At 51.0% G+C, this 70,556-nt stretch overlaps 2 protein-coding genes across 3 annotated transcripts; both read right to left on the bottom strand.

The window, feature by feature from the left end:
• Positions 1-3,173: 3,173 nt before the first annotated feature.
• SPATA32 (spermatogenesis associated 32) lies at positions 3,174-6,298 on the bottom strand (the record flags this gene model as incomplete). The annotated part of the gene is made up of 5 exons (XM_082860788.1): positions 3,174-3,258; positions 3,802-5,006; positions 5,191-5,245; positions 6,056-6,142; positions 6,228-6,298. 5 exons carry the CDS (start codon positions 6,296-6,298, stop codon positions 3,174-3,176), a joined length of 1,503 nt encoding a protein of 500 aa, XP_082716914.1.
• Positions 6,299-17,548: 11,250 nt separating this feature from the next.
• Positions 17,549-59,312, bottom strand: MAP3K14 (mitogen-activated protein kinase kinase kinase 14; the record flags this gene model as incomplete). Of its 2 annotated transcripts, XM_082860097.1 has the most annotated exons (16): positions 59,260-59,312; positions 35,590-35,865; positions 34,311-34,380; positions 32,976-33,186; positions 32,234-32,854; positions 31,525-31,662; positions 25,596-25,725; positions 25,013-25,144; positions 24,467-24,571; positions 22,998-23,161; positions 22,366-22,516; positions 20,203-20,592; positions 19,932-20,038; positions 19,353-19,497; positions 18,076-18,176; positions 17,549-17,713 (listed from the first exon to the last, which is right to left on the bottom strand). In XM_082860097.1, the coding sequence occupies exons 2-16, from the start codon at positions 35,843-35,845 to the stop codon at positions 17,549-17,551; spliced, it is 2,886 nt and encodes a 961-aa protein (XP_082716223.1). In that variant the 5' UTR covers positions 35,846-35,865; positions 59,260-59,312. The 2 variants fall into 2 exon arrangements, with proteins under 2 accessions (XP_082716223.1, XP_082716224.1); XM_082860098.1 differs by lacking the exon at positions 59,260-59,312 and having other exon boundaries at positions 35,590-35,880.
• Between the last annotated feature and the right edge of the window lie 11,244 nt (positions 59,313-70,556).

Here is a 70,556-nt window from a genome sequence, read left to right as displayed (position 1 = left end):
TTATTGGGGTATAATTGCTTTACAATGGTGTGTTAGTTTCTGCTTTATAACAAAGTGAATCAGTTATACATATACATATGTTCCCATATCTCTTCCCTCTTGCGTCTCCCTCCCTCCCTCCCTATCCCACCCCTCCAGGCGGTCACAAAGCACCTAACCGATATCCCTGTGCCATGCGGCTGCTTCCCACTAGCTATCTATCTTACGTTTGTTAGTGTATATATGTCCATGCCTCTCTCTCGCCCTGTCACAGCTCACCCTTCCCCCTCCCCATATCCTCAAGTCCGTTCTCCAGTAGGTCTGTGTCTTTATTCCTGTCTTACCCCTAGGTTCTTCATGACATTTTTTTCCTTAAATTCCATATATATGTGTTAGCATACGGTATTTGTCTTTCTCGTTCTGACTTACTTCACTCTGTATGACAGACTCTGGGTCTACAATGGAATATTACTCAGCCATAAAAAGAAACGAAATTGAGCTATTTGTAATGAGGTGGCTAGACCTAGAGGCACTGCAAATTATTGATGATGAATAGAATGATTCTGCTTTGAGGGGCCCCTGCCAGTATCAGGGCATGATCTTTGCAGGGACATTGAGTCCCCCAAATGTAGAAATGATTCCTTCTACCCCTACTCCCACAGCTCCAAACCCCAGCGGGGCAGGGACCTCAGATTCTTGTTTTCCATCCTTTCTCCCAGTTTCCCTTCTTCCTTTCATCCTGTTCGTCCATCTACCACCCATCCATCCACCATCCAAATACCTTGCTATCCACCAATCCCATCCCTCCTTCCCTCCTTCACACACACACACACACACAGAGCAACAGCCCTGGGATTGCAGAGATGAGCAAATTAGGCTGGCATGGAGAGGTTACAAGACAATCACTGGTTTCTCACTGTGTCCCCAGCCTCTGGGGAGGCAACTCCATTGTATTCTGCTCCGAGCACCCCCTAGTTTTCCTCCCTGCTCCCAGCCCTGAGGCCCTCACCTGCCAGCTGCCCGGGTGTCAGGGGTAGCAGGTTCTTGTCTGCAAAGCCGCCTCGCGGGAAGGAGGCTGGAAAGGCTTTTGTACCTGCTGCAGAGAGATGCCAGGGCCAGGCAGGCCTTTCCCCAAACCCAGCACCCCAGGCCTGGCCTCAGTCCCTGTTCTCACTTCTCAGCGCTTGGGCCTGTCTGTATTGTACGGGTGGCCGCAAGGCCCTTGAACTCCCTCGCCGCCTGGGAGGGCTGCTCAGCCCGTGGCTGTGGCCGCTGCTGCTTCTGTCTGGGTCAGCAGGGTACGCGCTGCTGCAGCCTCCTCCCCTGCGTCCTCCCGGCCTGCTCCTCTCCTGGGTCTCGCGTGAGCAGTCTTTGAGGCTTCTGTGGAGGCCTTGGAGGCGGGGAGAAGACAGGGCCGAAGGGCCCAGCCCACTTGAGTGCCCGACTCCAGGGGACCTGAGACCAGACCTGTGGGTGCACAGCTTCCCCTCCCAGGACCCGCGCCGCCCCTGCCAGCCTGCAGCCACAGTCCTCTCCCTGGGGGATTCCGGGGGCAGTAGCTTGGAGGAGTGGCGGACCTTCCCCCTGCCCACGTCACCTGGACGTTCTCTTTGCCGATGGTGATATCTTGGTCTTCCATCCTCTGCTGCCTGAAGGGCAGTCACAGGCTCGGAGGCTGGTCCAGTGTCCCAGGTCCACAGTCCCCAAGCCGGCTTCCAGGTGGATCTTAACAACTTTTGGCAGGGGTGCCCTTCTCCCTCCCACTGGCCTGCGCCTCTCTGCTGGGGAACCTGCAGTTTTCGTCTTTTGTGTTTCTGCCTCCCTTAAGGCACGTAAATTTGTGACTCCACTTGGAAGCTAACAGGATGACTGAGGCCCAGGGGAGAAGCAGGCCCCAGAGGCCCCAAGTCAAGGCGTGGGAGGGTGGGATCTAGCCAAGTTGGGGCTGTGGCCCACCTTACCCCAGGACCCCCGGGAGGGCAGGGGCCCTTCCTCCAAACGACGCAAACCCACAAACCACATTAACAAAATACTTTGGGAAGATGCATCCCAACAGCCAGACACTCACCTCTGGGTCTCTTCATCCTTCCTTCCAGCCTCCTGCCCCCTTCTCTGTCCCTGGCCCATTCTTAACTGCTCACCCCTTCCTAATCCCATTCTCCCAGGCCCTGGGCACCTCCCTCCTCAGCCCCGTCTCAAGGTGGGGCAGGATTCTGGGGACCTGCAAGGTGATTTCACTGCATCGGGAGCCTTGGCCCAGAGTAGGTCTCAGGGCTCACCAGGTCCCAAGCCTCGATGCTGCCTCCCCTTCTCTTCCTCCCCAACTTCCCTCTTCCTGCCCATGTCCATCCCCACACTCCAAGTTCTCTTCCCTCCTTTGCTGCCCTCTCCTCTTCCAGAAGCTTCTCCACATTGCCTGTCCTCCCCTGCCGTGGGGAGGCTTGTGCGTTTGTGTGCATGTGTGTGAGTCACAGGTACTGCGTGTGTGCCTGTGTGCACGGCACGTGTGGAACATGTTTCCTCGATATGCATGTGGCTATGTCATGTGAATATCTGTGTGTGTAACATGCTGGTCAGCTGCTGGGGTGTGTGTGTGTGTGTGTGTGTGTGTGTGTGTGTGTGTGTGTGTGTGTGTGTGTCTGGGTTGCATGCAGAAGTGCATCATTACACATGGGCTCTCCCCTACGCTGGAGGTACCTCGGACTCAAGGCGGTGGCCCCTGGAGGACCAATCCTTTAGCTTCATTCTTGCCCTCCTTCAAGCCCTGGACACCACCCCTTTCCCATGCCAGGCCTTCCCCATGGAGAGAAGCAGGAAGAACTCCTTCCAGAAGCCGTCTCACCTGCCCAGCCCCACCCCCAGCAGGCTCTCGCCTCAGGCGATCCCAACGTGCCCCCCTTTTACATCTAAGAAACAGAAGCCTCAGAAAGGGCACCACTGAGGCCTCCCCTAGTCATGAGTCTGCTGCTGGCTGGGAGGTCCGGCTGGGTGCAGGGGAAGTGGGGCCACCCATGGGGAGTGAGCAGGCACAAAACAGGGCTGGCAGAGCCCTCAGGGGGCAGGGGCTGCTGGGGTAGCTACAGTGGGGGTGGCGCCCCTAAAAAACTCGACACCAGGATGCCGCAGCCAGAGGAGTTCACTGGTCCAGGAGCATTTGCACAAAATGTCTGAGCCGGGGGCCAGCACCGTAGGCTTTACTGGTTTTGTCTAGTCTTCTCTGGGGAAGTGGGGGACGACAGCTTAAAATGGATTTTCAGCAATAATGGACCCCCTCCCGAACTGCAACGCAAAAGAGAGAGAGAGAGTCACTTGGGCCTTGGTGGGAAGGTCAAAAGAGAGGGGTGAGCCCAGAGGCCTCTCGGAGGAAGGCCCTGGGGCTAAGAGGGCCTCCTCCTGCCATGCGGGTGGGCGGCTGGTGTTCTGTGGTGTTCATTCAACACCAGGAAGCACGGGGTGCTGGGGAACCCCGTTTCCTCATTCCTGGCTTGATGGAGGTGTCCTGGGCCCAGAGCTGGGGCCATCGGGTTCTCAGTAGGGAAGATACTAGCCTGAGCATTTCCAGTGAGGGTGAGGCTGTCTGTGCTCTGGGTGAGAAGCCCCCTAACGCTAGGACGACATTCTAGTTCCCTCTTTGAACCCAGGTCCTTGTCCCTGCCCTGAAGCAGGTTGAGGTCTTGAGGTTGAGACATCACAGCCCACCCATCCCCCAGCCAGTCCCTCATTCCACTGTCCCCACCCCCACCTGGCTGTGTGAGGAATGGGGCCACCTGCACATCATAACACAGCCCCCTCCCGGGGGAGCTTTGGGCCAGCCTCACTTACTCTTTCCCGGCTCCTTGCGGCTGAGGGGACATGTTTGGGGGCTGGAGAAACTTCACCTCCCCTTCAATGGTGGCCTTCTTGAAACCTAGCTTGCTGAAATCAAGGTAAGGGTGAGGGAAGTGCTTGTCTTCCTGCTTCGAAGCATCGTGCGGCTCCCTGGTTTCTAGTGGTTCCTCTGGTGGCTTCTCTAGCGCATCCTGAGGGAGGTTTTCCTGCTTCGAAGCATCGTGCGGCTCCCTGGTTTCTAGTGGTTCCTCTGGTGGCTCCTCTAGCGCATCCTGAGGGAGGTTTTCCTGCTCTGGCTCGTCCACAGTGGGCTGGGCAGTGTGATCCACAGTGGGCTCTGTGGAAAGCGTCATGTCCATCTGGAGTGGGGCTTTGATCACATGCCCCAAATTGGGCAAGTCCATCCTGCTGGAGGAGGCCATGGCCAGGGAAGATGCGAAGTCGATCAGCTCTGCCAGGCCGATGGTTTGTGTGGAGGCGGACGGCTGGGGGCTTGGAGGCTGCTGGGAGACTTCGTCTGGAAGAGCTGGCTGGGCACTGGGGGCCTGGCTCTGCTTCTCGGAGCACACAGTGTCCTTGGGGGCCGACGGCTGGTCTGGGTGGCAGGCGGTCTCTTTTGTGCTCTCCTTGATGGGCTGCATGCTGATCGCCTGTTGCAGGCTGTGTTCTGAGGCCTGGACGAACTTGTCTGCCCAGAAGAAGTGTTTGGAGGTCTGCACACAGATGGAGCGGTGGTCGGTGGATAGTGGGTCCTCCTCTGTGGTACTCGGGTAGCTGGAGATTGACCTCATACTCCATTGGCTGATGTCCTGCTGCATTAGCCCCTCCATGTAGGGGTGGAGTGACTCTGTCTTATACCCCTGCGGCTCAGGGTCTTCACTGAAGGGTTCCAAGTTAACCACCTTCATCTTGGGCTCTGTGTCCAGCTTGGCCTCGGGCTGGAGCATGACAACCGGGCGCATCTCTGGCTGCGGGAAAGGCTTGGGCTTCCGTTCCGGCTCCAGTTCTGGGTCTAGGCGCGGGACCTCTTTGTCTAGGGACTCCAGCTCTAGCAATTCTTTCTCCAGCTGAAAGGTTTCAACAGAAAGCTGAGGAGGCGCCTGCCCCCCAAAGTCCTCCCCGACACCCATTCCCTGCCCTGCCCCCCTCGTGCTTCTTCTCACTTCCTTTCCCACACTTGCCTCTTCCAAGTGACCTGCCTAGGGCAGGGAGGCGGTGTGGGCAGCTGGTGAGGGCGGGTGTGCGTGCTCGTGCTGACATTGGTGCCAGGGTCCCAGAATTGTCCAGGGTAGGGGCTGGTTGGGCTTTAGAGAAGACAGGCCCCAAAGAGCCCTGCCCCTGGACCCCCACCTCCCCATAAGATGTGACGCTGCCCATTGTTACCTCCATGTCATCTTCCTCTTGTACTGACTGGAACTGGTTTTGGTTTATGCCACCCCTAAGACAGAAGGAGACAGAGTGGGTGACAGGGCTCCGTGGGGTGGCTTCAGGGGACGGTGTCTGGAGCCCTTAAGACCCGAGCTGGCAAGATGCCCTCAGCTCACTCCCCTGTCTGTGCCCACTCCCACCAAAAATTCCAGACTCACTCTCAAACTTCAGTGAGTTCTGGAAGTGCCTAGAGAGCTGGCCAAGTTGCCCCCTGCCACCCGCAAAAGAGGGATACAGTTGGTTGGAGGTGAGGCCCAGGAATCTTCATTTTAATCCAGCATCCCAGTGAGCCAGTGCCCTTGAAAGCGGCTCCCCACAGAAAGAAAAGCCCAGAGCAACGCCCTCTCTGGGACCTGCCCGCTCTCAGCTTGGCAGATCTGAAATGCAGGGGTGTGTATGGAGGGTGCCCTTGGTTCCTGTTGGTATTTTGCCATCATCTTGGCCGTCCCCTTCAGTGCTCAGCCACTGTGACCCCTCTCCTTCCTTAGGCAACTGCCCACCCTTCCCTTGGACAGCTGTCCTCAGAGAAAGGCAGCTCTAAGGGGTCAGGTCCCATCCATGTCTTGGGTGCGCCCCACCACCCCTCAGCCCTCCTCCAACGTCAGGGGCTGGGGGCAGAAGCAGAGGAGGATATGACCCCCACCCCCTGCTGCCTTTTGGCCTGGATACTGCCCTTGGGGAGATTTTGGAAACGGGCAAGATAGAGGAAGATCTTGGGTGGGTACACATGAAAACCTCACAGCCATGGCAGCTGGTGAGGGCTGGTGATCTTGGAGGGTTAGGGAGAGGTCCTACGATGATGGGGGGGACTAGTTCTCACTGTGTATCCACAATGTCCACCGACTCCTTGTCACAGCAGGGAAATCCGTTGGCACCTGGCAGGGAGAAGGAGGTGAGGGCAGGGGAGCTGCAGGCGGGGACAGTCCCTGAGGGGTTCTGGAGTCCGGACTGAAGGTGCTGCTCCAGCCACCCCCTCCCTCCCTGTCCCTCACCTAAGCCCATGTGCCGTCCCCTCCTCCACGTCTGCTCCCTCCACCTTCCGTGATCCATCACTGTCCTCCATTAGGGCGAATACTAACCGCGGTCACTTCCCGTTCATTGAGGGCTTCTAGCCCAGGTATTGTGAGGAGCACTTTATATGCTTCAGTTCATTGAATCAACACAAAAAATGAGAAGAGGTTCATTTGCCCAAAGTCCCTCAGCTGATCATTCAGGAAGTCAGGACCTGATGCAGATTTCACTCAAGAAACTCTTTACTCCCCTGTCCCGCATGCCATCCTACCCTGGAGCCTACAACTGTGTGGGGTTCCTCATCACACCCCAGATGAACTTCACCTTTCTCCATTCCTGCCCCTCTGCCCCCTTTCTCCACTCTCTCTGGCCAGGCTTCAGATTTGCCACTCACTCTAACCCTGGCCTATCCTGCCCTGAAATCTGTCCTCTCTTCCCCTGGCTTCTCACACCATCACACCCTGGGGTCATCCATCTCCAACTCTGGGCCAGAGTTATCACCCCAGGTGCTTAATTTGAGGTGATGCTGACACCCGTCTGGTTATTTATGAGCTCCAGTCATCCTCTGCAGGAGAGACTGACTCCTTGGGGGAGCCCCCCCACCCCGCCCCAGTCCCCTTCCTGGAAGCTTGTATCTTTTATTGCAGAAGCTTCTTTTTCACCTTTTGGGGATAGGAGCCACCAGGCTGTCCCATTCTCTGCTCCCCAGCGTACTGGATAGAAGTTGTTGGTGGGGCCATCATGGCAATGGGCAAGCTGAGTCCCTACGAGCCTGGAGTGTGGCAGGAAGTGACAGCCTTGGCTCTGGCTGAGAAGAATTGCTCCCAGGATTAGACCAGAAGGATTAGAATGTGCTGTGGCCTCTCCCTAGAGATGTAGAGGCTGGAGAGTGTCCTTGAATGGCTGGTGTTGTTCCTGGGATTTGGCTTCCTCCATGTTCAGCCTGGGCCTGGGATCCAGAGTGCTGGGCTAAGAGTACACCAGGGACAGGCTCACAGTGGTGGGCTCAGTGGTCTCTTCGGAACCCATCACCTCCTTGACCACCATGCTTCCTTCGACCATCCCTTGGCTTTCTCCCCACGTCTCGCTTCCTCTGCAATTCTACCTGCCCCAAATGCTGCTGTTCCTCAGGCTTCTGACGTCAGAGCCTTCTTTTGCTTGCTTTACAAAGTGTCCCTGGGAAATTTAATCAACACCTGCAGCCTTAACCCTTCCATAAACAGCAACTGGATATGGATAGAAGGGGAGAAATTATTATGGTGTAAACCTCATTGCAGCACTGGGGGATGGAGGCAAAAGTCTGAGGTTGATTCAACTTGGGGCCTCTGTACCCAACTTGGGGATGTTCTATTAGGGATTCAAGTGACATTCTGTAGTGCGTGAAATCATTTCAATTTCCAATTTTGGGTTGCTATTATATAGAAATGTATTGATCTCGTATCCTGTAACCATCCTAAAATCTTATTAGTTCTAGTAACTTTTTTAGATTCCATAGGGTTTTCTATGTAAACAATAATGTTCGTGACTCAACAGTCTTACTTCTTCGTTCCCAAACTGGACGTCTCTAATTTCCTTTTCTTGCCTTATTGGACTGAGAATAATCTCCAGTAAAATGTTGAAGAGAATTGAGAGTGGACATCCTTGCTTTGCTCCTGAGCCTAGGGGGAAAGCATTCAGTATTTCACCATGAAGTATAATGTTATAATTTTTCTCATAGATGCCCTTTATTAGGTTGAGGAAGTTCCCTTCTATTCCTAGTTTACTTAATTTTTAAATAGGAAGGGATGTTGGATTTTATCTGATGCTTTTTCTGAATTTATTGAGATTGTCATATGGTTTTTCTTTTATATTCTGTTACTATATTATGTAAGTTATATATAGCATATATTATGTTAACATATGTTACATATTATTCTGTTAATCCTTTTATAATTTGTTTATGGTGAAATAAATAGATCTAAAAAATTTATTTATTTATTTATTTATTTATGGCTGTGTTGGGTCTTCATTGCCACATGCGGGCTTTCTCTAGTTGCGGTGAGTGGGGGCTACTCTTCGTTGTGGTGCGTGGGCTTCTCATTGCAGTGGCTTCTCTTGTTGCGGAGCACAGGCTCTAGGCGTGCGGGCTTCAGTAGTTGTGGCACGTGGGCTCAGTAGTTGTGGTGCATGGGCTGAGTTGCTCCGCGGCATGTGGGGTCTTCCCGGACCAGGGCTCAAACCCATGTCCCCTGCATTGGCAGGCGGATTCTTAACCACTGCGCCACCAGGGAAGCCCTAAATTGATTTTTTTAGATGTTAACTCAATCTTGCATTCCTGGGACAAATCTCATTTGATCATGATGTATTATCTTTTTATACATCGTTGAATTTGATTTGCTAGCTTTCAAAAAGGATTTTCACATACATGTTCACGAGGTATATTGGTGTGTAATTTTCTTTTCTTATTATGTCTTTGTTAGGTTTTGATACGCTGGCCTCATAGAATGAATTGAGAAGTATCCCCTCTTCAATTTTCTGAAACAGATTGTGTAAAATTGATATTATTTCTTCTTATTTTTGGTAGAAATCACAAATGAAGCTTGTGGACCTGGGCTTGGAGTTTCCTTGTGTGAAGATTTTTAATTACAAATTCAACTTTCAAAAATAGATACAGGGCTATTTAGCCTATCTATTTCTTCTTTTTTATTGTGGTAAAATATACATAGCATAAATTGCCCTTTTAAAACTATTTTTAAGTTTACAGTTCAGTGGCATCAAGTACATTCACATTGTTATGCAACCAGCACTATCCACCCCCAGAATATCTATTCTTCTTGAGTCAGCTTTTGGAGTTTGTAATGTTTTTTTAAAGGAATTTATCCATTTCACCTAAGTTGTCAAATTTATTGGCACAATTTGTTCCTAATATTCCCTTGTTATCTTTTTCATATCTAAAGAATCTGTAGTGATGTCACCTCTTTCATCCCTCATGCTAGTAATTTTTGTCTTTCTTTTTTTCTTTTTCATTTTATCTGGAGATTTATCAATTTTGTTGGTCTTCTTTTTTTTTTTTTTTTTTGCGGTACGCGGGCCTCTCACTGTTGTGGCCTCTCCCGTTGTGGAGCACAGGCTCCGGATGCGCAGGCTTAGCGGCCATGGCTCACGGGCCTAGCTGCTCTGTGGCATGTGGGATCTTCCCGGACCGGGGCCCGAACCCGTGTCCCCTGCATCGGCAGGCAGACTCTCAACCACTGAGCCACCAGGGAAGCCCTGTTGGTCTTCTTGAACCAGCCAGAGATATGTCGGATCCCTGTCTGGTCACCCTAAAGTGACATCTGCCAGGCAATAGGCTCCTGAAGTCATAGGTTCCCAATCAGCTTTTTATGATTTCACTATTACACATGAACAACGAAGCATCACCAGGCATTTGAGAAAACTGCTAACATAGGAGTGACAGACCAAGAGAAAAAAGCACTCCAGAGTACGAGAGGTAATTTGAGAAACTGAAGGAAACTGAAAAATTCTGATCATCTTCAGAGATTCAGAAATGAAGATATTCAACAATATATATTGCATCCAGAAAACAAGAACAGGATACTATTTAAAAAGAATTAAGGAAAGAAAGAGCTTTTTGGCAAATAGAATTGGAAAATAAAATACAGAGAATATTCCTAGAAAGTAGAACCAAAATATCAAGACAATGTGAGAGAAAAGGATCAAAAGGAAATCTAGGGCTTCCCTCGTGGCGCAATGGTTAGGAATCTGCCTGCCAATGCAGGGGACACGGGCTTGAGCCCTGGTCTGGGAAGATCCCACATGCTGCAGAGCAACTAAGCCCGTGTGCCACAACTACTGAGCCTGCGCTCTAGAGCCTGCGAGCCACAACTACTGAAGCCCATGCACCTAGAGGCTGTGCTCCACCACAAGAGAAGCCACTGCAATGAGAAGCCCGCACACTGCAATGAAGAGCAGCCCCCCACTCATCGCACCTAGAGAAAGCCCACGTGCAGCAATGAAGACCCAATGCAGCCAAAAATAAATAAATAAAATAAAGTTAAAAGGAAATCTAATTCTGGGTTATAGAAAGGGGATTCAGAAAGAATGGAGAACATGGAGAAGAAAAGAGGAATCAATATTTCCCTGAGCTGAAGGATGTCATTGGCTTAAAAGTGTTTACTGAATGCCCAGCACTACAGATGTCAAAAGATCTTTGTTGTAAAAGTTCATTGCACCAAGAACAAAGGATTCCTAAATGTTTCTAAGTGGAAAAACAAGTCACCTACAAGGGGAGGAGAATCATACTGGCAGCAGAGTTAGCAACAAAGCTTGTCTTTAAAATTTCTGAGGAAAATGGTTTTTAACCTAGAATTCTATATCCAGCCCAACTATCAATTCAGTCATGGAAAACTCAGAAAATTTACCTCCTCTTTTTTTTTTGGTGGGGGGGAAGTTATTTGAAGATGTGCTAAAGCAAAATAAAGGTGTAAAACAAGAGAGTCAGGAATGAAATAGTGTGTCCACCCCCAGAAAGAAGCTAAGTCCCAGATGTTAACTGTATAGAGGCCTACAACCAGTACACATTTGTGCAGGAGAATAGAGGATCCTGGGCAGTAGGTCTCTGAAATAAAGAAGACCTGACAAGGTAGTTGGCTAGATGTAGAGGTTGAAGAAAACAAAGACTATAATAAAAGCAAAGAGTACAAGGAAAAGGCCACTAAAAACTCCAGGAAAAACAAAAAGCTGTATGAGAAAGAAAAGGTAGTTGTGGTACCTTTTCTGGCCCTGCAGTGAACAGTTGTTATGTAGTCACAATAAGGTAAATCCTGTTTATTAACTTTCAACTTTTAGAATCAATATATAAACAAAATTTGGAAAACATAATTATGGTTATGGGACAATATGAATGTTACCAACCTTGATATTAAGAAAACCCAGAAATACAGGTTAGAGGCTTTGGGAGGTGTAAGGCAGGGAGGAAAGCTGAAGGGAAAGGTAGGGTCAATACAAACTTCATCTTACTATGTGTGGTGTCAAAAGATATTCTCTAAAGTTGATGAAAAAAATAAAGATATAAGTATATTAAATTTACAAAAGTTATCAGCATATCTAAAAACAATTGAAGTTGGGAGGATGGGGGAGGGTGGCGCCATTAGAGCAAGAAAGTGGTAATGTCTAGAGCTGATAAACCAAGAAAAAGCCTGTGAGCTTGTAGAGAGATAAGACGGTAACTAGGCAGAAAAACTGTTCACGTGAAACAAGAGTGGTTGCTCTGAGGAGTGAGGCTGGGGGTGTGTGGTATAGGGGATTCTTGTTTCTCATCACTGAATAAGCTCTTCAGTACTATTTAACCACATGCATATATTTCTATGATAAAGTTAAAAGAAAATGTTGGGCCCCAGGTACTGGCCAGGCACTGTGCTATGGGCGGAGGAGATAGTGATGAACATACACAGTCCCTGCCCCCTTGGAGCTTTCAAGCCTGTGGCTGTGACTGCAGGAGACCCTCCAATCTCTATTTCTTACTCTCACTTCTCCTGAGTTCTAGACTCAAACTGCAATCACTGATTACACATTTCTCCTTCAGGGGCCCTCAACTTCACCTTGTCCAAAACACTACGGATTCCTTGTCAAAGCCTGGAATTCCCCTGTTTCCTATTGTGACGTTGCTCAGGATTCGCCTCTTCCTGAAGACCTTCCAGATTCTACCTCGAGGTGCTGAGCTAGGGACTCCTCGTCCAGTTGCCCCTACCCCACCCCACCCCTGCAGACTTCTATCTAAGCACACAGCTTCTTTCTGACCCTCAGTTAGAGGTGGGTCGGGTGCGTGGGTTTCTCACTTTGAATCTCTGATCCTCTACACAGAGAGTCAGATATAACGTGGATGCTTAGCAAAGGTCTGTGCAAAAATATGGTTTCCTTATCCCTCTCACCCTGCCAAACCCTGCGGTCTATCCCCCATTTCTGACCTCGACTTCACACCCTGGTGTCCAGACTCTAGCCTGGCCAACACGGTTCTGCATGTCTGACCTGTCTTCCTTTCCAATCTCTCCTCTCTCGATAACCTTCTCTGCCTGATTCATCCTTCATCCTATCACCCCAATTAGAGACCTGGGTCATTTGTGACCCTCTCACTTCCCCAGCTTCTGGCCTTCCCACCACCGCTGTTGTTGACCTTCTCTTCTGACACCAAAGTCAACACAAACCCAGGACTCACTACCCCTCAAAACTCAGCTCTGAGTGCTTTGCACACATTCGATCCTCAGAGCCACTCTATGCACAGGTGGCCGCGACTCTCCTCTTACGGATGAGGAAGCTTGCACAAGTCACACAGCTCTTAAGAGCAGTACCATGACCTGAACACAAGTCGGACTGGCTCCAAACCCTGTGGTGCTAACCATTGTGCTGTCTGAGATTTCTTTAGGCCTCTAGATGGACCACTGAACCATGTGCCCCCACCCCCATCCCCACTGGGCATCTCAATGACTGCAGAGTGAGCCTGCTGCATCACCCCTGCCTCTGCTCACGTCTAGACTCCAGGGTGGCCTCAAAGATCCTGCATGGTCTGACCTCTGCCTTCTTTTTTCATCTCCTGGTATCCAGTTCCTTGCCTTGCCCCAAGCCCAAGACACCCTGGAGCATGGCAGGGTCTTTTGTGCCCCAGTGCCTTTGCACATGCTATTTCTGATACTCAGAAAGTCTCTCTCCTGACAAAATCCTGCTCATGCCTGACAGCCCAAATCTCCATTGTCATCGTCTCAGTGATAATCCTAGCTATCCAACCTACCTTTTAATTTTTAGTTAACTCATCAGACTCAGGGCCTAGCACAATGCTAAGCCCTTACAAATAATAAATGCTAGCGAGGGTGTGGAGAAAAAGAAACCATCCTATACTGTTGGTGGGAATGTTCTCACTATGGAGAACAGTATGGAGGTCCCTTAAAAAACTAAAAATAGAGTTACCATATGATCCTGCAATCCCACTCCTGGGCATAGACCTGGAGAAAACTCTAATTCAAAAAGATACATGCACCTCAATGTTCATTGCAGCACTATTTACAATAGCCAACGCATGGAAGCAACCTAAATATCCATGGACAGATGAATGGATAAAGAAGATGTGGTATATATATATATATACACACACACACACACAATGGAATATTACTCAGCCATTAAAAATGCTGAAATAATGCCACTTGCGCAACATGGATGGACCTAGAGATTATCATACTAAGTGAAATAAGAGAGACAAAGAAAGACAAATATCATATGATATTGCTTATATGTAGAATCTAAAAAAAAAAAGATACAAACAAACTTATTTACAAACTAGAAAGAGACTCACAGGCACGGAAAACAAACTTATGGTTACCAAAGGGAAAGCAGGGGCGGGGGGGTAGGGATAACATATACACACTACTATATATTAAAATAGATAACCAACAAGGACTCACTGTATAGCACAGGGAAGTATACTCAACATTTTGTAATAGCCTATAAGGGAAAAGGACCTGAAAAAAAATATATAACAATTACTGTGCTGTACACCTGAAACTAATATGACATTGTAAATCAACTATACAATTAAAAACTAAAATAGGACTTCCCTGGTGGTGCAGTGGTTAAGAATCTGCCTGCCAGTGCAGGGGACACGGGTTTGAGCCCTGGTCTGGGAAGATCCCACATGCCGCGGAGCAACTGAGACCGTGAGCCATAACTACTGAGCTCGCGTGCCACAACTACTGAAGCCCACGCATCTAGAGCCCGTGCTCCACAACAGAGAGAAGCCACCGCAATGAGAAGCCCGCGCGCCCCAACGAAGAGTAGCTCCTGCTCGCTGAAAGCCCGCGCACAGCAATGAAGATCCAACGTAGCCATAAATAAATAAATAAATTTATAAGTAGATTTATAAATAAATTTATAAAATAAAATACTGTTCTCTGCTGAGATTAAAAAAAGAAAGAAAAAAGAAAAAAAGAGTAAGTCCTGAAGGGGTTGCAGTAAATGTTGTAGGAGTGATTTAAGTTGTTTGCATCAATTTGTTTGCCTTAGGCATTTGGGACGGGGGGGGGGGGGGGGGGCGGGGGGAAGCTGCTCTCTGGTAGTTGGTTCTTGGCACGTTTTGAAGGCTGGCCTATGTCCTCCTGGGAGAGAAGGTCTTGAGAAGAAAGCTTCCATTTCGGGGGAGGGGGGGATCTGAGCCCCCATTATTAGAAACCTGGGAGATCCAGGGCCCTGAGGGGCAAACATCTTTGCTTGTTGGTACGGAGAAGAGTGCAAAGCACAACGGATGCGCTCAGTAAACATCTGTTGAAGCAGATTGCTTTTCCTTGCACAAGCTCCAAGCATCAACCAGGAACAACTTGATTTGATTTGGGGGTGGTTCTCGGCAGTTTGGGATAATTCATGTGTCGTTTCTGGGCACAGGGCCACTGCTCTTTCTGGGTACCCTGAAGCCCTCCAAGAACCCGCCGGGTCCGTAGCCTCCACCCCTCGGTGTGCACGTGTGTACACACACGCTTGTGCACCGCGCAGGGCCAACGCTGGGTGGGTGTGGTGGTCAGGGTAGCACCGCCCCTCATCCTCGCTGGGATGGCGAGGGTTTTGGCTGGGGTCGACCTTCCTTTCAGGCGCCAGGCAGGGGCCCCGGCCAATCCCCGCCCCCGGAGCCCCGCCCCTCACTTTAACTTTTCCCGCCCGGCCCCGCCCCGGCCGTCCCTCCGCGCCCGGCCCCGCCTCGCCGCGCGCCCGCCCGCTCCCACCTGTCACCCCCATGCTGACCGAGGCTCTGTCTGAGAGGCGGGGAGCGGGCTGGTGGCTGCTAACGCCTCCGCCTCCAGTGCGCTCTTTGGTGGCGGGCTGTGGAGGGCGGTGGAGATGCCGGGGGCGCCGGCGTCTGTGATGTCGCCGCCTCTGTGACATCCCTGCCGCGACCGCTGCGGGCAGGGAACAGCGCTCACGATCCCGGCGAGTGGGTGGGCTTGGCGGTTGGGGGGCATCTTCCGGAGTGGGCTGCCCCACCTCGCCCCGCAGCCAGCCGGATGCCCCTCTCCTGGAGACATGGGGCGGCCCTGCTCTCTGCAGCAGGCCCAGATTGGTGGAGGGCGGCGAGCTGTAAGCCTGGGGTCTGCTAGGCTGAACTTTGCACCTGCCCTGGGCACACTGGCACAAGGCCGCTGCCCCTTCTGTGCGCCCAGGACCCTCCAAGAACCTGCTGAACCTGCCACCTTTACCCCAAGTTGTGCACGTGTGTCCAGTGCACACACACAGGGACACAGCTTTGGGGTGCAGAGCCAGATTAGATAAGGCACCCTGTGCGCTGGTGGCATCCATCCTCAGACAGGTCCTCTCCCACCACCAGGGAACCGACTTTGGGAAAGTCATCTCTGATCACCTGCAGACACTTGGGTGGCTGGAAGGGCTGGGAGTGCAGGCTCACTCCCAGTTCAGTTCCCAGGAAGCCAGGCCTCAGGGACAGAGGAGTGGCGGGGGGGGGGGGGGATGTCTTTGTTCTGGGCATGTGGTCTGCCCCCACCTAACCCTGCTGGGTCAGTGCCCAGGCTCGACACCCTCCTCCTCCTCCCCTCAGCCTGGCAGTGTTCTGCCAGGGACTTCCCTGCTGTCACCGGGTGGGGCATCTTGCCTAACTGGTCTGAATGGATAGCTCAGAGGCGGAACTGGAAGCACCAACCGGGAGGAGTGGTGGGAAAAGCAGCCCCATTCAAGGGCTGAGAACAGTCCTTGCCTACGGGGCAAGACTGGACAAGGTCCCAGCAAGAAGGCGCAAGGAGGCTGCTGTCAGGATGCGAGGTTCAGCACACAGGCAGGCGCGAGTGGAGACAACCGTGGCCCAAACACACTTATTACCTCAAACTTTATTGCCCACGAGGAGTTCTCTACCGTCTCAACTCTGCAGGACCAAGGCTGCAGTTCTTCATGCATGGGGGGGCCGGGGGTCTCTCCCTGGGGAGCAGCATGGCTCAATGTGGAGAGCTGGGCAGAGGCCACCTTGGCAAAACGTGGGGATGAGCTTCTCCCCAGATGGAACCTCAGGGGACATCCCCTCACCCCACAACAATTCACAGTTGATTAATGCTACATGAGTGCTGATCAGCTCCCCCGGAAAGAAGAGGCTGGGTTGGGGTGATGGTAGGGGGTGCTCACCTTAAAGAAACCTGAAGGAGGTTTGAGGGGTCACATGCATGGAGAAGGGTCAAGAGCTGAGTCCCTTCACCCCATCTCCTGGCCTGCTTGTGCTCATGCAGAACCGCTGGCCTGCCCTCCTGGAGGGCAGCCATGAAAGTGCTTGAGGTCATCAGAGTGCAAAGTGCAGCTGGCAGTGCCCCCAAGACCAGGGGCAGCAGGACCAGTGAGTGTCTCGGGAAGCTCACGTGAGGCTGTTGAGAGCCGTGGCCTGGGTAACTAGCACCTGCGTCTGCCGCCTTCTCTCGAGTCTATCGTGCTCTGTCCTCAGACGGTTCCCGTCAGGTAGGTCTCATGTCGCCCTTCGCTACTACAGATGAGGGAGCTGAGTGCCAGCTGCGCAGGGGCGGTGCTGGGCCTGCGGTTGGGGCTTGGGGCCTGCTGCTCCGGGGAAGACTCGTGGCCAGCAGCGAAGGGGCATGTGCTTAGGGACTGAGAACCATGTCACTCGAACGCCTTCTCTGGTCCTTGCTGAAGCTGAGCTCAGCTCAGGGCCTGGGTTGCGGCTCCCTGAGAAGTGTGGTGTTTTCTCCCAGGGAGACCCCCAGTGTCAGGCATTCCTCCCTCCCTGACCTGGTCTGAAAAACACCTAGAGATAGAAGGGGGCCTGATGGCCAGGCAAGGCCGGCCAAGGGCGTCAGAGGGCCCCCTCCATTAACCCAAGGGTAGGCACACCTGCTGCCCCAGTCCTGTACTGGGCCTGGGGGTAGGTCATTAGATGCTCATACCTGCCTGGAACCCGAGGGAGGGGCTCGCCCACCTCTCTGGGACCTGGGCCGGAAGCCACTCTCCCCTGACTGCCAGCAAGTGGTCACTGATCCTAATGGGTCAGGCCAGCTTGTCAGGACCAAGGCAGAGAAGACCCTCTTTGCTCCCCACGGGAAGAGGCCTCCTGTCCTCCTCCTCCTCCTCCTGTGGGCTCAGGAGGGACACAGGTGGGAGATCCTGGGAGGTGCTGTGCTAGCCCCACCTCACTGCTGCCAGCCCCTGGTCCCACCGCTGAGCCACAAGCTGGCAGGCCCCTGGGAGCAGGCAGGCTGAGCCTGTGTCTCGGGGGCAGCGCTGAGCACCGAGAAGGAAGGTCACTTCTGGCCAAGTGGAGCCAGTGGTGGAAGGCTGGTTAGGGCCTGTTCTCCAGCTGGCCATGCTTGACCCTCCAGCTCCAGGCGAAGCTGCCGTCAGGGGCCAGGGTGCACTGCAGGTCGATGCCCGAGTCCGGCACCTCCATGTCGTAGCGCACGGGCTGCCCGTCCTTGGTCACCAAGCTGAAGGCTGAGGCTGGGATCTGCGGGCAGAGCAAACGAATGGGTCTGAGAGTGGCAAGGGGCACCGAAGGTTCCTAGAAGTGCGGTGCTGATGGCCTCCTGCCGTGCTGGCAGACACCTCCCTCCAGCCGAGTAGGCAGCCCTGAGGTATCAGCTGCCTTTCCTTCTGGAACACTTGCAGAACCTCTCCTGGCCCAAGTGTGGATCCTGAGGACCCTTCAATCACCACGGCCAGTCTTGCCCTGGGACCCCAGGGGACATCTGGGGCCAGCTATTTCCTCTGGTGCCATTTCTACTTATTCAAAAGCCTCCTTCCTGGAGGACTGGGCTAGGTGCACTGGGTTCTGGGGCTCTGCCCCTAAGCGTGTACCTGCCCCCTTACCTGGCTGCTGATGCCGGTTGCGATGTCTCCCACCTTGACCCGGTGGAATTCCCGGATGTGCAGGTGTTCGCCATTGAGAGACTGTATTTGGACTTTCACACCTAGAAGGCAGGTAAGGTGACCGTCAGGGGAGTGGCTGCTAGCTCCCTAAGGCGCCCTGTGTAGGGGGAAGCAGGGTGGCTGTGGGGAAGCTGCAGAGATGACATGGAGGATGGAGTGGCTGCAATGTTATACCCCTGCTAGCTCTTACTGGCCATTTCCTGTCAACACCAGGAATTTGGCCTGCACAGTGCAAATATCTAGGGTTGGCTCCTGTGGGGAAGTAGTATTTCAACTTACAAAGCAGAAAGGAACTGGAAACAAAGATTCTTAAATTAGATTGTGGGCAAATTAGATTTTAAGTCCCTGAGGTGGAGCGGCCTGTGGCCAGGCATGGGGGCTTGATGCCATGAGTCTCACTGTCCCCAGGGAACCGTAAGCTGATGAAACCCTCATTCTATCAAAATCACAACATGACCTCTGCAACCATGCTTGAAAACAGAGTTCTACATATGTTGTCCTTCTCATCTTCTGACTTCAAATGTCAGAGGAGGATCTCAGCAAACCTACTACTGAGTTTCTTTTTTTTAATATTTATTTATTTTTGGCTGCGTTGGGTCTTTGTAGCTGTGCACGCGGGCTTTCTCTAGTTGCGGAGAGCAGCGGCTACTCTTCGTTGCAGTGCACGGGCTTCTCATTGCGGTGGCTTCTCTTGCTGCGGAGCACGGGCTCTTGGTGCATGGGCTTCAGTAGTTGTGGCTCATGGGCTCTAGAGCTCAGGCTCAGTAGTTGTGGCGCACGGGCTTTGTTGCTCTGTGGCATATGGGATCTTCCCGGACCAGGGCTCAAACCCGTGTCCCCTGCACTGGCAGGCAGATTCTTAACCACTGTACCACGAGGGAAGCCCCTATTGCTGACCTCTTGATTAAAACGCTCATGGGGTCCCGTTCTTCCTTTTCCCTTTAGAAGACATTAATCGCTCAGCTTTGGGACTCCAGGCCAGGAAAGACTGCTCTCTGCCCCAAGCTAGAGGCCTTCTGGGACTCTATCAACTGCTCACAAGGGGCAATGGTCCTTGACTGCCCCATGAGGAAAGGCTCTGGGTGATCAGGGCCTTTACTGTCAACCAACTTAATGGCCAGGTACCTCAGATTCTGGGTGCCAGGTGCCTTCCTCTCCCTTCCCCACTGTGCCCCACTCTCAGACTCCCCAGTCCCAGGCGGATCAGGGGACTGTACCGTTGAAATAGCTCGGCGTGTCGGTGGGCCGCCCCCGGGCCAGCACCATGTTCCAGCTGGAGCTGCGGGCCTCCGCCTGGCTGCCCCACGAATGCACGCCGGAACTCAGGGTGTCCCGCGAGCTCTGAGAGGCCTTGGACGGGTTCTGAAACAGAAGTGGGCACAGACTCAGGCCCCCGGGCTCAGGGAACCATCTCTGGCCTTGGTCTGATTTGGCGAGGAAGTGCCCATGTCCTAGGCTGGAGCGTGGCTCTCCTGAGCATTGGGGCTCAGCACAGGGCTGAGCTCCTGAAGGGCCCTTGGGCTGGAGGAGGGTGAACAGTAATTCTATGGGGACCAAAGCCAAGCCTTTCCCCTCACTATCCTAGTAGCCAAACCAGTCCCTAATTCCCGGGTGTGTTGGAGATGGACCGTCTCATTCTGAGAAACCAGGACCCCTGCCCCAGTGAGGACCCCTCCCAGAAGGAACGGGCACCCCTGTCACCTGCCCTTTACCCACTACTTGCACATGGCCCCTTCACTGGCCGGACACAGAGCCACCTGCCCTGTGCCCCGGCTCCTGGCCCACGGCCGACTCACCTTCTCACTGTCATCTGACAGGGAGAGGCTGTCGACGCTGAGGCATGACAGGATTTGCTCCTGTTCCTCCAAAGAAAACGGCTGCGACAGGCTGTTCAGAAATAATTCTGCAGAGAAAGGCAGAAGACCTTGTGAAAGACTGGGAGGGTCCGGCTGTGCCGTCGGCGTTCTTCTGCACAGATTGCTGACCCTGGGGAAGAGGACGAAGCCCAGGCCTTGGTGCAGGGCCCAGGCCAGTGCTCAGGGACCTGGATGCCGTGGCTGCCCATACCTATTTCCAGCTGTTGCAGCTCTTGCTCGGGGAAGGTTGCCTTCCGCTCTGGTGAGCTGGAGTTCTTGGCTGGGGCCGGATCCAGGGAGGACAGAGCCAGTGGTTCCCACGTCCCGGACTCTTCTTTGCCCCAGTGCAGGCTGGGAGACTTGTTCTGCTCTGGGGGCTCTGGGGGTGGAGGAGGCTGGAGCTTAGGGGCCCCACCTGCTGCATCCTCAGCTGGCTGGGGCCCCGGGTCCCCTGGTGAGAGCTCCCCTGGCGACAGCTCCACTGGCGGGGCACGTAGGGTCTGGTGAGGGTGCCCTTGGCTTGACGGTGGGTGGGCTTGGAGTGGCGGCGGATGTCTTGGTTCTTTGTACTCTCCCCTCCAAGGGCTCCTCAGACCTCCCACTACAAAACAGAGAGCACACGTGGTGAGGTGGAAATGGGCCAGGCCAGGTGGCCTTTCCTGAGCAGAAGAGGGCCAGAAGCGGGCAGTGAGAGTGGCCTTTTGCCCGGCCAGGACATGACTTCGGAGGGCAGTGTGTGGTCTCCAGAGGAGGCCTCTTCCGTAAGATGGCCCTGATGATGGGACTACGACAGTATTTCTTTTATTCCATTTTCCTCCTAGGTAACAACTGCAAATTTAAAAATTACAGAATTGGCTCCAGAGAAGAACTTTGTTAATATTAATAGTAAAGAGAAGATTTAAAAATAGCTCTGGGGTAATGCCAACTCACAGTTCCCAGGCGAATGGGCCTCGCTGACCCTCCGTCTCTCTTACCCCTCCCTTCCCAATAGTCAGTGCTTCCTGAAGACACCATTCCTCTGGAGTGCAAGGCAATTCAGCCCTGGGGCCATTACAACTACCATCTAGGTTTGGCGTCAGGGGGCTCTGCAAGGTCTCTCTTCTGTTTTACTTATTCCCTTTCGTTCCCATAACCACTGTCTCTCCCTTGCCACCCCCTACCCCGCCCCCGGCTGATGTTCTCTTATGTTCAACATGTCATTTTCGGTTTGATCGAATTCTTGCAAAGCATGTGTTATTTTTATTTATCAATTTTTTTTAATACATTTATTTTATTTTTGGCTGCATTGGGTCTTTGTTGCTGCGCGTGGGCCTTTTCTCTAGTTGTGGCGAGTGGGGGCTACGCTCCGTTGCGGTGTGCGGGCTTCTCATTTGTTGCGGAGCACGGGCTCTAGGCGCGTGGGCTTCAGTAGGTGTGGCACACGGGCTCAGCCGTTGTGGCTCGCAGGCTCTAGAGCGCAGGCTCAGTAGTTGTGGCACGCGGGCTCTAGAGTGCGGGCTCAGTAGTTGTGGCGCACAGGCTTAGATGCTCCGCGGCATGTGGGATCTTCCCGGACCAGGGCTCAAACCCACGTCCCCCGCATTGGCAGGCGGATTCTTAACCACTGCGCCACCAGGGAAGCCCTATTCATCAATTTTTAATTTCCAGAAAAGGCACTGTGTTCTAGGCCTTGCTCTGTTGGTCCTCTTTGCAGCCAGCACTGCGGCTTGAAGATCCAGCCAGGTTGCCCCGTGAGCAGAGTTGCTTTAATTGCTGTGAGCGCTGCGTGGAGCATCCTCCACCCCCCACCCCCACCTTTGGCCTCTCCAAGCTCCCAGGGAGGGACACCCGACTCCCCTCCCACAAACGACACTGCAGCGTGCACCCGCAGGCGTGTCCCCTTATGGATCTGGGCAGAGTTTCTTTGGCGGTGCGCCCTGGAGTGGGGTGCTGGGTCCCGGGTCTGCAGACGTCTGCCGGAGTGCTGCCAGGTGCTCTCCAGCAGAGCGCAAAGGCCACTGTCCCTCATCCCCACCAACACTTGGCGTGACACCAACTTCCTGATTTTCCCCACACAAATGGCTAGAAAGTGATAACCTGGCTTTATTTCACATTCTCTGATACTGAGTTCAAGCCTCCCTTTATACGTTGTAACCCCTTGCCCCATCTCTGAGCACAGCCTCTGCATCAAGACACAGTACTAAGCACAGTACAAGGCACAGTACTAAGCACTTCGACTCACGTGACCTCAGTCTCCCTAACAAGCCTGAGGTTGGTGTCAGGCCCATGCTCTAGACGGGGGAACCAAGGCTCTGAGAGGCTGAGTACCTTGCTCTTGGCCACTACACGACCCCGCCGCCTCTCTCGCCCCCTGCAGCCAGCATGGGGCTCTTACCATGCTGCAGCGCCAGGCTGACCTTCCCCCCCAGCTCTGCGGCAGACGCTCGGTGGACAGGCTCTTTCCTGAGCCCTTCCTGGATGGCCTGGGCTGTGAGGGGGGCACAGGAGGGCGGGATCTCCCTCACAGGCGGAGGCTCGTTGGCAATCTGGGGGTCAAAAGGCAACATATGAGGCCCGCCACCCCGTCACTTCCTGGCCCCCGGCTTTCTGTCCTTGCTCCTCCCCACTCTCCCCTGCTCTGCTGTGCTGGGGTTGGTCACAAGGACCAGAGTGGCCTGGTCTAGAGTGAGAGCTGGGACTGTTCCAAGAAAAGGTAGGACAGCACAGAGCCGGGGGGTGAGGCACCCATGACCCCCAGGCCCAGCCTGTCAGGAGGCAGGCAGAGGTAGCCCGGGGTGTGGACGCAAGAGAGCCCTGAACCATGGACCCAAGAAGACCCCTCACCTAGGATCTGCCCTTGGACCCTCAGATTCCAGTAGCCAAGTATTTTAGTCAGGATCCCACACTTATGATGAGGCCTCTGCTTGCTCCCATCTGCCACTGAAGAGCGGCCCAAACGGGAGGCCACATCAAGCCTGCAGCCCGGGCCCCGCGGCCCCGCTGGCGGCCCCAGGTGCTGTCACGGACCTTGAGGCACAGCGGCCCTCGGAAGTACTGGGTCCAAGGGTGGCAGCCATTGAGCATGTGCAGCATCATGCAGCAGCTGCTCCAGACGTCCACCTTGGCGTCACAGGGCTTGCCCATCACCACCTCTGGCGCCATGTGGGTCTCTGTCCCGGGGATGTAGTCCCCTGAGAAGGTGAGGAGAGACAGAAGAGGCAACTGTGAACTCTGACGGGCAGAAGCCTCGGCAATGACCACCCGAGTCGATTCCTGAAACACCCTGACTGTCTCAGAGTACTTTAAACAGAGATAGAGCCTCCAGATCAAACTTGCTGGGGCTGGGCCAAGTCGGGGATTGTGCTGGGGACTAGGACAAAGAATGTATCATCCAAAACACGGGCTCTGCCCGTGGACCAAACCCTTAAAGTGCTTTCCCAAAAGCGGGGAGGGGCCTAGACACTGGAAATTCGGTTGTAGAAGACTGATTAGTGGTATGATGTTCCTAAAATGTAGGTTAAAAAAAAAACAAAAAGGAAAAAGAAAACTTATATGCATAAAAGACTAGAAAGATTGATGCCAGATGTGAACAGTATTTTTTTCCAGCGGTTTGCAGTTTTGCTTAGCTTGACTTTCTGCAAAAGATATTAGAAAAGATATTTTTGTAATAAGAAGAAAGCACTAGAGTTATTTCAAAGTGGAGGGCAGGTGTCCATGTGCAATTTACATCTTCAGAATTACCAACAGTCCTTTAACAACAAAGAATCCTTCTAAAAGACTGTTTTTCCTTTGGTCAAAATGAAATAATTTTATGCTAATGCTATAGATAAAAAAGCAGGGCACAAAATCGTGTTATAATGGCCTTAACTATGTACGGAAAAAAAAAAAGACCTGGAGGGAATTATCTAAAATATTCATGATTATCTCTCTGGGCAAGAGGAACGGTGAGAATTCTTTTTTCCTCCCCTTCCGTACCACTTAACACTGTAGTCACCAAATATTTTACAGTGGGTATGGATTATTTTGATAACCAGAAGAATGCAAGTTAAAAACAGGGATTTCTTCAGCTACTGAGCCCCAGCCCCTTGGTCAGCCTTCCCATTTTGCTTTCAGAAACTGTGCTCTCAGAGACACAGGAGGGCTGAGGTCGCAGGCTGGGAGCACAGCTCCCCAGGAAAGGCTGGACGAGAGGGGTGGAGCTCTGGGGGCTCTGAGGTAGGAGACCTGGGGACCTCGGGCGAGGCACCCAGCCTTTCTGTTCCCCTCCCTGTATAACAGGAACAGCAGAAACACGCACCTGATGTGCATCATTGCATTTAAGCCTAACAACAAAAGCCTCATAACCTAGGGCTGCTGTAGGGCTGAAGCATCCTGGTGGACCTAAAGTGCTCACATCTCTGATTGCCATTAAGGAAGTACAGAAGGCACATGGCTAATGCGTAGTAAAGGCTACTGGCTATTATCATTGTGGGGAGCGGTGGCGGGAAGGGGCGTACCTGTGAGCAAAGACTTCCCCAGGCCATCGGGTTGAAGGCACACAGCATGGCCAAAGTCGCAGAGGGCTGCGTGGCTCCCATCGCTGGACAGGAGCACATTGTCGGCTGCCAGGCCACCCCCGGGAAGAAGAGGAACAGGTGAGTCACCAAGGGCCCCGGCCCAATCTGCGCCTCCGGCGAGGCGAATTTCTGGCTGACCCTGCATGGCACCTGCTGCTTCTGATTAGTTTCATTAGTCATGGAGGGAGGGAGGAGGGAATCAGTTCAGCCTGGAGGCAGGCAGCAGGATCTCTGAGGGTGAGGGGACAGTGCCACTCAGCTCTGCTGTCCCCACCCTCCCCCAGTGGTCACCAGTGCGGTAGGAGCTTGATCTGCTGTTCTCTGTGGGCATCGCCCACTGGAAACTACAGTGCCAGGCTGAGGGCTGGGAGAACACACTTCCCCTTCCTACTGGAGCAGGCCCAGAAGACCTGGGAGGAAACCAGGCAGGGTGGGGTGAGGAAGGAGCCCCACGGGGACCAGGGCCACAGGCGCCCTGAGCCTTACCTTTCACATCTCCGTGTAGAATCCTTCGGGTATGGAGGTATTCCAGCCCTTCCAGAGCCTGGCCCAGGTAATAAAGGGCCCGGTCCTCCGGCAGGCAGCCCCTCTGCTTTATGAGCTGGCCCAGCGAGCCACCTAGGAGACCAATGGCTAGTCTTTACATGGGGCTTTTCCAGGCCTGCAAGCTAGCCAAGGGCAAGGGCCTCCGAAGGGCAGGTGGTAGAAAGCAGGCCTTTCTTGCTCATGTCAGAGGGTCAAGAGAGTAAAAACGGATTGACTGGGCTTCCCTGGTGGCGCAGTGGTTGGGAGTCCGCCTGCCGATGCAGGGGACGCAGGTTCGTGCCCCGGTCCGGGAGGATCCCACATGCCGCGGAGCGGCTGGGCCCGCGAGCCATGGCCGCTAAGCCTGCGCGTCCGGAGCCTGTGCTCCGCAGCGGGAGAGGCCACGACAGTGAGAGGCTCACGTACCGCAAAAAAACAAAACAAAAAACCGGACTGACTGGGGACGAGGGTCAACCTGGGCAAGACTCGGGGAAACCCTTGGCTCTGAATGTGGAGGGAGAAGGAGCGGCGGCTGGCTCCTTACCTTCTAGAAGCTCCATGAAGATGTTGACCCAAGGACCTTCCTTCACAGCTCCATACAAAGGGACGATTCTGGGTGAGGTCAATCCCGCACATGCCATCAACTCCTCAGCCCGAAACACTTCAACTCGCACCTGGAAGGGCCCAGAGGTGGGTGTGAATCAGGGTGACGGACCAGGGCTGTTTCCCTGGCATCCTGTCAGGACCCTTGAAGCTCCCTGCACAGAGGCCGCTGATGTTCCCGGTGACGATTCTGAGGCCAGGCAGGGGCCCTAGTGGGCCTACTGGACCCTTAGAGACTAAACTGTGCCCCCTGGGGGTCGGGGTCAACGCCTAGCACTTGATTAAAGTTCTTCAGTGCTGATGCCTATGGAAATATAGTCACAAAAACTACAATCCTTATCCAGGCCCCTGGCATGCTGCCCACCCTCAGAGATCTGCCAAACACAGAACTTTCTTTTCCCCAGCCCAAATGTCTGGACAGTTTCTAGGTCATGGGACATTTTCTGTATCAACATCCACTTCTACTCCTAAGATGCTGGGCTTCTGTAGCCAGAGTGGATGCGGCCAAGATTCTGCCTCTGTCAGTGCCCCTGGACCCTCAGCATCCTTCTCAGCACTTACTATTTGCTCATAATTATCTGCCTTTTCCCCTGAGGGCTAAAGTGTCCATGTGGATGGGGTAGTGCTTGTTTACTCTGTTTGCAGCTGTTTCCCCAGAATCTGGGCATAGGAGGGGATTCTCCTGTGGGGAGGGGTTTGGCCAAGGCCCCTCTTACAGGGGACTGGCAGGCCAGGGACCACCCACTCCTTTCTGCAGGGACCAGCATGACATGGAGGGAAGAAATAGGCCTTGGATACAAACATCCTGGGCTGAGACCCTGGCTCGGCCATTTCCAAAGGTAGATCACTTCCCCCAAGCTATGTGCCTCCACATGTGAACGGTGGGGACAGTGGCATCTGCTCCAGGGTGGGTCGAGTGGGGGTCTGGAGGGGTGATGACCAGCACCAGGCCTGGCAACTAGTGGGTGCTCAGGAAATGCCAGTTCCCCGCCTCCTCCCTCCAGCTCAAATAAGAGCAGCTTACTAAATGCTTACACTTGCTAACAGAGACTTGTCCTTTCCGGCTGCAGCTGGTTCTCATGTTAGCCCTGAGAAGCGCCACCAGGGGGCACGAGTGGTAACAAAACCAGCCTGGAAGCCGTCAGTCAGGGCCTCTGGCAGTTTTCTTCTGAGACCTGCAGACTTGTGCAGCTTTTGGACTTTAGCCTATCAGTGGAAAATGTCCCTCTTCTGGTTACTTGCAGAATATCTGGTTTGGTTAATCAACTCACATGAACTTTGACTCCCTGTCAGTGTTTCCAGCTCTGAACCTGAGTTGGAACTAATTCGCCAACCGGACTGGTATTAGCAAACGTCTTTAACCCTACTGTTCCCGAACTGTGGGGTGAAGCGCCCTGGGGCACCGCAGAGAACTTGGAAGGGGGCTACAGGGTATTCTGCATTTGAGGGAAACAGCAACGATTGACATCTGGGGACACCACACAAACTACTAGCGTGAGACAGTTCAGTTTCAACGATCGAACTGCATTCTTTTGATGATATATCTTTATGAAGCTAGGTTTCTGGAGGTTGTTGTGACAGAAAGGTACTTCAGGGGGATGATGTGGAGCAGGAAATGAAAGTGACGGTGTCCAATGATTTCTGAGTTGGAGAAGTTGTGCCTGCCCAACAAGGCATGCATCCCGTTAGTAAATAACGCTTGTTTAAGAGCAAAATTTATCTCTCAGTTTATGTGTGTTGTTATTCAAATGGCTACTAGGTTATTAGGATAAAGACTTATTATTTGACCCAATTATTTAATAAATGGAACTGGTCAGTACTTGTTTTGGCCTGGAGCACCTTGAAAAAATGACTGAGACATTAAGGGTTGTGAGCCAAGAAAGTCTGGGAGCCTCGGCTTTAACTGTGAAGAAATCCATAAGTCCTCTGGAGTGTCCCAGGAATATTAAAACTCTTCCCAACCACCCAGATCAGAGGGGGTTGGAAGGGACACTTCAAAACACAAGGCGCGTTAGAAGTCTGGGCCAGCCCCAGGGAGAGCAGGCTGAAAGGGCGGTCCCAAGGGAGAAATGACGGCCTCCTGGTCCAGGCCAGCTGCCCGTCCGGCCACCTCTCCTCCCTGGACTTCAGTGTCTGCGTCTGTCAAGTGAGGGCTGGACTCTGATGAGGATGTTAATTAATGAGGACTAATATTTAATGCCCACTTAACACGTGCCAGGTACCGTGCTCAGCACTTCATAAGCATTAGTCGTTTACATCTTACGATAGCCTAGGAGGTGATATCATCTCATTTTACAGACAAGGAAGCTGAAGACTGGACCAGTAATCTGCTCAAGGTCACTGGATATAAAGTAGCAAAGCTGGGATTTTGGTGGGGGAAGCCTGACTCCAGAGCTCCCAGCTACCCCACCTCGCTGAAGGCCCTTCCAGGTATATTAGCTTTTACATCTGGGACGTTTTTACCTACGTTCAGGCACGCGCCTACCCAGGTGGAAACATGGTCAGCAATCACCTAACTGCCAAATCCACAAGCCCCTTCCCTCTGCTTAACTGCCTGCACGCTTTACACCGCGGATCGCTTTTTCCTTCTTGAAACTTTCCCTCTTGTTTTCTTTAGTATTCGTATCCATTTTATTTCATCGGTAAAAAAGGGAGTAACAGCAACTCTAATAAGTTCTTTTAAAGATCCCAGGAACATAAATATGTGAAGGTGACTCACACAGTATTTGGCACCTAGCTTCCCGCCTTATTTCGCCATCACCATCGAGATATTCTCCCCTCGGTCCTTGTTCTGATTTCCTTCTCAACACTTGTCCCGGCTGACTTCACCATGTCCCCAGCTGATGGCTGCTTCTACCACCGTTACACCATGTAAGTGTCCACCCCCCATTACAATCTGAGCTCCTTCAGGTCAGGCGTGTGGATTCCACACCTCTGTCTCCCTGGCACAGCGTCTGGCACAGAACAGGTGCTTGGTAACAACAGCTGGCTGGACTTGGCCAAGGCCACACTACCCCAGATCAGGGCAGAGGCAAAAGGAGGCTCCCAGAACTCCATGCTCGAGCCAGATGTTCTCAAACGCACAGTTCTTAACCCTCTTTGAGCCACAGACCCCTTTGAAAATCTAATAAATAAAAAATGTGTGTGTGTCCACACTTGCCACACACATACACACTTTAGAATAAAGTTCCAGGAATTCATGGATCTTATGACCTCATCCACTGACTAGGTTAAGAACTTACACACTGGCTGTTAAAAAGCACTGGACAGGGCTTCCCTGGTGGCGCAGTGGTTGAGAGTCCGCCTGCCGATGCAGGGGACGCGGGTTCGTGCCCCGGTCCCGGAGGATCCCACATGCTGCGAAGCGGCTGGGCCCGTGAGCCATGGCCGCTGAGCCTGTGCGTCCGGAGCCTGTGCTCCGCAACGGGAGAGGCCACAACGGTGAGAGGCCCGCGTACCGCAAAACAAAACAAAACAAAACAAAACAACAAAGCACTGGACAGATGTATATGTACCGATAAGGAAATCTATCCATGATACACTATTACATGAAAAAACATGGTACAGAACAACAAATGAGTGCAATCTCATTTCAATAAAAGAAACAACTACATGTTTATATATGCATAACAAGTCTAAAAAAGATTTATGTCAAAGGCTGGTTACCTCAGAAGGGGACTGGGCAACAGAGGGACTTCTGCTTTTTGGGTATCATTCTTTTACAATGAGCCTCAATTAATTTGAAATTAAAAGTAAGCTCAAACAAAACCCTAACCCCACCCCCACCCCCACCCCCAAACCCTACATTAAGCCCTGGACTTGTGACCAATCAACATCTGACCAGGGGCCATGAATGTTCTAGAAGGAGGGCCAATGGGGTGCTGATATCACCACAGGATACTCCACATCCTGGATCCTCCCTAGGGAGCGTCAGAGGGTGTGCAGACTTGCTCTGACCCCCTGTGCGGCTTGACCTCTGATCCTTGGTCCCCACCCTCCACCCCTACCCGCTAGCAGGGAACTGTTTCTGAGATCTTCCAGCTGAAATCGCTAAAGGACACTACTGCCTCCCCTACCCCGCTGCCCTGGAGAGAAAGGAGGGGTGGTCTGCCCGACCAAAGGCAGCTGTGTGAGCTGCCAAAAGCCAGCCCCGCTAAGATCCTGGATGGGGGAGGCGGAGCTCTGAGAAGGGCTGGCTCTGGTGGGCTGGGGCAGCAGCTCTGGGCTGGCAAGTCTGTGCCTTGTGCTTGGAGCTTGTCCGACTGCCTTGGGGAGGTGAGAAATGGAGTCTCTGTCCTCTTCTACTATATTAGGGTTGTTTACCTTGTTGCCTGGGACTCTGAGAACCTCAGCAGGGGAACAGCTGAGGAGCCTGGTGACTAAGCTCCCCAGCATGGGCGCTCATCTCCAGGACACTTCACACTCTCTTGCCCTCCTCCCACCCGCCTCTCAGGAGGAACAGCTGAGCCTTCTCCGGTGGCCTGGGGAGGGGACTGCAGCTGAGGAGGTCAGGCACGTGGCCTTGGCATCCCAGCGAAAGATGATGACCCGTGCTGGCAAGAACTAAGCACGTGTTTTGGCCGGTGCGGGTGGGCAGGGGTGGAGCTGGCTTATTTGACACAGTAGGTCTGAAGCTTGGGGTAATACCTACGGATAGTCCCCTCTCTCATCCCATCACCCCGAGGCCCAAACTTTAGAACTCTAACACCTGGTCACACACAAGCCAGGGAAGCCAGGTTTACTCACAACACAATCTGTACCATCGCCCCTTAAAGTCACAGGCACCCAAGACAGTGGCGGCAGCAGTGCCTACTCTGCGTGGGGCCTGAGTGGGATGCACCTGCCTGGGCTGGCTGTTTGGTCCCTTTCCTTTTGGGGATCAGAGTGTCCTTGACAAAAGCCATTTGAAAGCAAGGTCCATCTTTGAATTAGCTTATTTCACGCTGCCCAAGGGCCAAGGAAATGGCCCATGGAAATGTTTCTGATTTCCACCTTAGGAAGTCCTTGGTGCTAGCCCTCAGGCTGTGTTGGGGTCAAGGACAAGGTGGCTTCTAGTCAAGGTGAGAGGAGAGGAGGAGAAATGGTATCTGAAGGAGAGCATGACTGACACCCTCAAGGACTGCTAGGCCTGGGCAGTGTGATCTGACAGAAGGAGGCCTCAGTTCCAGGCCCAGCTGTGCAGCTGTGGGCAAGGTGCAGACCCTCTCTGGTCTCCAGTTCTAACATCAGTGAGACGAGGGAGTGGGAGAGGTGACTCAGGCCTCTGCCTCTAATCAAAATCCTAGAAGCATGAGTCTTCCTCCCCTGTCCCTTCCCGAAGAGAGGTTCAAAGCCAAACTCTACAGTCGGACAAGCCTGGGGCTTCTTGCTAAGTCTCGTTTCCTCATGTCCATCTCGCAGGACGTAGTACCTCCGGCCGACAGGAGGCAGAGCCCAAACCCAAGTCAGATCTGACTCCCAAGGTGCACGGCCTCCGTCGGGAAGCACCTGTTAGGTGGAGGCTATGCTCTTGCTATTACCTTCTGGTCCACTATGTAGTTTAGGGGTTTCAGCTCAACATGAATTTCATGACAATCCAACCATCTTCCAGGTTTTGATGTGCTCTAGGGGCCTGGCATCAGGAGTGGCCCAGGCTGCGTGCACACTCTCATGCTCCCTCACATACACGCACACCAAGTGTGGCACCCAGGCGGGGACACATGACCTGGACTGTCCCCTTCCAGCTCCAGCTGACCCAGGGCAGCCAGGATAGCCAGACGCCGTTAAAGAGTCAGGCTCACGGCCTCCCTGTGCTAACCCTGAAAGGAAGCAGAGGGAACGTGACAGGGCTCCTGTCCGCCTTCCTTCCTCAGCCCCGGAGCCCGGCATACCTTTTTGACGGCACACTGGAAGCCGGTTTGCTTGTCCTCCATCCTGTGGACCTCTCCGAAGGAGCCTCTGCCCAGGCAGGGCTGGCGCGTGGCCCAATGGATGTCCTCTCGGTACTCATAATCCACCGGCTTGAGTTTCTGGGGTTGGCGGGAGACAGAGGCCGGTTTCAGTGGCCAGGGCAGTGGAGGGACGAAGGGTTACAGTGAGGAAGGCTCTCCAACTGGTGGCCCTTGCCAGGCTGCTGGGCTGAGCCCTCACATCCAAGAACACCAGCAGGTCTGAGGCAGGGCTCGGGGTCGGGGTGTGGGGACGGACCCAGAGAGGGGGTTGCAGGAGTCAGGCGAAGGCAAGGGAGAGCTTCACGGGTGGAGGCAAGCCGACCCTTGCGATGAAGAAACCTTCTCCCCAGACTTGTGATTGTGGGACAGAAACGGAATTGTCAACCGCCTTGACCATGAGAAAAAGTGCCTCAGGAGCTAAGCGGTAGAGGAAAGGGAAGGACAGTGAAGAGGGGCAGGGGACAAGGGACAGTGTGTCAGAGATGGACGGGATAACACCCAGAAATCTAAGTTTGGGAAAATCACATAACATTACACAGTGACCCAGGAAGAGAACTAGAGGAAAAGGGGAAGGGAAGGGGGGTAGTGAAGGTGACGGCCCTGGAGGTGGAGGCGGTGGTAGGTGTACGTGTGTTTGGGGACTACTCGCCTCAATAAGCAGGACCCCCTCACTGTCCTCGGTTTCAGGGCTGGGCTCCCGAGGCTTGGAGCCCCCCACCAACCAGGTCTTGGCCAGGCTGGCCAGGCTGCGGGCCTGGCCGGAGCTCACGCTGCCTTGCAGAGCGTGCACGAGGTACTCCTCCATGGACAGCTTGTCACTCGAGCCATGCGACGGGCAGCTGGGCTTCACATGTGGGCCAGGCAGGGGCTTCTGGCCGTCTACACAGGCCAGTCTGCCCAGAGGAGGGCCGGGCAGGGGCTGCTGGCTGTCTACACAGTTTGCCAGTTTGCCTAGGAAGAAGGACTCTAAGGGGTGAGGTTTCCAGGGCTGGAGAGGGTGGAACGGGAAGGGGTGGGGCCGTCTGCTGTAGGGGAAGGGGTGCGCGGGCTGGGGCAGGGGGCCTACGTCCTGGGGGTGGTGGAGTTTCCACACGTGGTTTAGGCACTGCAGGGGGCTGATCAGTTTGTGGAGTTCCGGTCGAGGCAGCGCTGGCCGCAGGCCCTCCCCGAGTTTCTTAAACCAGAGATGGCCAAGGCCTGGCTCCTTCAGAGGCTTGGAGAACTGGGGGGTGTTTCTAACATACGGGGTGCCTAGCGGAGACTCATCCTCCTGCGGGGGAAACACAGCTGTTAGGACATGGGGCTGGGGCCAAGGCACAGGTGCTGTTTCGAAGGCCCATGAGCCCAGGGGGCGCCCGGCACAGGGGTCTGGGCTTAGGGGCGGGTCTCACCTGAACCGGGACCGTGCAGCTCTCCTGCTCAGGGGTTCTGGGGAGGGGTCTGGCCAAGGCCACTCCTGCCTGAGCCAGGGACTTGGAGCTCTTCTTCTTGCGTTTCCTCCGGGCTTTGCTGCGACGCTTCCCCTTCCAACACACGCGGGCCATTTTGCCCTCGGTCGAGTGGGCCACATTGTTGGGGATTTGATCAAGACTCTCGGACTGGCTGTCAGCAAGGGGACACAGACACGCATTCTGAGTGTGAGGGGGCAGGGAGACAGAACAGCTCAGGTAGCTGCGGCTGGAGTCATACAGACCCGAGGTCAAATCCCAGCTTGGTCAGGACTTGTGTGAACGTGGGAAAGTTCCTAAGCCCCAAAGACCTTTAGGCTCCTCACTGATAAAATGGAGGTGGCGTTTCCTGCCGGGCAGGGCGAAGATGGGGTTTAAATGAAATAGCTCATTTAAAAAGCCTGCCTCGGTGTCGGGCCCCACGGCAAGCTTCCGATCAACAGTGGTTGTTACTAAAGTGAGGGTGCACACCGCTCTTCTGGGTGGAGGGGGAGACATGGTTCTCTCCCTGCTCTCCAAGGGGGGCTTGCCCTTGAGAGGTCCCGGCAGCGGGGCATGTGGCTCAGAGGGCCACAGCCCATGGCAGGCATTCTCAGCTCTGAGTTGGCTTCTGTTGCCTCCAAAGCAGGGGCAGCTGAGGTTGGTCACTTTCCCGCTAGCAGTTCCCAAATTCCAACGATAAAGAAGTCCACCTGGTGGTAGGGGAGGAACTGTTTCCAGGTTCAACCTCCAGCTGCCAAAAATCTTCTTTGGGGCTGGGGAGGCTGGGAACAGGCCGAGCCTCACTTGGCCTCCTTTCTACAGGGCCACCGAGCTGCAAGTCTGTCCCTGCCTGTTTCCAAGCCCTCATCCCTCCTTGGGTGTGTCTCACAGAAGGAAAGACACAGCAGGTTTCTCCCCGAGTTAGAGCGGCTTCTCTGGGCCTGCACTCGTGGTCACGCACCAGCGGCAAAGTGCCTCCTGTTCCCAGCATCCTCCCTACTGATGGGAACCGAAGGGGAGCAGCAAGGACTCCGAGGAGGAGAATAAAAATAAAACGTCAAGCTGATGTGACCCTGATGTGACCCAGAGGCAGTCACCCACACGCTGGGAAAAGCTTTTGAAAAGCTTATTTGGCTGCGAGAGCAGCTCAGCGAGGAAGCCTGGGTGGGTTCCAAGAGCCAAACCACAGGTGCTGAAGGAAGGAGCCAGGGGTCACTTGCGAGCGGCCTGGGCAAGCAGCTGGGGTGGGGACGCCCCCGCGGCAGCTCCCTGCCACCCCACTCAAGCTGACCTTACCTGTACTGTTTCGAGCCAGCGATGAAGATCCGTTCTGAGAAGGTGGGGCTGAACTCTTGGCTATTCTCACCTTTTAAGTAAAGGCAAAGGGGTTGGATGAGCAGAAAGGAGAGAGAAAGAACAGGGGAGAGGCACTTAGAGGAGAGGCACTTTGCAGATACCCTCCCGGCCACTCCTCCTTCCCAGACCCCTTCTGCCTGGCGGCTCACCTCCTCTCACTGGCAGCCTCACCCCTCCCTCCCAGCCTGAGGGTCAAGGCACAGGGCGTGCCTACAATATGGGATCACAGGGTGCCCACCTCACTTCACGTACTGTGAGGTGTGAGATGATCTATATAAAACACTCAACTCAGTGCCTGGCACACGGTAACAGCTCAACAAATATACACTATTACATATAACGCGTGTGTGCGCGCACGCGTGTGCACTACCATTACCATGTCACTCACTCCACTTTAATTTTTATTCTCTCATCTCTCGTCAAAGGCCAGCCAGAAGGAAGCGGAAGATGAGGGGAAGGATGTGTGTATGTGAGAAAATACCATTATGAGCTGTAGGTCTCACCAGGCTCCACCCAAGGAAACCTCCTGGGGTGGAGGGTAGGTGTCGGGTAGAGAGGGGATTCCTGGCCCTCCCCACGCCCCTGGGAGTTTCTCAGGCTCCGGTGGCAGCCACTGCTCCAAGCCATCTTGAGGTATTGTGAGTGGAAGCAGAAAGGATCAGCCCGGGAAGCCCCGCAGACCCTGCATCGGCCTTGTAGGCCCGAGGGCAGGCGTTCAGTCTTTGCGGGGGTTGGGGGGCGGCAAGCACCGGCGTGGAAGGAGGTGAAGGGCCCAGGGCCCAGGGCCCAGAGAGGCTTTCCGGGACACCTGGCCTTTCCTGCCTGGGCCTCTCCAGAGATGCTCAGGCTGCCCAAGGTCCCAGCAGAAGGCCTGCCTGATGGCCCTGCAGAGAGGGCCCAGGACCTTGGAGCCCAAGCATTCCTGTCTCCCAGCTCCCTTCCCCTGCTCTGGTCATGAGCAAGCCCTCTGTCTGCCACTTCTCCCTTCTTGCGCTTCACTCCCCTGCACTGTTCGAGCTCCCACTTCACACTGATCCTTGGCTTAATTCCCAGGTGTGTCTTGCAAGTCTTCTATGGTGGTCACCTTGACTTCCCTCTTCCACAGGGGGACCCTGAGTCCAGCCCCATTGGTGCCCAACCACCCTTGCACAAGCGCTGCACCCACTGCAGGCTCCCCACCTGCCCTCTCTGCCAACACTCCCAGCCCAGGGCTCCTTACATTCGGCCTGGGCGATGATGGAGATGGCAGCCGGCCCGCCCTCGGAGCCTTCCTTGGCTGTGCCTTTGGTAATCACGTCGTTCAGGATCTCCCACTTCCCGCAGAACATGGGGCTCTTCTCCACGGCCTCGAGCTTGTGGACGGAGCTCTGCTTCGTCTCCGTTGCCTGTGTCTTCTCCTTGGCTTTGGCGAACTCCTTCTGCTGTCCGACCGCGGAGCCGGGGGCACCTGGGCAGGCCATTTCCATCACTGCCATCTCCCAGGCTCACGCTCACCCTGTGAGAGACCACACACAGAGCAGGTCACCCCCAGACCCCGAGGCGCCCAGGTGTCAGGTTTGGGTGGGAGGAGAAAAGCAGGGGGCAAAGGGTCTCTACTTCCTCATGCCACACATAGCTATCCCTCCAAATGTTCCAAATGGCAACCTCACCATTGTTCCACGTGGGGTGAGCCCCCCAGCCCTCCTGGCCCCTCCACAGTAAATGGCCCCTCTCTCCACCCCACAAGGGGAACTCCAGCCCGCCTCCTCCAGGAGAGATGTGGACCAACATCTGGGTTGGTTCTTTCTTGCCTTTATGAATAATGGCTGAATCTTTTTCTGTTGTTTGTTTTGTGGTGAACTTTGCTTCCCCAGAACAGGGTGGTGGATCCTATACTCCAAAACCATCAGTCACATCACTGATTCCGCAGAAGCCTTGCTTCGTAGAGGACATGCCTGCACCATCCATGATGGCTCTTCTCCAAGTGGAGAGAACCAAGGTTTTGTTTTGTTCCCTAGCTAGAGGTAGATACATGTATGTATATGTGTGTGTGCACACGTGTGTGTACATAGGCATCCAGATGTGTGTGTTTGTATATATATAGAGAGAGATTTGTGTGTATATTTATATAAACATTACATGCATACACATAAATGAAATCTTGTAAATTGAAAAACCAGCATGCAAATGGCAATACCAGCACTTGGCTCCTTTCACGAGATGCATCTGTTTGCGGCTCTCCAGAAGGAACTGACATGCTTCCTTCTGTAATGTCCAAACTCATTTGCTGAAAACCTCTCCTAAGTATCAGTTTTCTTTCAGGCAGCATTAGTAGTGGAATTTATATTAGAGCCCTGGACACCAACCAACACCTCTAGAAATATGAGGACAAAGCGCAAGACGTCACCTCTCTCTGGGCTCCATCTCTACCAGCTCTGTGTTCCCATAGAGCCAGAGGGGAGAGAGAGCCCACTGTTGTGACAATCTGTGCAAGCAGCACGTGGGCTACGGTTGTCACGGAAGAGAATGGCACCACCCTGAGGTTGTTACCATTTGGGAGCCTTTTTAAAGACTGGGGCGTGGACTCCCAAGGGCAGGGCCCTTCTGGGTCGTGACTTGCTTGAGACAAAGCCTGAGAAGGCATCAGCTGCAGACAGGCCTTTAATAAGTGCTCTCTGATGGCAGCCTGGTCCTAAGGCTGTTACTAACAGATGCGGTCTTCCCTGCGGTAGCTCCATTCATCCCGGATCACTCCTCCATCTGCTCTTGCGCGAGAAAGGCAGACCGTGGGAAGCCGACCCTCCAACACCTCTGACCTTCTGCCGGATCAGGCTGGAAGCTTACAAGAGACAGTGGGATGCTGGGAAACACTAGGCTGAAACCTCCTTCCTACTGCGTCTGCCTCACCACAGTGGCTACGAAAGGCTGAGTCAGCTTGACTGGGGTGTGGGTGTGGGGGGTGCCTTCAAGGGCCTTCTAGCTTTGAACTCAGCAGCTCCAGCTTTCAGCCTGGATGCCTGGGTGTGGTCCTGCAGGCCCGATGCTCAGGAGGCTGAATGGGTGGCCTCATTGTTTCTTGATGACCTTAAGAAGTCTAAGGGGTGTTCTGACTTCAATTAGGTGAAAGCCCTGCAAGGCAGGCTGTTTCACTTGTAACCATACTGTCATCCCACCCCACACCTCCACAGCCCCTTCCATCTCCAAAAAGGACTTGATCCAGGGCCTAGAGTAGCGCCCACCTCTCTCAGCCTCTTTATAAGGGAAATGAGATCTTAAAAACAGACCCCAAGGCCTTCAAACCTAATAGTATTAGAAGCGTGCCTATAGGGACATTGCTTTAATCTCCTCATTAAAAAATTTTTTTTTGTTTATTTGGCTGCACTGGGTCTTAGTTGCAGCATGCGGGCTCCTTTAGTTGTGGCATGCATGTGGGATCTAGTTCCCTGACCCTGCATTGAGAGCACGGAGACTTAACCGCTGGACCACCAGGGAAGTCCCTCTCCTCACTTTTATTTGAAGAATTGCAGGCTTAATTAGGTGGAGACTTGCCCCAGATCACCCAGCCTGTGTGGGGCAGTGCGGGGCCAGACCTAGTGGGCTGTGCTGCCCACTCCCCAGTCCCCTGGGCTGCAGGCAAACACGAGGAGGAAAGTCGTGGTCCTCCCCAGGCAGAAGGCTTCTGAGGGTGAGAGGTGGTGTTGCCGGTGTAGAGCAGAGTGGGGCATAGACGAAACAGCCGGTGCCGGCTGCATGGCGGAATCAAAGGGTGATGCTGAGCATTGGGGATGAAGAGAGAGCTTCATCTGACGGTGAGAGAAATGAGGCCAGCAGTCAATCTTGCTCCGAGGGCAAGATCTTAAACCCAGATGTTTAGAGGTCTATAGAGCTGCACTCAGGCTCAAGTGGCCTGTCCTGCCTGACACGGCTCATCCTGAGCTGGAGCTCCTCCAGACAGGCTGTGGGGCACCCCCTCCCCCAGAAGCTGCCCTTTCACCTTGGTGGCTAGGTAGGCTCCTGATCCTCCTTCCAGGAGCACTCCAGGCTCCCTTGTCCCAGAGAAGCCGAGGCTGAGGCAGCTGAGCTTGGGGCCTCCTCCTCTGTAGTTCCCTGATGACTCATCCGGCAGCCTATCAGGCAGAGAGAGGAACAAGGCGGCCTGAGAAGCTAACCCAGCAGCTGGCAGCTGAATCTGTGAAGGGCACGGGGAAAACAGGGCTGACCCTCACCTCCCAGGGGCACGAAATCTCGGCCCGGGAGCTGTACAGCTTCTCCTGTGTCTGGCTTTCCTGTGCCACATGACCATGACTCAGACCCTCACCGACAGTCTCCAAGTTCAAGAGGCTATTTTCAGGACACTTTGGCCTGACAGCAGCTCTCCGACACATACACACGCTTGCTTCCTCACTCTTCCCCACTTCTACATGGGTTCTGATCTACAAAAAATGGGGTTCTGCACTAAGCCTGGGGCTGCTGATTGGGTGGCCTGCCCAGCTCTGGGCTTCGGTCCCTGGCTCGTTGCCCCAGCCCAGAGCCCCGCAGCTTTGCCCCTTCTCTCTCACTCCGGCAGCTTGTGGGAAGTGAGGACTAAGTGGGAGCCCATTGTGTCTCTGCCTTTGAAGGCAAGTCAAAATCCTGATCCATTACTCAGCTGGACTCTCTCCACAGCTCCACTCGGGCCCCAGATGCATTCTTCCCTCTGCTCTCTGTATCGGAGCCGAGGACATGAGCAGTGACAATAGCCACACCCTCTCAGCTCACCCACAAGGCTATGAAAACACAAGGGGAAAGGAAAGGGGCAGAACTCATTCAGTATTCTTTCAGGGCCTGATCCACATACACTGCCTATTCTCTCTTCTGTGGTGCCTCTATGACCCCCTGGAGGGATCCGGGGGTAGGAATGAGCGGGATGGTACCAGATTAACCCTGGGCTCAAGCTCAACTCCCTCACCAGCTAGTAAAGATCTTCTGTCCAAGTTGAGGTGTTCTTAATGTGGGTTCAAGGAGGTCTGGGAGCCCTAGACACTATTTTTGTTTTTTTCCAGGGAAGAGGTCCATAGCTTTCATCATATCCTCCAAGGGTCTGACATTCCTCAGAAAGTTGCTCTAGTCTCCCCAGAAGATCAAGGCCAGGGCAAAATGCTTGCTCTGCCTCCACATTTTCACGCCGAGGGAAAGCTCACTAATGCAGTGCCTTCCTACCTGAGTGCAAGTTAGAATGACCACCTCAGAGGCACTCGCCCTAGGTCTACTGAATCAGCCACTGGGCACTAGGCCCAGGATCTGTGCTGTTGACAAGTTCTCTGGATGATTCCCATGCCCAGAGGCCAGGGACTGCCACCTGACCCCTGCTCTATACTGTAAGGCTGCACTGTCCAACATGGCTATTTACATTTAAATCAATTCATTTAAAATAAAATTTAAAAGTCAGTTCCTCAGTTACACTAGCTACCGTATATGGCAGTGCACACAGAAGACATTTCCATCACTGCAGAAGGTTCTATTAGACAGTTCTCGTCTGAGGCTATGATAGCAATGCTTTCTCTGACAGCAAAATTTCTGTTCCTAGGATTCTGGGACAGGAATGGGGTTTAGACTAAATGAGTGCTTGATTAACTGGAAGGTATGAGAATAATGTTTAAAATTTTGATGACAACCTTTGTAAAATGTATCATATTTCAGTTCCCTGTTTTAGTAAGGTCAGTAAAAACACTAGATTAGGAACCACGAGATATAAGGTCAAGCCTTGGAAGCTTTTTTTAAAAAGCAGCAGGACCGGGCTTCCCTGGTGGCGCAGTGGTTGGGAGTCCGCCTGCCGATGCAGGGGACACGGGTTCGTGACCCAGTCCGGGAAGATCCCACATGCCGCGGAGCGGCTGGGCCCGTGAGCCATGGCCGCTGAGCCTGCGTGTCCGGAGCCTGTGCTCCGCAACGGGAGAGGCCACGACAGTGAGAGGCCCGCGTACCGCAAAAAAAAAAAAAAAAAAAAAAAAAAAAAAAGCAGCAGGACCATTTTTATTAGATGAAATCCACCTCAACCCCCACAATATAAAAGAGCAAGGAACGTGCAACTGCTACGTAATTCACATTAGAAACAGCTGCTCTGCTGAAGAAGGTGGGCAAGGGCCACACATACTCAGCTTCCCTTCATCCACCACAGACCTCCCCAGAATCCTAGGTCTCCAAGAAAAAGAGTCTGAAAACTAGTGGCCTAGGAAACCTTTTGAGGTTCCTTCTAGTTTCCCAAATGCCACTGATTTGTCAGGATTATTTGAGGGCTGGATGACTCCAATTCAGAATGATAATTGTCAATATTTACTAAGCACAGCCATTATTAATGTCAATTTCAGATGTGAAAACTGAGGCTTTAGAGAAGTTCAGTAGCCTGTCAGAACAGTCACACAGGGACAAGTTGCAGAAGTGGGGCTGAACGTGCACTGCCGCCTCCCCAGCCTTCATGCTAAACCTTGAGCAGGCCACTGAGTTTCTTCTCATAGCTTCTTCAGAGCTGCATTGAGGGCTGAAGGAGGTAGAGTACATGAAATGCCAATCACCTTGCCTGGCCAATAGAAGCTCATAAACGCCCTCACTGAGACAATGGGACTTCTTTGTTTCAGCATCATACAGCCAAGGTGTCAAGCCTTACCTAAGGCACTCAACACCTTCAGCCTTGATTCTCTGTATATCAAAGAGAAATATAGGGCCATCTTGAAAATGTCCACTGAGGGGCCAGGGCAGACCAGGGCAAATCCCTCTCATGATATTTCATCTGGAAATAAAAACTTGTCCTTCTCTGAATGCCCAGAGGGGACAAATAACAGAAGTAGAGGAACTCAACTTCCTTAATAAGATACTAGTTGAAAACCAATCTCATTCTGATGCTTCCTCTTTTAAGCCTTCAGCTTGCCTGGCTACTAGGCCACACTGGGCCAGCCTCTGCCTATCAAGAACAAGGGGTGTGCAGGAAGGGGAACCAAGGGCAAGCGCCGGGCAGAGTGGCCTGGCCAGGCAGAACGGCTATCTGGCCAGGCGGACCCAGAGATCCCCATGTGTTCTCAATCCCAGCTCCCTTTTCTGCCCTGCCTACCCTCCCCAAGTCCCTACCCTCAGCCTCTGTTCCAGCCACACTGCTCCTTTCACTTCCCTGAGCAGGGCAGCGACGGGTGAGCCTGATTCTTTTCCTCTGCTCATCCCGTTCCCTGTAAAGAGTGTCTTCTTCCTTTATTACTATCTGTCCAGATCTCACCTATCCATTATAACCTATCTCCTCAATGAAACCGTTTCCGGTAGGCTCCCGCATTCACTCAACAGGTATTAAATGACAGTCTCCTAAGTGCCAGGGACTGTCACAGTCACTACCATTCATTAAACATCTTCTGTGTGTTGGGCATGTGCTAGGGGCTTTATCCATGTTATTGATGAACCTCACAGCAACACTGCAAGGTTGGTAATATTTTTACAGATGAAGAAACTAAGGCTCTGAGAGGTAAACTGCCTGCAGAAACTAATAAGGCCCAATTTATACAACTAGAGCATCTAACATGGGGTTAGGGCTAAAGGCAGGACACTCCTGGCCCTTTCCCCTGGGACCCAAGGATCCTTAGTTCCTTTCTAGGATAAAAGTTGTTGGCAAAGGTACCTGGAACTTCGGGAACTGAGCAATATTACTACCCATGTGCATATTACTACCCCTATTTTACCCGCAGGATCTGCCCACTGTTGGTAATAATTTCTTAGCCTGTGTAGGCAGGAAGGACAAGAACTAAAAATGAGGGGGTCTCATCAGTAAGGGCTGGATCACCAATAAATTGGTCAGACTTCTAGTGGAGTTACTCCAGTACGTGTTCCTGGGATGTTACCAGTTTTCACTTGATTAGTTTTAACAGGTCATTTCATTTTCTTAATACAATTAAAAAAAAATCCACACAATACACAAACACAGCAACAAGAGTTCCAGGAAAGATGGTACTATCTTCAGGGAAAGAAGCACTGAAGGCTGTGCTTTGGCAAGCAGAAAAGTAAACCAGAGAAGAAATGGGATGCAGGAAACAATGGTAGGCATAGGAATCGATATGATATGTTGGCCAATTTAATTAACAATTGAATGTAAAAAAAATTAGTTTCACCCTGAGAAAACCATAATTCAAAAAGAGACATGTACAACAATGTTCACTGCAGCACTATTTACAATAGCCTAGACATGGAACCAACCTAAATGTCCATTGACAGATGAATGCATAAAGAAGATGTGGCACATATATACAATGGAATATTACTCAGCCATAAAAAGGAACGAAATTGAGTTATCTGTAGTGAGGTGGATGGACCTAGAGTCTGTCACACAGAGTGAAGTTAGTCAGAAACAGAAAAACAAATACCATATGCTAACGCATATATGTGGAGTCTAAAAAAAAAAAGGAAAATGGTACTGATGAACCTAGTTGCAGGGCAGGAATAAAGATGTAGACATAGAGAATGGACCTGAGGACAGGGCGTGGAAGGGGGAAGCTGGAGCGAAGTGAGAATAGCATCAACATATATACACGGCCGAATGTAAAATAGTTAGCTAGTGGGAAGCAGCAGCACAGCACAGGGAGATAAGTTTGGTGCTTTGCAATGACCTAGAGGGGTGGGATAGGGAGGATGGGAGGGAGCTCAAGAGGGAGGGGATATGGGGACATATGTATGCATATGGCTGATCCACTTTGGTGTAAAACAGAAACTAACACAGTATTGTGAAGCAATTATACTCCAATAAAGATCTATTAAAAAAAAGAATTCAATCTACATAAGCACATATGGTCTACATTAAAAAAATTATTTTATAATGTAAAAGAGAAACAGAAATAACTTGCTCATTTTACCACTAAAAACAAAAACTACATTTGATAGCCATGAACATTTCGCCAAATAGAAAATGTCCAAGAACAGATAGATGAAACAAACAAATCAATGGAAAGTATTTCTCAAACAGACTAAAATTATATGTGATTAAATGAGGAAACTTTTAGATTGAACAATATGAAGTCATCATTTTTATAAGTCAAAAATAGTAAACAATCCAGTAGTTTTATATTTTTCTATCAAATATATAGGATGGTTTCTACATTATACAAGCCTTTGGGAAAATAGCAAAAATAAAGAAATTTTAAAATCTCAAAAAAAAATTAGTTTAGGGCTTCCCTGGTGGCGCAGTGGTTGAGAGTCCGCCTGCCGATGCAGGGGACACGGGTTCGTGCCCCGGTCCGGGAAGATCCCACATGCCGCGGAGCAGCTGGGCCCCTGAGCCATGGCCACTGAGCCTGTGCGTCCGGAGCCTGTGCTCCGCAATGGGAGAGGCCACAACAGTGAGAGGCCCGCGTACCGCAAAAAAAAAAAAAAAATTAGTTTAAAGCACTTTAAAACATTAAGTTTTCAAGTCAGACAATCAGGATTTTAAAAGATCCCTCTAGATGCTAACTAAAAGAGACAAAACAAAATTATACAGAAAGATTAAGAACAAAGGATGCAAAGAGATATGCCAGGCCAATACTAACCAAAAACATTTAATGTTAATATCAGACCAAATACTTAAGACAAAAAGATATAACAATCACTTATATGCATGAAACAAGGAGCCTCTAAATCCAGAGACTTGTGGCAGGTTGAGGCTTTCTGGATGAGTAAGGTCTTGCCTTCGGAGTGTCCTGTCACACTGCAGAGAACTGCAGGATCTTATAACACAGAATTCTTTGAACATGTATTGGTCTGCTGGGTATAGGGGCTTTGCTGAGCACTGGGTGTACGCTGAGGGAGAAGATGCAGCAGCCCATTGAAGAGCTTACAGTCTACTGGGGAAAGAGACAAGTAGTCTCTTACCACACAGAGATGCAATGACAGCACAGACACATAGCAGATGCAGTGGGAACACATGGAGGGACAGCTAGCCCAGCCTGGTGGGGATCAGGAAAGGCTTCTTAAAGCAGGTGACACCTGGGCTGAGTCTCAAGGGGTGAGTGAGAAGTTCCCAAGAAAAAAGGAGAGGGTATTCCAAGTAGAGGGGATGGCAAAAGTTAAGGAACAGGGGTGAATCTATGTAGGAATCACAAACAGCTTGAAGTTGTTGGTGAGCAAAGCTTGTCGAGAGCTGCAGGAGATGAGATTGCCTGCGGAGTTCAGGTACCAGATCATGGAATTGTGCTTGGTCCTGATACACCCCCAGGGGTGAAATTCTCAGAAGAGCGAGAGGCGTCTAATTCAGGGGCAGAGTTCCAGATGGAGGAACCTACAGCGTAAGGGCAGATGGTGGATGCTGGGCATTAAATGAAAATCCTGCCATTGGGACAGAACTCTCCACCACCTGCCCAGCCTGGGCTGATAAAATCACAAGTTACAGGCCTCTGGAAGGCTTGCTAATTTCCCCTGCGGCAGAGAAAGGGAGTGGGCACTGGGACCTAGAAACAGACATCGGAAGAAGGAGCACCCTGAATGAAACGCAGCTGGAGGAATCTCAACACCTGCCTCCTCGCCAGCTTGAGGCCTGCTGTCCAGGAGAGCAGGTTCTGCATAAGCATTTCCCATTAAAGAGGATATGAAATGTGAATGTAATACATTAATCATTAAAATCTTACAGGTCAGTTATAAAAAAGAAACCTGTCACGCCCACAAAACTCAATCTCACTGCCAGTTCCATAGGTCAAACTGCCAGGTAGATGAAATGTATGGAATAAAATTTATGACCATCCCTAATTCCCACCACACATCAAGGGTAACAAGCTCTGTCTGTCATACAGAGTGAAGTAAGTCAGAAAGAGAAAAACAAATATCATATGCTAACACATATATATGGAATCTAAAAAAAAAAATGGGGCTTCCCTGGTGGCGCAGTGGTTGAGAGTCCGCCTGCCGATGCAGGGGACACGGGTTCGCGCCCCGGTCCGGGAAGATCCCACATGCCGCGGAGCGGCTGGGCCCGTGAGCCATGGCCGCTGAGCCTGCGCGTCTGGAGCCTGTGCTCCGCAACGGGAGAGACCACAACAGTGAGAGGCCCGCGTACCACAAAAAAAAAAAAAAAAAAAAAAAAATGGTTCTGATGAACTTAGGGGCAGGACAGGGATAAAGACGCAGATGTAGAGAATGGACTTGAGGACACGGGGAGGGGGAAGGGTAAGCTGGGACGAAGTGAGAGAGTGGCATGGACATATATACACTACCAAATGTAAAACGTATAGCTAGTGAGAAGCAGCCGCACAGCACAGGGAGATCAGCTCGGTGCTTTGTGACCATCTAGAGGGGTGGGATAGGGGGGTGGGAGGGAGACACAAGAGCGAGGAGATATGGGGATACATGTATATGTATAGCTGATTCACTTTGTTATACAGCAGAAACACAACATTGTAAAGCAATTATACTCCAATAAAGACATTAAAAAAAAAAAAGGTTAACCAGCCCCACATGTGCAGGAACACCGCTGTCTACAGGCCCTTTCAAATGTTTAAGACACGAAGTCACCTCACTATTCTATTAGCACAGGCCTTACCCACTTCCAGCTTCTCCCTGACCCCTCCCATCTCACAATGAGGCCACGCTAATCTTAAATCATGATGTCCTTAAGATAACCTCAAGCTCAAAGACATCTGTTGGCTGTGCACTGCTTATGGGTCTGGTCCCAACTCTGTGGTCCATAATCTGTCTTACCACTGTTTCCCTAAACACAGGGTTTGGCTCTGGCCAGTCTGATCTCTCAACACCCCGCTGGCTACTCAGATCTACAGGTCTCCGTGTGTGCTTCGTCCTTGTGTGGGCCATGCTGCACCTCCTGCTTGTCCTTCCCAGGCGAAGCTCAGGCCTTCCACCTCCAGGAAGTCCCCGCTGATAGCACCTGGTCTCCTTACTCTCCTCACCCTCACTCCCTTTACTCGTTAAATAAAATAATGTAGGTGAAAGAACTCTAAATGTGATAAATCATCATACACCAAGGGAAGGTAGCCATTTCTTGTGCGCACAACTCCATAATTGCAATCTAGGAGGTATGGAGCAGATAGAAATATGGGAAAAGATGTACAAAGACGTTCAGTGTATTTTTATAATAGTAAAACACTGAAACAAAAATGTCTAATTACACGGGGAGGATAATTATTAAATAAGTCATAGTACATCCATTAAAAATGCTTACAAATAATATTTAACTATATGGAAAAATGCTTATGGGATACAACGTTAACAGAAAAAGGATACAGAATTATATCTAAGGTATGATCCCACCTAGCATGTGTCTGTATATTTTATCAACATTTATAAAAATGCAGACACCTAGCACAGACATGCAGCAATGGTTCTCCCTTGGTGGTGGTAATATTCTTTATACTTTTCTAATTTTTCCACATTTTTTGCAGTGAGGAAGTACTACTTTTCCCAGTCTTCATTTTTCAACAGATGTTTCCAAATGGTAAAAATAAAATACAGAAAGGATAAACAATGAGAAATATAAGTCCCTCCCACCACTCCCCCATTCTTCTGAGGGGATCCCCATTACCAGTTTCTTACATATCCCTCCAGAGATGTTCTCTGCGAGGTATTACTTTTACAGTGAAAACAAGCTATAACTAAAATAAGGTCTCTTGGTATGGGATGAGAACTTAGGAGGCGTCTGGTCCACATCTGTGACTGGGGCTTCATAAATACGTGACGACTGCTTCCTCACCCCGCACACACACACCACACACACAGGAAACCTTGCCAGAAACTTGGGGGCTGTTCAGTGAGTTCTGGCAGCAGGGCCGCTAAAACAGAAGCTGGAGATGGGTAAGCTTGTCCCTCCTGGTTTTGGTTTTCATTTCACTCTCTTTCTAGTTTTCCCTGGGGGACTGTGAGTTTCATCCGTTGGGACTCAAGAAGCAGGAAGGTGCTCAGCGATCGCTGTGCCAGCCGTCCTCAACTCTGATGGCCAGTGCTTCCCTGCTTTTACTTTATAACCATCCAATGACAAGTGTATGCAGCGGTGAAGATGCTGGGTAAGACATGCTCGTGGGCACAAGTGGCCCCATAAAGAGTGGGAAACAGCAGAACTGGACCTGAGAGAAAACCACTGGCCCCTCGGTGGCTGCTGATGTCAAGGGGTAGGATCTGAGGGCTGGTCCCAACCCGGGGAACCTGAAAGAGGCAAGGGTTTCAGGCTAGTATATCTGACACTGCTTCCTTGTATATCTGACACTGCTCTTTCTTTTAAAAAAAAAAAGAAAAAAAATTATTTTGTTTTCAAGTACAAATATAATACTTGTTCATTATCAAAAATTAAACAATACAAAAAGTGTATATATTAAAAAAAAATCCCTGCACCATTCCCTTCTCCCTGCAATGTTAGAAACAGGTTTGGTGTAAACCCCTCTAGTTCCATTACTGTACATATACGAACATAGAGTTTGGGACTTTTTTTTTTTTTTTTTTTTGCAGTACGTGGGCCTCTCATTGTTGTGGCCTCTCCCATTGCGGAGCACAGGCTCTGGATGCGCAGGCTCAGCGGCCATAGCTCACGGGCCCAGCCGCTCCACGGCATGTGGGATCTTCCCGGACCGGGGCACGAACCCGCGTCCCCTGCATCGGCAGGCAGACTCTCAACCACTGCGCCACCAGGGAAGCCCTGGGACCATTTTTAAAATAAACATAGGATTATACATACATAATATTCTATACGTTGCTTCTTTCACTTAACAGTGAATTATGAATACTGTTCCATTTCAGTGTATGTAGATCTATCTCATTCTTTTTAATGGTTCCATAAGATTTTATGGTACAGATGTACTATCATTTTCCCACTTTTTCTTCTATGGGTGGATTTTCAAATTGTTTCCATTTTTTATTCTTGTAAGTAATATTGCAAAACAACACCTTTATTCACTTCTTTGTGCGCTTTTCTTTCTTTTTTTTTTCAGCCGTGCCGCACGGCTTGCGGCTTGTGGGATCTTAGTTCCCTGACCAGGGACTGAACCCATGCCCTCGGCAGTGAAAATGCAGAGTCCTAACCACTGGACCACCAGGGAATTCCCTCTTTGTGCACTCTTACAAGTAACTCTAGGTGGTAAATTGCTGGGATCAGAATTCCTGGGTAACCCTTTTCTTAGTGGGTTAGTGGCCCTTTCTTCTCTCCTGTTTCTATGTGTCACGGAAGTAGGCAGCATCCATCAGTTAAGCACAGGTGGTTACCAAACACTACACTAGTTATTTGCTAGAAAGACTATCCTTGCCCTCAAGGTGCTTATCTAGTCGGTGCAAATGGGTGGATGGATAAATAGATGATCAAGGAATCTCAAAATGACCTTGAGATCAGAAGGGCCCTGGACGTCATTTATTCCAACATAGCACTCAATGATCCTGAGGGATGGCCATCCAGCTACTTAACAGGATGGTCTTGCCATCAAAAGATCTGAGTTTGGGGGCTTCCCTGGTGGCGCAGTGGTTGAGAGTCCGCCTGCCGATGCAGGGGACACGGGTTCGTGCCCCGGTCCGGGAGGATCCCACATGCCGCGGAGCGGCTAGGCCCGTGAGCCATGGCCGCTGAGCCTGCGCGTCCGGAGCCTGTGCTCCGCAACGGGAGAGGCCACAACAGTGAGAGGCCCACGTACAGCAAAAAAAGAAAAAAAAAGATCTGAGTTTGAATCTGGTGTATAACCATGGGCAGATAACTTAATCTGAGACTCAGGTATCTCATCTGTTAAATAAGGATCCTCAAACGTACATAACAGGATTTTACAGGACAATTAAACACAAGAAACAATGTTTAAATGCCCAGCAGGGTGCCTGGCACACAGGGGATGCTCTAGAAACATTAGCAGAACCTCCAGTGAGAGGGAAGCTGTTACAAGATGAGCAGTCCTTTCCGGGACTGGAAGTGCCAGTTGTTTGACAGTCCTCGCCTGTGCAGAGTTGAAACCACCAGCCAGCAGCCCTAGCGTTGGAAGGAAAGTCTGGAACGGGCACAGTCAAAGGAGGAGGGGAGCATCCCAAGAGCAGGGAGGCAGGAGCGGCCAGCAGGAAAAGGACCACCCATGACAGGGGTGTTGTTTGTTTGTTTGGGTTTTTTTTGGCTTCGCCTTGCATGCGGGATCTTAGTTCCCTGACCAGGGCTTGAACCTGTGTCCCCTGCAGTGGAAGCACAGAGCCCTAACCACTGGACTGCCAGGGAATTCCTGAGGGGGTTGTTCTTTGAAGAGCATTCTGCACACGCCATCCAGCCTCTCTCTCCTGGCAGTGCCTCAGCTCTGAATGGACTCAAGAGTGACCCACCAGTGCACAATGAACAAGGACCCAGAACTCCTCGGCACCTAGAGCCGAAATCAGTTGTCCTGTGGACATCTTTGGGTGTTTTCAACAACCTGCTGCTATATGTATACACAGAATTACATGCCGGTTGTCAATAATAATAAAAATAATAATGACAGCTGTTATTATTTGCTGTGTATTAGGTACATTAGGCAATGCTTGCTATGTATTACATGTGTATTACTTCTTGAATCCTCACAATAACTCTAGTATCATTCCCCTTAGATGGAGGAATAAATTGAGGCTCAGTAGGTCAAGTAATTTTCCCATGGTCACACTGCAAGGAAGTGGCAGAAAAGCAGGATTTGCACGTGGGACTCTTTTATGTCAAAGTCCATACTCTTAACCATGACACTGAATCCACTTTCAAACGATTCAAGCTTTAAAAATTGGGACCCAAATGTAGAAGCTGCCACAAGCCAAAGGTTTGTTAATGAGAAACCCAGGGACTGACCCAGGAGGAAGCATCTCAGTTAGGAGGCATAAACACAGCCAGCCTCTGTTTTGGAAAAAGCAACTTTAAAATGGCAATGGGGATCAGAGACTCCAAGCATGTGGCAGGCCTGTGTTCCTTAGCCCACCCATGCCCAGCACAGCTGGACCCATCCCAGGGACCGACAGTATGAAAACGTTCAAATTCACCATTCATTTTCTATATAAAGCCTGGCTCCAGGCTTCTTGAGCCTATTTTACTGTTTTTTGTTTTTGTTTTTAATAGCAAAGCCTCGAGCATCAGTTACTAAATTCATAAACACGGTTATTACTTTGTCTCCAGGCCCTGATATAGGGTATTGTATACACTTTAAAAGTAAAGTATTACAACGACATTTTCAATTCAACTTTCAAATCCTTTGCATGAGGAGAGCCAACAGTATATAGAAAAGATGCCACTGGGGCATCACTGATCCACAGAGGCAGTTACGCAGGAGAATGGGGGGCGGGGTAGTATTGAGAAAAACCTCAACCACTTCATTTTCTACAATACACAGCAAGGAATTTTTAATGTATGTTATATACAAAAGTTTCATAGGCTCACTGAAATCTGTAGGTTGGGGTATTTTGTGTAACTGAATATTCTGATTAAGTGGGGGCTGCAGCATGTACCACTCAATAACGATCAGTTTCCGAAGATTATAGTGCAGTTAACTGCCCTCAACACTAAAATTGTGCCAAACACAACCAGCTTTCTTTGATGAGTCAAAATGTACTTCTGGATCTTGCCAAGCCTTGAGGTCATCATTGCAAGCAAGGTCTGCTTGTGAAAAACTTTTCCTTATTTAACTTTTCGGATTGGATTCTGAGCAAGGAGCAGTTCCCTGGGCTATGGTCAATCCTGCTGCAACACAACCACTTCCCTCCTCTGTTGGTTGGTAACTCTGCTTTTCACAGATGGGACTGGCTTCAAGCAGGGTCTACCTGTTTTCGGAGATGGAGAAAGACGGGCTCAGCCTCTTTGGAAGGGAAGAGGCTTCAAGTTCATTGCAGTTATTGGTGACTGGTCCTGAAATTGAGGAACTAGTTTGAGGAACTTCAGAATAAACAAGAAACCCAAACAACTTGGCTTTCCACAGAAGGCTTCCAACATATAGGGGTAAATGGAAGGAAGTACACAGTCCAGCTCCGCCCTTTAGCAGTGGCACCCTGATCATGGCCTCGTTTCAGATGCTGCCCTACACATCCTTTGACAGACTGGCCTGAGTGAGCAGCTTGAGGACATGTCCCTTTCAACACAGGGTCACATTCTTGTCCTCCCCCAGGAAGGGAGGAAAGGGTTTGGGACCTGTGGTATGACAGGGAATGTTCGCAGATGATCTCTGGAAGGCAGACTCTTTATTTATATTTTTATTATTATTTTTAAAAAGTTTTATTTTTGGCTGCGCTGGGTCTTCGTTGCTGCGTGCGGGCTTTCTCTAGTCATGGTGAGCGGTGGCTACTCTTCGTTGCGGTGGGCGGGCTTCTCATTGCGGTGGCCTCTCTTGTTGCGGAGCACAGGCTCTAGGCGTGCGGGCTTCAGTAGTTGTGGCACGTGGGCTCAGTAGTTGTGGCTCGTGGGCTCTAGAGCGCAGGCTCAGTAGTTGTGGTGCATGGGCTTAGTTGCTCCGTGGCATGTGGGATCTTCCCGGACTAGGGCTCGAACCCGTGTCTCCTGCATTGGCAGGAGGATTCTTAACCACTGTGCCACCAGGGAAGTACCTCCATTTCTAATCTTAATTGGCAATAGCATCCTCATTTGAGGCTGGCAAAGCCCCCTTCCTCCCAAGCCTCCCACCTATCCCTAGTATTGACCAGGACTAATTCCGTTCTGATAAAAGGAAATGTCGCAGTCAGCAGAAGGTGGGTGGTGGATCTCAGCTACAACAGCTCTTTGCACTTATGGGGGCCACCATCTAGATGTGACATCAAGCTTTGCCCACAAGAAAGAGCCTCTTCACTGAGAGGAGCTGGACGGATCCCGAGGGAATGATGCCCAACTATTCTGGGTCTTCTGGCTACCTGCACACCACAGGTAACACAACAGGAGAAAGATGCAGAGGAGCTTCTTGGTGCCCAGTGGGTTTGTAGCCTCACAATCAATCATTCATAGCTACTAAAGACCCACTTTGGGTACGATACTGCCTGGTGAGGTAGGACAGTGACCTACAGGTGTAGGCAACCTTTGAGACTTCCGGGTAACCCTGCCCAGAATTGTATTTTCTTATCAACCTTCACCTCCTTTTGGTTACACGAACCTCATGGTACAAGAGAGTGTCAAGTAAATAGATTTCCGTTTAGTTTTTCTTAGACTCAGAGCAGCTGCCGCTTTGGCTCCACCCTCCCCAGGTCTGGCAAAGCTTGCAGAAAGGCCGGGAGTGATGGCATTGGGTGTGGATATGTAGGAGAAGCTAGTTGAAAAATACAACCCCTACTCCAGGAGTAGTTCTTTTGTTCAAGGAGCAGCACAGCACAGTGCAAAGAGCCTGGACTTTAGTTCAGATTCTGCAATTAACTAGCCGTGTGGCCTTGGGCAACTCAGCTTCTTGGGGTCACCATTTTCTCATTTGTAAAACAGAGCACACAAACGGTTATGATCATTTCCAGGCTATAACTCAAAGAGCTCTTTCTTGACAGAGTGGATCAGGCCTAAGGTCACTTAGCCATGCCCACCCAAAGTGACTGCTGGCTAGTCCAGATGGATGAGGTGTGGGTAGGGGGCCTGGAGGGGAGCCTGCAACAGATAAAGGAAACAAGGTAATACTAGCTCTTCCCCTGTGGCTTCAGTGAAGTCAAGCCCACCTGGTGGGGTGATTTGGACATTGCTTAGAGGTCCTTGACCCTCAGCAGTCAAGTTCAACACCAACTGCACTGGTCTAGAACACAGAGTCCGAACATACTCTTTGCCTTGAAGGATACCTGGTCACGGCTTTAGTGATAAGAGGGTCAGAAGGCACAGCACCCAGAAACCAGGTGGAGGAGATGGCTCAGGAGTTCCCTCTGCCGCTTCTTTCTTTTCTTTTCTTTTTTTTTTTGCGGTACGTGGGCCTCTCACTGTTGTGGCCTCTCCCGTTGTGGAGCACAGGCTCCGGACGCGCAGGCTCAGCGGCCATGGCTCACGGGCCCAGCCGCTCCGCGGCATGTGGGATCTTCCGGGACCGGGGCACGAACCCGTGTCCCCTGCATCGGCAGGCGGACTCTCAACCACTGCGCCACCAGGAAGCCCTCTTTCTTTTCTTTTTAAATAAATATATTTATTTTATTTTTGGCTGTGTTGGGTCTTCATTGCTGCGCGTAGGCTTTTCTCTAGTTGTGGAGAGTGGGGGCTACTCTTCGTTGTGGTGCGCGGGGCTTCTCATTGCAGTGGCTTCTCTTGTTGCGGAGCACGGGCTCTAGGCGTGTGGGCTTCAGTAGTTGTGGCAAGTGGGCTCAGTAGTTGTGGTTCGCAGACTCTAGAGCACAGGCTCAGTAGTTGTGGCACACGGGCTTAGTTGCTCCGTGGCATGTGGGATCTTCCCAGACCAGGGCTCGAACCCGTGTTCCCTGCATTGACAGGCGGATTCTAAACCGCTGTGCCACCAGGGAAGCCCTGCGCTTTCTTTCTGAGTCCAAACACTGGCTCCAGAAGTATGGCAGGCTCAGAATTCCAAAGTCTCCTGAAAGCCAGGGTTGAATCTAGCCTTCCTAATCACTGGAACTCTTCAGAGCCTCCAACTCAGGTGGCGAAAAGGAAAGCAGGTAGAAAAGGGTTCCCCAAAAGGCCTTTTACACCAAAGTATGGTATGTATCTCTCTGCTTTTTGCCAAGGGGTTTCCCAGCTCCCTAGAGCCAAAGCTCCCCTCCTGCTTCTTTGTTGACTCTCACTACAAGTGGGCTATTTTCCACCCTCAAGGTGGCTGGACTCAAGAGTGCAGTGACACTGCTGATCTGGGCTCTGTGCCGGGTCCACATGAACCCCCTGCCGGGGGATCCATCTCTCTGTCAGTCCACAAGCCCCGGGAGCCTTCGGTTTGCTTCCTTACCCCTGCCTCCAAAGCCCTTGGACCGAAATGAACATGATCTTTGGCAGAGGGCTTCTCAACAAGGTCTGTTCAAGACTTCCTCTGTGACTGAGCTGGGGAATAAATCGCCTGTCACCTACACCCCTGCAAGGGTGACTCACCTTCCAGAGAAAGTGCTCTGCTCACCTAAGCAAAGCTGCCTGGAAAATGACTAAGGCGCCTATCAAATGCACCCTGTGGGGCCGACCAGTTACCGAGCTGGGCCCAGACACACTCTGCCTCTCACCTCCAGCCTGAAGTGAAGTGTGGAGCTGCCACTCCAGATCTGCTGGTTTCATTTTCATCTGAACTGAGCTCCACACGAGGCTTGACATCCGGTAATCTATTTTTTCTAAAAACTAAGTTCACTTTAGAAATGACTCTTTGGCCACGAAGGCAGCTTCCCCAAGAGAAAACAAAATGTTATTTAAAGGCAACGTCAGCCTGGTGGGAGCCTGTATTTTTGTTTTGTATTAAGAAGGGGAAAAAAAAGAATTTAAAATATAATGTGAAACTGGTTTTTTTCTTGGGTGATTTAAAGGGAAATCTGCAAGTCCCTGACTGCGGATCCAGGGCCCCCAGACTGGCAATAAGTCGACAAAGCGTAGTGAGCTGAGGCTGCCACATGGTGGTGGGAACCTTGCCCCACAGAACCCAGGTTTCCCTCCTGGTCTCCCAAACAGAGAAGAATGAGTCCTTGCTGACTTATATTCTACACAGTGTTTTCCTTTTGTTCCCCTCCAGAGTTAAGGCTAGGACTTCGCTGCACGGGGGACACAGGACGGCCCTAGAAAGGCTCAGCTCTGCCTCTTGCTCAGAGTCCTGGGAGGGCCGAGGGTGGCCAAGGGTTAGGTTCGCCAACTCTGACCAGGCGGAGCCGGAGCTTTTTTAGACTCGTTTGGAGGGTGGTAAGGGCAGTATTTAGTGTAAGACAGGGAAAACCTGACAGCTAAACCCTCTAGACAGAAGAAATGGTCCCCAGGAGGTCCTGCTGAGAAAATGACTGCCCTTATCAGGCAGTGTGACCTTTCCTGATGTCATCTTACAGAAAACAGGTCTAGTCAAAGTGTTAATCGGCAACTACTAGTACTGCGATTACTACTACAACCACCATCAGCAGTTATAGCCATTGTGTCCTATGACTTATTCTGTGCCAGGCACCAAGCTCAGCACTTTACATACATTCTCTCCTTTTCTACTGAAAACAACACCACGAAGTATTTACAGACGAGGCACCCAATGCTTAGAGAAGAGAAGTGATTTGCCTGAGGTCACACAGGCAGACAGTGGCAGACCTGGACCTGACCCGACAGCCTAAACCCCCAAGTTGGACACGAAGGTGCCGTGGACTTGCTCTACCGCTCCTGGCAAATCACTTGACCACTCTGCTTTAATTTCTGCATCTGTAAAATGGGGATAAGCAGACTCGCCCAGAGGATGCTCTATTCATCTTTTAGACTTTTGTTAATAATAATTATTATGGACAATCAATATCAACTAATAATTAATTGTTAACACTTATTAATTAATACTTGTTAACATAAATAGATAAATAAAGCAGCTACCCTGGTTTAGTTATATTCAAAACTAACCTGTTTTGGAAAAAAAAAAAAAAAGAAAACAACTTACCCTTTCATGAGTAAGTTAGTAGAAGAGGCAGTGAACTAGATATCAAGAAACGTGGGTTTAGCTTCTAGGCATGACACTGATTTCCTGAGTAATCTCATCCCCTTTATTTCCTTACTAGGCCTCACATTCCTGATCTTTGTCTCTGCCTCTCTTTATGGGAGTATTGTGAGAAAATACAGAAAATAGCCACTAAGTACCATTACTCTGGATGCCATACAATTTCAAGGGATTTATGTCAGGAGGATAAGAGATTAAAGGGTATAAAATAGCAAGGGAAAGGGGATCTTAGTTTTTTTTTTTAATTCAAGTATAGTTGATTTACAATGTGTTAATTTCTGGTGTATAGAAAAGCGATTCAGTTATACATATATATATTCTTTTTCATATTCTTTTCCATTATGGTTTATCACAGGATATTGAATATAGTTCCCTGTGCTATACAATGGGACCTTGTTGTTTATCCATTCTATATGTAATAGCTTGCATCTGCTCACCCCAAACTCCCAATCCGATCCCGCCCCCCCACCTTGGCAACCACAGGAAGGGGATCTTTTAAACTACTGATAGAGTACAAAGAAGGGTGCACAGGCTTCTGAGAAAAAGTGACTTTTCTCTGCATTGTCACTCAGGCAGTAAGACAAGGCCAGAACTGAAGACCTCAAATGCAACATACTTCAGTGTCTCGCTCAGCTCAACTGAAATGTTCTACCACACGATCTGCCCTATGTTTGGCCTTCCATTTCTAATCTACTGCTTTCAACATTTCAGTCAGCATCACCAAGCAAATGCAGAGCCTTCACACGTGCATCACTCTAAACGCTCACCTAGTCCTTGAAGGTGCTCAACCCCCGTTCCTTTCCCTGCTGAAGGGTCTCAGGCATGCGGCGGCCAGAGGCTGGCTTATCCTTAAAGCTCCCTAAATCCACTGACAGGGAACTGTCCCCCTTCCCGCCAATTTCACGCTGGTGCCATCAAAAGTGCCCATAAGGCTCAGATGTTTCCAGTTTAACTGAAATACTAAAATGGGGCAAACAGGAAGCATCAGACACAACTGCGGTAGTGACTTATTAATCATGAAAGCAGAATTTTAGTTGCATTTTAACCTTTTGCCAGGAAAAAAAAAAAAACACCTCTGAGATGATGGAAGCCATTGGTACAAAAGATGCTGCCTATGTGTGTATCAAGCTGACTTACACTTTTGATTTAGGACTGAATTTGGTTTTAAGATTTCTTAATTACTCTCCCAGAAAAAGACATGTATCAGGTCAACCAACATGAATCTCTCAGCTTTTCATCAAGGCAGGCAGGCCTGTTAGGAAAGCTCATGTGCTACCCATAGAGACAGGAAAAAAATAGGAAATTAAAAGTGACTTTGCAGGCCAAAGTGATAGGACACTCTTAAGAGGGTGCCAACAATGAGGAAAACAGCTCTGAATCGGGCTTTACCTCTTTCACGTATCTACAGGTCTCTCACCAGACCCTGGCCCGGGTGAACTGTTACCACGCACCAAACAAAATCACAACAGCTGCCTGGAGTTGGACAACCAATCAGGGCAGGCCTGCTTCTCAACATTAAGTGATATACAAACACTCCAGGCAGATCACAATGGAGTCAGTGTTCAACAGGAGAACCAAAATGAGGAACCAAACCTCTGTCTGTTGAGGCGAAATGGCCAACCAGACATTTTTGTTTAATAGATGAAGGCTCATTTGGCAGGGTCTCTGTGGTGCCGCTCCCACAAACTCTAACTGACAATACCAGGGGCGAAAAACCCCCTTCAGAGCTAACTGCTCCTTATACTCTGAAAACTACTCCTTATACTCAGAAGGCGACCTAAAGCTTGGCGGCTTACCGCTGTCTGATTTCACAAAAGTGCTGGAACATATACCTGGGTATATATTTCTAAAATTAAAGTCAGAGACTAGTACTTTTACTTTGAGAAGGCTTCTGAGAAGTTCACCACACCCTTCAAAATAAACGAGGATGTCCTCAAGGTGTCTCAAAATCTCACATGTCTGGCATTGCTGCACCAAAGGAACTGACTTTGACATCACTTAAAAAACAGCAAGAGTAAATCCAAACACTTTGTAAGACAAGCACCTGTTCTCTCATGTTAAAAGCATAAATACCCCAGCATCGTAAGTCCTGCATCGTAAGTCCCATAATGTGGGACTGGTCCAGGGCAAGGAGCCTGGGAAAGACCCCAGTGGCCCAGGTTCAAGTCTTCACCCTGAGTCCTAGTTATGAGGCATTAGGCAAGATCTATTTACACCCCCGCCCCCAACAAACACACACCTGCCTCAGGTGCCTCACCTCTAAAGCAGGACAATACTATCTTATCACACAGACATCTGAAGGAAAAAGGAGGTTACAGGTATGAAGATACTAAGTAAAAAACACATCACTAATGTTAAGATACTATCTCCCTCTCATCTTTCAGAAAGACCATGTTTCTAGTCAAGGGGTTTTCAACATTTTTCCTGGAATAAACTTCAGACTTCTATTTTGTATTAGGCCCCACCTCTCATCATTTAGCTTCATCTGCTTTTCAAGTTCTTAATCAAGGGACAGGTACTCACTGTCCCCCAGTTAAAAAATAATAATTTTACCATTTACACCACTGATTTCTGTCTCTTTTCTCCATTCATCCCCTAGTCCACCCTTAGGACTGAGAGCAATATTTTAACTTCAATTAGGAAAAATCGGCTTTTTCTGAAGTTACCCAGCACCGAGGAGGTTCCCGGGCAGGTGGGGCTCTCTGTGCCTCACAAGTGGCCTCCTTCTGCCTGGTGCCCGGTGGCTGCAGGATGCCAGGGCCACGATGGGCTTCCAAGATGGGATATTTTATCTGAGCCGACAGATAAAGTCCTGAGTGGAGTGGACAGAAGAACTACAGAGGGGTCAGGGAGAGAAAGAGGATATGCTGCGAGTAGGCTGCACTGCCCCGCTGGGTGGCAAGGGCAGGTTCTGCCTCTTCTCCCAGGCTCGGGGTGTGACCCCAGAACTTCCCAGGAAAGGCCTGAGGTTTTCACTGCCCGGACAGGTGGTAGGGCTCACGGACCCGGCGCACCTGGGCGTTAGGCACCTTCCGCCCGGTGCCGAGGTGAGCCCTCATCCTGGGGGGCATCCAGGGAACAGAGCAGGAGGGGCAGGCCCGGCGGTGGGGCAGCTTGGCGCGGAGGAACAAGGATGTTGGAGAAGGGGAAGCAAGGCGTCCCTGCGCGCGCTTCGGGCGAGCGTGTGGCCTGCGGGTGTGCTGGTTGAGCACGGCGTGAGACCGTGGCCCCGGCAGCGTGCGTGAGGGAGCGCCGGCGGCCGGCCGCCAGGGCCGAGGGCCCGCGCGCGAGTGGGTCCCCCGGCCGCGTCGCTGACCCCCACCATTCCGGGGCGGCGGGCCAGGCCGCAGCCCGGCCCCGGGTTGAGAAGCGACCCATCCCCTCTGCCCCTCGCCCCGGGACTCGCTCAGGTCACCTACCGGCCGAGCGCCGATCTCCCCCACCAGCGAGTGTCACGCTCCGCTCGTCCACGATCTCCCGCCGCCGGTCGCCGACCGCTGCTCTCAGGGCCCACGGTCGCCCCGCCCCGCCCCGCCTCGGACCCCGCCCCCTCACCGCCTTCCCGGCCATCCCCGGGGCCACGCCTCCGCCGGCGGCAGCAAATTTGCCTCGCTTCGCGCCTCCTTGCTTTGGCCTCACCTAGACCCTTGGCCCCGCCCACTCCTCCAATCTAACCAATGAGACAGCGCGTCCCAGCCAGTTCTGTCCTACTGCCCCAAGCAACGATTGGTTAACGAGGCCTCGTTTCCAGGAATGGGCACTATTTCCGGACAGTGTTTATAGAGAAGAGATTGCTGGGCTGACGGATCGACAGAAGGCGGAGGCGGTAGGGGTGTTGGTGTAACTACACATGCGCGGTCGGCTTCTGGCAGTCTTCAGGGTTGCTTTCTTCTGGAGGTTACGGGAAGGAAGGGTGAGCGTGCGCATGCGTGGGCCCCCCTCCCCAACCTAGGACCTGGTTACCTAGGAGACGGCGAGGCGTGCTCTCTCTCCAGGCTTTGGTTGTGTTTCCTCTTTGCTCCGGGCCGTAGCGGCTGAGGCAGGTGTGTTGGTTGTGGAGGGAGCGGGGCGGGGCAGGGGTGTGTATTTAGAAACACTTATATTGAGCACTTGCTGTGAGCCTGGTGCTGTAGAGTCTCTGAGGATAAGATAGGTTCTAGTGCCTGCCCTCGAGGAGGTTGGGGGGCTAAAGGCCTACGCAGGTCAGACCTGTGTGTTGAAACCCAGGTCTGGTGAGAGCGTGCGGCTGGCGTGGTGCAATCCCTTTCCACAGCCAGAGAAGCAACGTGGTGTGAGCGCTGCGTGAAGCATCTCCTCGCTGGGTTTACAGGTTATGGAGCCAGAAAGAAGATTAGAGCTTTACTTATTTAAAAAAAGGACTTGGAATCTGGATATGCACCAAGGTGTCAACAATGCTTTTCTCTGAATGGTGGGTGGGGGTGGGCGTTGGGGAAGGGGTAGGGGAGGTGCTTAAGGGAGGTATGGATATTTTTTCTTTTCTAAGTTTTGCTTTTCCATATTTTCCAGCGTTTCCACAGTGAGCTTGTATTTTATTTATAATAAAGAAAATATTTCCACGCTTAAAAAAGTTTGCAAAATAAAAGATATGCCCCTACCTGGGCACCCCACCCCAATAAGTGGTCTACAACAGGCAGGTGTGGTAAGTGGCTCTAATGGTACGGGTAAGCAGGCCCCATTCAAGGCTGTCTGGGGAAGTAAGGATCACCCAATCTCTGGAAGTGTTGGAGCAAAGACCTGCTCAGGACCACTTTGCAGACAGTGGTTCATAGCTTGAAGTCTGTTTCTGGAGATCTGCATCCAACAGACATCTTGGTTGTCAGGGGATACGGAAGACCATTTAGGCAGAAAACTTAACCATCTAGAGGCCTCACCCACTCACTCAGGCTATAGATAAGATTTGTTTGGCTGGCCCAATGTTTTTTTTCAATTGAATTTGAATGCCTTCGAGCAGAGCCTGCAGTTCCTCGCAGCCCCAGCCCCCGTTGTCTTACACCCAACCACTTAACCTATGTCATTTGCCTGGCCACTAAAGTGTTTGCGGTCATGGTCCAGGTAGAGCCCATACTTTGGAGCTGGACAGTCTCTGTTGCATAAACTGGCTCTGCTACTGACTGACGTGGGAAATGATGGGTAAGAAAGAAGCTGGGGGCCCTTAAAGCTGCTTCCAACCACAGGGTTTTCATTTCTGTGACTCAGGGAGAGGTAGAGCTTGGCCAGATGGTGGGTTACAGGTCAGTATCAGCAAGCCTGGATGCAGGGCTTGCCTCTTCCACCACCTGTTTGCCTCTGGGCACACCGCTTCTCCGGAAAGATGTGGGCACAGGGCCAGAGCCTGCAGACATTCCCTGGCCTGCCTTTGCCTTCTCCCTCTTTCACCATTCCTTCTTTACGACACCCAGTGCCCATGTACTTTACCCAGCTTCCCTCGACACTTCTCTCGGTCCCTGCGACCCACCCACCCTATCAATATTATCTGTCTTTAAATCTATGCACTAACACTAATGTGTATTACTGGGAGAGAGTGAACCTGTTGACCCACAGTTGCAACTCCCAAGAAGGAATTTCACATCAGGTTGCAGGAGAGGAACAAACCTCTACAGACTAGTGAGGACAAGATTCGGGACTCCTGGTTTCAGCTACTTTCCCCAGGCCTTTCCAAGCCCAACTGTGTGTGAGGTGAGGTAAGAAACAACATGACACTCACTGCAAGTGAGCACTGAGCACTTCTGAGCCTTGAAATGCTGGCATCTTCTGGAAGGAGAGCTTCAGGGTAAAATTACTTCCTTCCAGCCCAGCTAGTTGAGTCACGACAACCTGGGAAGGCTTCTAGCCCTGAGTCAGTCCCTGTGCAGCCTCAGCTCTGCTTTAAATAAAATAAGTTGGTATTTATGGGATGACTCACACCTGGAGCAGTGAGCTGGGTTCTCAGCACTCAAGGATTTCTGCATCCCACTCCCATGGTTCAAGTCCGGCCATGGAAGGGCAAGACTATGCTCTTCCACAAAGAATAGTAGCTTCTGTTTTTTGAGAGCTTATAAAAAATAAACCAGATGTTTCTAAGTGCTTTGTATGCATAATAACCTCGCTAAATATTCACTCCTGTCTAGGGTTTCCCAACCTGGCACCACTGACATTTTGGATTGGATAATTCTTTGTTGTGGGGAGACTATCATATATATTATACGATGTTTAAGAGCATTCCTGCCCTCTGCCCACTTGATGCCAGTAACACCACCCTCCTACACCCAGTTGTGACAAGAAAAAAAATGTCTTCAGACATTGACAGGTGTCCCAAAGGGAGCAGAAGTGCCCCCAGTTGAGAACCTTTGCAGTCTAACCTCATAGAATAATAACTATTATTATCATCCCCACTTCACAGATGAGGAAACTGAGGCTCAGAGAAAAGTGACTTGCCTAAGGTCACTTCACTGTAATAGAAGATCTGGGATTTAAACCAGGTGTGACCCAGAGCCCCTGCTCTCCTGCATGCAGGACTCTGCAAAGAGACTGTGGGCTTCAAGGAGCAAATTGCCCAATCACTTCTGTAGAAGAGTGATGAAGAGTGAGTGAATTCTGTGCATCAGTGAGAGAATGCCATTCTTGGATCATTTCTCCTTTTCTGTTTGCTTTGGAAGAAAGGCAATTATATTCTGGTTTTTATTGCCTTGGTCAGCGCAGTTCATGGTGTCCAGCAATGTCTAGTGGGAAAGTAGCTAGTGAATCATCTCTGTGTCCGTGGGTCTTAGGCCCCACTTTCCTGGGAGATCCTGAAGTTATGCTTGAAAAGAACTCGGATGTGAGGCTGAGATCAGAGAGGACTGGGGGGTGGGAATGGATGTTCCTGAAGGAGAAGCAGCTTTCTTTCTCCATCAGGGACCTGGCCGAGGCTGCAGCTGTAGTGCTGTTGCTGCCCTCCCGGGCTTGGACCTGCCCCGTTGCTGCCACCCAGTCCAGAGGTATTGGTGGGACTAGGGAGGCAGGAGAGGGAATGGGTTCAGGCAGTGGTGTGCTGGGGCGCTCTTCCTATTCTGCCGCCAGGAACTCATGTTGCTTGAAATCAGACATGTTGGGAGTATTTACACCATAGAAATTAGCAAACAATATAAACCAGGCCTACCTACCCGCAAGCTGGTTGTTCAGCATCTACCAGTGCACCATTGCATGCAGATTCTGGATCCTGATTGACTCTCACTAATTCTGCTTAACAGGGGGAGATGGAAGGGGGGGCATGGCGAGCCACAGAGCTATGGGACAAGAGGAGGAGCCCCGGTGACGTGGCTGAGGAGAGACGTGTTCATCTCCACAAAGGACGGAGCTGCCTGGGTGGGGGTCTCTGGAACACTGGGCAAAATTGACCTTACCAAGAGGTCATCTCCTGGGCGTACCTGAGACCCCTCCTGACCTTGGAGCCCTCTTAGGCTTCTTAGGGAGCCCTGGGTTAAGGCTTGACTCAAATTCTTCTCACTTCCTGATGGGTTATCCCCTCCTAGCTCACCTCCCTGCCTCCAGTCTCCTCTCAACGTCATTCTCAACCCTTCTGGTGGCTTTAATCCTCCTAAGAGACCACTTAGGTCATGTGTTCTAGCCCCAGTGTCTCCGCATCTCTTGCCTTTCAATTCCTCACCTTTAGCTTTTTCTTCTCAACCTCCAAATGTTATCGAGTCTCCCCGGCCAAAAAACAGACCGGTAAAGAAAAAAAAACCCTTCCCCTGTCTCGACTTTCCCCTCTCAACTCCCAAACTTCTTGGTACTCCTGGTGTCTGCTTCATCTCCCACTTGTGTGTAACCCCGGCGGTCTGTTTTTTGCCCACTATCCCTTCTCTCCATGGATACCCCACTAACCGCCTCTGAGTCAGATGACCTTGTCTTAGCTCTCATATGCAGCCAGCTACAGATGTGATGCTCCGGGCACCTACTGTGTCAGGCCCTGGGGAGGGAGTGCGGGACCTCCAGACCAGTCCCTGACCCGCCCTTAGGGAACACCCTTCCCAAGGGTGGGCAGACCTTGAAAAGTGACTACAGATGAGGACCGAAATCATTCCAGGTGATGAGGATGTTGAGAGGATAGACAGAGTGTACTGTATCACGCAGGGCCCAACCAGGGAATCAGAACTCATTCCGAGTTTTTAAACATGGAATTTCACACAAGGAATTGGTTACACAGAGGTTGGAAGAGCTGAGAAGCCCAGGAGGAGATGGCAAGGTAACCAGGAATCCACTATTAGTCCTGGGTTGGGGGGAAAACAGTGTAGTCAGTGGCGGGGGGGCCAGGGTCACTTGGAAGAAGTTGGAACCACAGAGAAGATACAATCCACTTCCATAGATACCACTCAGGACTGAGCGGGACGAAGATTCTCCTCTCCTTCCACGTTCCACCCTCTGGTCTCCTGCCAGAGCCTCTCATTGGTCCGGAGCCTGCAGGGGTCAGTCACCTGCAGTGCAGAGCAGAGAAGGTGAGGACCAGATGGGAGGGCAACGGCCCAGGACCACCACCAGGATGGGATGGGAGAGGATGAGGCGGGGACTGACTTAGTGGAGGGGGCTCAGAGAAGGCTTCCCTGAGGAACTAAGCTGAGACCTGCAAGGTGAAGGGGAATTGGAGGAGAAAACGTTCCGAGCAATAACTGACATTTTAAAAAGACTAATTTTTTTAGAGCATGAGGTTCCCAGCAGAATTGAGCAGAAGGTGCAGAGATTTGCTGTCTACCCCCTGCCCCCGCACACGCACAGCCTCCCCACTATCAGCATCACACACCAGAGTGGTACCTTTGTTACAGTCGATGAACCTACATTGACACGTTGTAATCACCCAAAGTCCACAGTTTACATTAGGGTTCACTTTTGCTGTTGTACGGTCTATAATACAGTCTATGGGTTTGGACAAGTGTATGATGACATGTATTCATTATTATAATACCATACAGAGTATTTTCACTGCCCTAAAAATCCTCTGTGCTCTGCATGTTCATTCCTCCCTCCTCCCACCCCACCACCCCAAACCCTGGCAGCCACTGATATTTTTACTATCTCCATAGTAATAAATAAATAAATAGTGATACATCCAACCAATGAAATACTATTCAGCGCTAAAACGGAATGAGCTATCCGACATGAAATGACTTAAATGCATATTACTTAAAAGACTTCTATGCGTATTACTAAGGGAAAGAGGACAATATGAAAAGATTCCATACTGTATGATTCCAACTATATGACATTCTGTAAAAGGCAAAAGTATGGAGACAGTAAGAAGGTCAGTGGTATTTTTTTTGCCCATTCTCTTCCTGAGGCTTCATGGATACTGTACTTTCTGTCTCTGTTTCTTTCTCCAGTTCTTTTTTTTTGTTTTTTCGGCCGTGCTGCGCGGCTTGTGGGATCTTAGTTCCCTGGCATTTCCTCTTTCTCCCATTCTTAAAGACTGAGGCACACCCCAAGTTTCAGTCCCAAGCCCCCCACTTCTCTGCACTTTCTCCTTTGGAGTTCTCATCCATTCCTAACTTCACTTAATCATTCCACAAACATTAATTGAGCACCTGGTGTGTGCCAGACACTTGAGTTGGCCCCTGGTGACAGTGAGAGATGAATGAGTCATGAGGCCCGCCCTCCAAGAGGAGATGGACAATGTTGCAATACAATGTGGACGGTAGTAGGAAGTCCTGGGTGAGGTAAGAACACATAGAAGAGATCAAAGAAGGCTTCCTGGAGGAGGTGACCCTTGAGCCGATTGCTGCCAGGTACGCTAGCAGTGAGCCAGGTGAATGAGGCGGGAAGAACATTCAGGTGGAAGGAATAACATGTGCACAGGCAGACAAGGGGCCTGTCAAGGCACATTGTGGACTTGGGTGTGGAATGCAAGGGATGCGGGGAGAGAGAGAGCCTCAGGCTGGCCCCGCAGGCTTTGATCTGGATTGCAGAGGGCCTTATATACTTAGTAGGCTGGGCTGGGGAAAAGACAACATTTCTAGAACACAATTTGATTTAAAAATTTTTTTTCTTTTTTCATCTTTATTGGAGTATAATTGCTTTACAATGATGTGTTAGTTTCTGCTGTACAACAAAGTGAATCAGCTATGTGTATACATATATCCCCATATCCCCTTCCTCTTGAGCCTCCCTCCCACCCTCCCTATCCCACCCCTCTAGGTGGTCACAGAGCACGGAGCTGATCTCCCTGTGCAATGCAGCAGCTTCCCACTAGCCATCCATTTTACACTTGGTAGTGTAAATGTGTTGTTGCTACTCTCTCACTTCGTCCTAGCTTCCCTTCCCCCCCCCCGCCCCCACCCCCCCACCCCGTGTCCTCAAGTCCATAGAGCACATTTTTAGAGACGCTTCTCTGTCTGCAGTGTGAAAGGGTCGGGGTGGTGGTGGAGCACGTTACAAACTAGGAGGCTAGTCGGGGGGCTTTGTAGTAAACCAGGTGAGAGACAGTGGGGGCTGGACTCGGGCAGTGCAAGGGGATGGGGAGCCAGGACAGTCTAGCAGAATATGGAGAGATTCAGAATTGAGAAAAGAAGTCAGCTGGTAGGGTGTGGACCGAGGGTGGGAGCGGTGAGTCTGGGCTGATACTGCTGAGGTCAGGACCCATAGGAGGAGACAGGTTCTGGGAAGAAGAGGAGTATCGGCTTTGGACATATTGTAGCTGAGGTACATCTGGTCCCATCAATTGTCCTTCTTGACTGTTCACTTCCAAATTAACACCTTCAGCTCTGACCTCGATCCTGAGCTCCAGACCGGAATTTCCAGGGGCCCGTAGAGCATTTCCACCTTCTAGCCAGTCGCCTGTCATCTCTACCTCTATGTAGTCCCCCAAACCTGTGCCTCGCCCATCTTCTTCTGTTAGTGACGTCACCACCGTCCCCGGGAGTGTCGTCGCCTTCTGTCGCCGACTCACCCCGAGCCACACGGATTCTGCCTGCATAACGCCCTTTGAGTCTGTGGCCTCCCTTTGGCTCCTCTTTCTGCCAGTGCCCCTGTGATGTCCCACCGTTTCCTCTTGCTTCTGTCATTTCCATTCCGATCCTTCCTACTGTCTGTCTGACACTCCCTTGCTCAAAATTTTCAGTGCCTGCCCATTGCCTACTGATAAAGTACATGCTTGTTCTGTGGCTCTCAAGGTCCTCACAGTCCAGCCCCCACTTACCTTTTTGGCTCTTAATTTTCACAACTTCCTGGCAGACACCCTTACCATCGCCCCAAACCACGCCACGTCTTGTGCGTCCAGACCACAGGCCGTCCTGCAGACTGCAATGCATCTTCTCCTGCCTCTGCCTGTCAAATCACACCCATCCCTCAAGGCCCCGTTGAAATGCTTCCTCTCCAGGCACCATATTTCCCAGGTAATTGTCTGCCTCATCTCTCTTAACAGACAGCACCTTAAGGGCAGCTTTTCATCACCGTATGAGGAGTTGGTATTCAGTAAATGTGTGTTGAACTGAATTGGCTCAAAAAACATTCCTCAGATCAAGAACCTGTTGTGGTTCCTCACATTGTCCACCACTTCAAACCTGTTCCTAGTGGCTTCCCAGGCTCCGTCTTAGGTATCTAACCTTATTCCCCCACGGTTCCCCCAAATATGTCCCTTGTTCAATTTCACCTCTATGCTAGAAGTGTGAAAGATAGAAAAATGAATAAAATACACCTTCCCTGCCTTCCCTTCCCGTATCTACCAGGGTGGATAAACTATGCCTACTAATAACTACTATCAGTTTAAAATAATATCTTTCACTCCTGAGTTATCCTGCCTCTCCTTCTTTAAGACTGAAATTCTAATTTTGTTTGTATTGGTGACCTGCTCCTTTTTAAATGCTTCCTGGACTCCCTTGAAGCTAGGATGGCCATGTGACAAAATTCTGGCCAGTGAGATGTACATGGAAGTCTCTGGGTGGGGCTTCTGGGAAAACTTGCTAAAGGGGACCAACCCAGCTGGCACGCACCCTTTGTCTTTTGTCCTTTGTCTTATTATCCTTCTTTAGTCTAGAATGTAGACCCACTGCCAGGAGGTATAACAGCCAGTATTTGAGCATAAGCATGGAAACTTCATCCTCTGATGGCAGAGCAGAAAGCTAGATGGGCTTTGAGTTCCTGACGGTTCCTTCAGTAGTTGCGGCACGTGGACTCAGTAGCTGCGGCTAGAGGGCTCTAGAGCACAGGCTCAGTAGTTGTGGCTCGTGGGCTTAATTGCTCCTCGCCATGTGGGATTTTCCTGGACCAGGGCTTGAACCCGTGTCCACTGCATTGGCAGGCAGATTCTTAACCACTGTGCCACTGGGGAAGTCCTCCAGTTCGTTTTTCAAACCTCCAGTCCTCCAGGTTTGTCTATTCCTTGAATAGTGGATGTGTGCACTTTGTACAAATTTCAAAAGAGTGTGCTTCTCCCACCTCTGGCCCCAGGTTTCCCTCTTTTGAAGCAACCATTCAAAAATATAGTTTCTTGTGTATTTTTCCAGATGTGTTTCGTGCATCTACAAACACATAAATTCAGGTAGCCTCTTTTTTAAAAAGTAACGCAAGTGCACTTCCCTGGTGGTACAGTGGTTAAGAATCCGCCTGCCAATGCAGGGGACACGGGTTTGAGCCCTTGTCCGGGAAGATCCAGCTAAGATGCAGCTAAGCCCGTGCATCACAACTACTGAGCCTGTGCTTTAGAGCCCGCGAGCCACAACTACTGAGCCTGCGTGCCAGAACTACTGAAGCCCACGTGCCTAGAGCCCGTGCTCTGCAACAAGAGAAGCCACCACAATGAGAAGCCTGCCCGCCGCAACAAAGAGTGGCCCCCGCTCGCTGCAACTAGAGAAAACCCGTGTGCATCAACAAAGACCCAACACAGCCAAAAATAAATAAATTTATATATATAAAAAAAAAAGTAACGGAAGCATGCTATACACAACAGCTCTGTACTTTATTTCACTTTACATATCAGTGAGTTCCACATCGTACATGCTTCATTCTACCCCATTGTATGTCTGGTATGTAATTTACCTGGTCCCCTATTGATGGAGTTACCTGTTTCCAACCCATTTCCTACTATAAGAATTGTTGCAGTAAATATCTTTGTACCTATTTCATTTTGCATATTAATTCATCCATGCATTCCACAAATGTTATTGAGCACTTGCTATGCACCAGGCCAGCTCTAGGCACGGTGTGTGTGTGTGCGTATGTGTGTGTGTGTGCAGAGTAGTGAGCACAACAGGCCCAGTCCTTGCATCATGGAGCTGACAATCTATCGTGGAGAAAGCTACAGGATAGATTCCTAGAAGTGGGTCACACTTTCTTTCAATCCTTCTAATGATGTCAAGAAGAATCTCACTTGGGTAAGGAAGTCTCAGTAGTGCCAAAATGTCTTTAATATTATCTTGCTCTAATACTTGCTTATCTCTTCAAGACAGAGTGTTGGTCTCCGATTAGAGTCTTTGGCCAGAGCCTAGCTAGAGTTTCATAACAATGTTTGGTTTTTATTGGATATAGCTTTACATAGGTTTTCCATCTACAATCAAAATATGAAGGTTCCTTCCAACATAATTTAAGTTAAAAAAAAAGGTGAGTCAATTTAGAGAAGAATGCTAAGTAAATAATAACATAGGTGGGAATTCAGAGGTGGAAAAAACCCGCAAAACCCGCGAAGGTGTTATTCAAATGACTGAGGTTGGGAAATCACTGATGGAAAGGAAGCAAGGAGAAAAGGTGAGGCTCTTTCTACTGTATTTGGTGTTTAGTTTTGTATCCTCGCTCGCCTTTGGTGTTGAAATGGACTTGCATCCGTATTTCTTCCTGGGCAGCTTATTTGTTTATCATTCACTATTTGCTTGGTAATTCTTATGCTTAAATTGCACTGAGCTTCTGGTCGTGAAAGGGTTTTTTGGTTTTGTTTTGTTTTGTTTTTTGGTTGAACTGTTCCAATTTGCATTCTCTCACGAAATCTCTTCCACTTGGGTTCCCCAGACGCCCTAGCCTCTATTGCCGCCCCTGGAGATATTTGGAAACGCCTCTGCCAGGGGCGTTCATGCAGCACCCTTCGTCAGATTTTCTTAATCTGGTTGAGGCTTGCTCAGTAATGCTCTTCAAATATAAGATGATGAAACAACCAAACCCAAGTAGGCCTTTGAGGAGATCTCAAAGCCAGAACCTTCTGAACAATCCCCACAGCCACCAGTGGGCCCGTAATCGCCCACAGCTTGTTAGCTAAACACACAATTAGCTGGGTTGTTGCCAATGTAAACAAGAGTACCTTTTACAAATGGGCTCTTTATGCCCAGTAGGTGGTAGAAAGCCTCTGGCAGAGGTTGCTGGCTATGGTCAGAGGGTGGATGGTGCCTCAAGGCCCTGGAGCAGAGAAACTTTCTGGTGGGAGCTAAGAGGGGCCGCCGTGGAATGGAGGGGTGAGGTTGCGGGTGAGAGCAAGGAGCATCTGGGGACTTGGAAAATGAAAAACAAAAAATAAGGCCATCCATTAATGACTAAATCCTTGAACTTTGAAATGTGGTGGAGATTAATTATTGAAAATTACTGAGGAACTACCTCATACTAGGCATTGATTTAAGTATTTTGTGAGTACTTAACTCAGTGGTTCTCAAACTTTTTTGGCTGCCTCAAAAATTCTTGAAAACCCCCAAAGAGCTTTTATTTCTGTGGATTATATCTGGTGGTGTGATGCTTAATAACTGGTTCTCTGGGAGAAAAATTCTGATGTGTA

Source organism: Leucopleurus acutus (genome assembly GCF_964270905.1).
Source record: "Leucopleurus acutus genome assembly, chromosome: 19".
Lineage (NCBI taxonomy): Eukaryota > Metazoa > Chordata > Mammalia > Artiodactyla > Delphinidae > Leucopleurus > Leucopleurus acutus.
This window is presented reverse-complemented; position numbering and strand designations above follow the sequence as displayed.